Genomic DNA, 70,349 nt, shown 5'->3' with positions numbered 1-70,349 from the left:
TCTTGGTCACCTCCCTGACCAAGGCCCTTCTCCTCCGATTGCTCAGTTTGGCCGGGCAGCCAGCTCTAGTAATGATGGATGCCACTTAGTTGGTGGGGACCTTCAATGCTGCAGAAATGTTTCAGTACCCTTCCCCAGATCTGTGCCTTGACACAATCATGTCTCGGAGCTCTACGGACAATTCCTTCGACCTCATGGCTTGGTTTTTGCTCTGACATACACTGTCAACTGTGGGACCTTATATAGACGTCTGTGCCTTTCCAAATCATGTCCAATCGATTGAATTTACCACAGGTGGACTTCAATCACGTTGTAGAAACATCTCAAGGATGATCAATGGAAACAGAACGCAACCGAGCTCAATTTTGAGTCGCATAGCAAAGGGTCTGAATACTTGTGTAAATAAGGTATTTCTGTTTGTTTTTTTATGTGCAAAAATGTCTAAAATCTGTTTTTGCTTTGTCATTATGGGGTATTGTGTATAGATTGATAATTCATTCAAATATTGAATCCATCTGAGAATAAGGCTGTAACGTAACAAAATTTGGAAAAAGTCAAGGGTCTGAATACTTTCCGGATGCAGTGTATATCACCCAGCCCTATAATGCAGTCAAGATGCATTATAGGGTGCAGCTGTTTAACTTTTTGAGGATCTGAGGGCCCATGACAAATCTTTTCAGCCTCCTGAAGGGGAAGAGGCGTTGTTTTTCCCTCTTCACATCTGTGTTGGTGTATGTGTACCGTGATCAATCCTTAGTGATGTGAACACCGTGGAACTTTAAGCTCTCGACCTGCTCCACTACAGCTTGTCGACGTGAGTGCTCGGCCCTCTGTTTTCTGTAGTCCATGATTAGCTCCTTTGTCTTGCTGACGTTGAGGGAGACAATCATTACGCTCCTTTATATTTCTATGATCTGAATGTGTCCCCTAGCTGAAGCAGAAGAAACAGACTGTGGTCAAGAGCGCCAAGAAGGGGGTTCACCCTGGACCTGACCCACCCTGTGGAGGACAGCATCCTGGACTCGGCCAACTTCGTATGTTACCGGCCCCGCTTCACCGGACACCATAGGGCTACTGCCCATGGTCTTCATCATTAAACAGGCTAGGGATATTATGCTTTATCATTGTGTAATGTTTGTCTAACTCTGTGTGTGGACTATGGTAACATTCCCTAGCTGACTAGGGTTCTCTTCCCTAGTCACTGCTCTTTCCAACAGGAAACCTTTCTCAACGAGAGGGTAAAGGTCAATGGCAAGACAGGAAATCTGGCAAATGTAGTCGAGATCAACCTTCTGAAAAACAAGATCCATGTCACAGAACCAGCATTCCAAGAGGTAAGCTATTGTTGTCGATAGTCTACTACTACTAATAACTCCATTGAGTGTGCCTTTTTTAACTAGGAGTAGGTTTGAGGAACTCCCTGGCCTCAACCCTTTAGGACAGGTCTGAGGTGTACTCCTCCCCTTCTTTGACATCAAACTCCTCCTTTTCCATTGGTCCACAGGTACCTGAAGAAGAACAACCTCCGTGATTGGTTGAGAGTCGTGTTGTCAGACAAGGAGACCTACGAGCTGAGATACTTCCAGATCAGCCAGGAAGAGGAGGAAGAGGACAATGACGAGTAGAGCCAAGCTCCGCCCACCTGCCCCAGCATGCAGGACTGGAGACTGGCCAGTCCCTCACACTTGTCACTTGTTTGTGAGAGGGAAGTCTTCTGTGAGAGACATTTGTATTTGTCAGTGGATAGACTGTAAACTTCAGTGTGTCATCATGTCTCTAGTTTTGATGGGAGAATAAATTAGATCAACAAAACAGCCCTGGTGTGTTCTGCTTGAATATTTTGTGGGTGCATGACTGTTTCAATGAAGTATGAAGTTCAGTGAGAAATGATTGTCACAGAACTTCTCAGATGACTATCATAGGTGTAATTCCCAGTATGTCCACGTGATGTCACCAGACGCTGTGTTACTGCGTCCTGCCCTGCTGTTATAGTCTGCGAATCAGGACCGCTAATGGCAATGCTGGCTAAACTGGAAGGTTTACAATGTAAAATAAATAACCTCACTGCTGCACTACTCTATGAAGCTGGAGTATGTGATTATCATACTATAAGCAGAGCACAAACCCTACCATACCATCTTTGCTTTACCCGACCCCAGTGTAGATACCCCAGTCTCCACAGCCTTCACTTCACTATAACCCAAAGAAATGTTCCTGTTGTCCCATTCTGCTGCCAAGATACTTTTGTATATATAGTGTATGTAGAGACCCCTTCAAATTAGCACACAGCTATGCAGTCACCATAGACAAACATTGGCAGTAGAATGGCCTTACTGAAGAGCTCAATGACTTTCAACGTGGCACCGTCATGGGATACCACCTTTCCGAGAAGTCAGTTTGCCAAATTTCAGCCCTGCTAGAGCTGCCCCGGTCAACTGTGAGTGCTGTTATTGTGATGTGGAAACGTATAAGAGTGGCAATGGCTCAGCCGCGAAGTGGTAGGCCACACAAGCTCACAGAACGGGACCGCTGAAGCGCGAAGCGCATAAAAATTGCAACACTCACTACTGAGTTCCAAACTGCCTCTGGAAGCGACGTCAGCACAATAACTGTTTGTCGGAGCTTCATGAAATGGGTTTCCATGGCCGAGCAGCTACACACAGGCTTAAGATCACCATGCACAATGCCAAGCGTCGGCTGGAGTGGTGTAAAGCTCGCTTGGACTCTGGAGCAGTGGTAACGTGTTCTCTGGAGTGATGAATCACGCTTCACCATCTGGCAGTCCAACGGACGAATCTGGGTTTGGTGAATGCCAGGAGAACGCTATCTGCCCCAATACATAGTGTCAACTGTAAAATTTAGCGTAGGAATAATGGTCTGGGACAGTTTTTTTATGGTTCGGGCTAAGCCCCTTCGTTCCAGTGTAGGGAAATCTTAACTCTACAGCACAATGATATTCTAGAAGATTCTGTGCCCTCAACTTTGTGGCACCTGTTTGGGGAAGGTCCTTTCCTGTTTCAACATGACAATGTCTCTGTCCACAAAGCGAAGTCCATACAGAAATGGTTTGTCGAGATCGGTGTGGAAGAACTTGATTGGCCTGCACAGAGCCCTGAACTCAACCCTATCGAACACCTTTGGGATGAATTGGAACGCCGACTGCGAGCCAGGCCTAATCGCCCAACATCATTGCCCGACCTCACTAATGCTCTTGTGGCTGAATGGAAGCAAGTCCCTGCAGCAACGTTCCAACATCTAGTGGAAAGCCTTCCCAGAAGAGTGGAGGCTGTTATAGCAGCAAAGGGGCGACCAATTAATGCCCATGATTTTGGTAATGTAGTTTATGTTCTGGACAAAACGGTGAGAAGCTCTCCTTCTCCGCTCCTCTTCACTATGTGGTAGCAGTTAGCTCCTCTATCCTTTTATAGTGTTCGATATGTTAGATTGGCAGTGAATTTTATAAAGCTCTTATGTTATATAAACGTCTACCTTGGCTGATGTGTCAGAATGTCAGTAAATGTTTTATATTCCCAGGAGCAGAGCAATGTTTTCCTGGAACTGATCCCACCCTTTCATCTGTGGGAGTGTGTATATTTGCGTGTGTAAATGTGTTAGTGATCTTTGTCGTGTTGGAGACTAGTGTGTGGAACCGTTCACAGTAACGGCTTGTTTTGAGGCGACCTGGGTTCGATACCTGGTTAGTTATGTGTGTCTGTGTGTGTGTGTGGATGCATGGGTGTATCTAGTCCTGCTTCCCACTCTCTGATCTGCTCTCTCATCTGCTGTGGATAAAACACACCGCCTCAGGAATGCCCATTTCACCCTGCAACTTCCCACTAGTGTGTGTCCATCTGTAATACCTAGTGAAAGTCTACACACCCCTTGTGTAACAGAGTAAGAACCTATATCCTGTTGTATTTGTGGAAGTTTGCCCAAATTAGTTAGTTTCACAGATTCAATTCATGTTATTGAGTTCCTGTTAAAATATATATATAATTTCATTTATTTATATTGACATGTTTAATTAATGCGTAATTGACTGACATTCTGTGGTTGGTTGACGATATTGCACCCCATCTCTATTATTTTTGCGCACCATTTTCTGGAATTAATGGTAGATCTGAAGTCATTCTCCACTCCTTGCCCAGTTAAAAGCACTTTAAAAAAAATATATAATTCCGTCCAAACTGTCACAGGATTTGTATTAACTAATGTACAACGTATTAACATGTAGTTTGTCATAATGGATAGTGTATTTTGGTTTTAACCGTGTTTTCATGCTAACTTGTTAGCTATGCTAGCGCTTGTCCTGTTAGATATGTCAGAGATATTAGAGAAAGGAGGAGTTATAAATCCCAGTTGCAAATGAATGGAGGAACGTATAACGTCCCACCCACCAATCGCCTTCACGTAGTCATTCGGCGTTACGCAATCCATTTTCAAAGTCAGGGTACGAGTTGATTAACTTGCCTATTCTACTCGAATGTACGTATTATCACGATTCCAAAGACATACATTATTACAGATAGAAAGTTAATTATGTTACATTTTTGAAAAGATTTGTAATGTTGTACTTATTGTCGACGAAATTCATTATAATGTTGGGTTTTTGATCTAGCGCCCTCCTTGTCCCAGAATCGCCCAGAATGCACCGCGTGGCCCATTGAGGTAGCATGGGCAACGTACACAATGTGCGTTAATACGATTCCAGTGGAGTTTCCCATCTCTTCAAAAGTATTTCGAGCCATGTACACTGTTAGCTAGCATGTTTCCTGCTCACCAGACGTGCTACCTTGACCCAGACCAGCTGTTTCGATTATCCGTCAACCTGTTTCTCTCTCTCACTGGCTACAGTCCAAACACGTTATTTTTACCTTATTTTTTTTATCTCCCTCTCGCTCTCTCCCACTACCGCACCTACTGTTACGACCTCTGAATCACAGATAGAACAACGAGACAACTAATGAGACAGATATTTCACCAGATTAGCCTTATTTCAATGTGATTTTGTTTCAGTCCCATATGTCATGTCTTTCTGGAATGGCCTTTTAAGTAATATTCATTGGAAAAATGTTTGGTCTCTTTCTCTGAAGTTTCTTCTAACTAATACGTTTAAATAAGTTTCTTTTAAATTAATTCCACAAGTGCTACCATACTAAACATTATCTTGAAAAGTTAAAAAAATAGACATTGATGTTTCTTGTACCTTCTGTAATGAACAACCGGAGACTGCTTTACATTTATTTTGGTATTGCTCTTATACCCGGAAGCTGTGGCAAGATACAGTATCTGTAGATTGTTTTAGATCATATACATACACATTTTCCCCTTCTACTTGAAAAATGTGATATGAGTTGTTTTTTTTTACAAAGTATAGTAAAGTATATTCAAAGCCTTTCTTCTTAATCAATCTCCTTGTTATTTTAGCTAAATTCCATATTCATAAATGTAAATGAAAAAAACCTCAGTTTATTCTTTTTGAGAATGAAATGGAACAATATACACTGCTCAAAAAAATAAAGGGAACACTTAAACAACACAATGTAACTCCAAGTCAATCACACTTCTGTGAAATCAAACTGTCCACTTAGGAAGCAACACTGATTGACAATAAATTTCACATGCTGTTGTGCAAATGGAATAGACAAAAGGTGGAAATTATAGGCAATTAGCAAGACACCCCCAATAAAGGAGTGGTTCTGCAGGTGGTGACCACAGACCACTTCTCAGTTCCTATGCTTCCTGGCTGATGTTTTGGTCACTTTTGAATGCTGGCGGTGCTTTCACTCTAGTGGTAGCATGAGACGGAGTCTACAACCCACACAAGTGGCTCAGGTAGTGCAGCTCATCCAGGATGGCACATCAATGCGAGCTGTGGCAAGAAGGTTTGCTGTGTCTGTCAGCGTAGTGTCCAGAGCATGGAGGCGCTACCAGGAGACAGGCCAGTACATCAGGAGATGTGGAGGAGGCCGTAGGAGGGCAACAACCCAGCAGCAGGACCGCTATCTCCGCCTTTGTGCAAGGAGGAGCACTGCCAGAGCCCTGCAAAATGACCTCCAGCAGGCCACGAATGTGCATGTGTCAGCATATGGTCTCACAAGGGGTCTGAGGATCTCATCTCGGTACCTAATGGCAGTCAGGCTACCTCTGGCGAGCACATGGAGGGCTGTGCGGCCCCACAAGGAAATGCCACCCCACACCATGACTGACCCACCGCCAAACCGGTCATGCTGGAGGATGTTGCAGGCAGCAGAACGTGCTCCACGGCGTTTCCAGACTCTGTCACGTCTGTCACATGTGCTCATGTGCTCAGTGTGAACCTGCTTTCATCTGTGAAGAGCACAGGGCGCCAGTGGCGAATTTGCCAATCTTGGTGTTCTCTGGCAAATGCCAAACGTCCTGCACGGTGTTGGGCTGTAAGCACAACCCCCACCTGTGGACGTCGGGCCCTCATACCACCCTCATGGAGTCTGTTTCTGACCGTTTGAGCAGACACATGTACATTTGTGGCCTGCTGGAGGTCATTTTGCAGGGCTCTGGCAGTGCTCCTCCTTGCACAAAGGCGGAGGTAGCGGTCCTGCTGCTGGGTTGTTGCCCTCCTACGGCCTCCTCCACGTCTCCTGATGTACTGGCCTGTCTCCTGGTAGCGCCTCCATGCTCTGGACACTACGCTGACAGGCACAGCAAACCTTCTTGCCACAGCTCGCATTGATGTGCCATCCTGGATGAGCTGCACTACCTGAGCCACTTGTGTGGGTTGTAGACTCCGTCTCATGCTACCACTAGAGTGAAAGCACCGCCAGCATTCAAAAGTGACCAAAACATCAGCCAGGAAGCATAGGAACTGAGAAGTGGTCTGTGGTCACCACCTGCAGAACCACTCCTTTATTGGGGGTGTCTTGCTAATTGCCTATAATTTCCACCTTTTGTCTATTCCATTTGCACAACAGCATGTGAAATTTATTGTCAATCAGTGTTGCTTCCTAAGTGGACGGTTTGATTTCACAGAAGTGTGATTGACTTGGAGTTACATTGTGTTGTTTAAGTGTTCCCTTTATTTTTTTGAGCAGTGTATAAACAATTTCTTCTCAAAACAAAAAAGCAATCAAAACTTTGAATGTTTTACATTTTTACAAGGTCTTTATATAATGTATTTTCTTTATTCCCCTGTTTGTATAATCTGTTGTATACTCTGTTTGATTTTCTATATTATATATTTTGAATTGATTTACAAAAAATAAAAATTATAATAATAATAATTCAACGGATTTGTAAATGAGAAGCATCCGGTTGGTGTTTCCATTCGCTACTAGTGATGGGCATTCCGGCTCTTTTCAGTTAGCCGGCTCGTTCAGCTCAGCTCACCAAAAAGAGCCGGCTCTTTTGGCTCCCAAATGGCTCTTTAAAAAAAATATGTTTTGTATTTTTTCAAGTCAAACAGTTTGCAATAGTTTGACTATGATTGGTTTTAAAACAATTCCAATTAAATTATTAAGTGAAATAATACTCTACCTTAACCACAATGTATTTATGAAAAATAATGTTTGTTATGAAAAAGAATGATATTAAACATTTGCATTTAAAGTATAACTTTTTAATGTAAAGAATAACTGTCTCGTACAGTTGTTGAATAAGTGATTTTGAAAGGGTTTTCCTGCTTGGAATTGTGTACATTGGATTTAGGCCCTCCCTCACGCATCTTTGGTTCATTGGTTGACACTGCGTGTCTGATTGACAGGAACAACAGGTGAGGCTGTTAGTCTGAGCAGACAGTCAGAACGAATGTGTGTGCGCTTGAGCATTTAGGCCTATATTATTTTATTTCTTTTTTTGTTCTTTGAATTAGTTAATTCTATTCATTTAAATTTTGTTGATTGTTCATATCTTAATTTTTTAATATTTTTATAAATAGATTTGGCTCTTCTGATATGCGAGCCGGCTCCCAACGTTCACCTACAATAGCTGGCTCTTAGAGCCGACTCGTTCGCGAACAACCCATCACTACTCACTACCAAATATGCACAGTGCCAGCAATGGAGGGAGATGGATTTTGGTCGACATTCTTCTTTTTTAGAAGGAGTGTAAGGCCGAATTGAGTTATTGCACACGCACACTTCACAGAGTAGGCATTCCCTAACGGAAATATTCAAATACATGCTAGAACGCGCCAATAGGCTCTTGTAAGCTCATACATGGCTCTGCCCACCTAGAGCCTGGAGGTGTGTTGGGTCATTGTCCTGTTGAAAAACAAATGATAGTCCCACTAAGCGCAAACCAGAAGTTTTTTTAATTTAGGGGGAAAATTAGGGCCTTGTTGCAAAATGAATGGATGATTTGGAGTGGATTTTTTTAACACAGGCTTCGTTCTTTTCACTTTGTCATACAGGCCAGTCATGTGGAGTGAATGCAATGTTGTAGATCCTCTATATTTTCAAGTATTGTGGTGGCAGCATCGTGTTTTGCATATGTTTGTCACCTGCAAGGACTGGGGAGTTCGTCAGGATCCCCCAAATATTTGAAAGGAGCAAAGCCTAGGTAAAAAGTTAGAGGAAAACCCGCCATAGTCTTTTGAAAACCTAACCATGTGATGGTTTTATTTTCAATTAGACACATTTTATTGCTAAAGACACACCAGAATGGCTTTCCAAGAGGTGTTGAGTGTTTTTGAATGGTCCAGTGACTCCAGTCCTTAAATCTGCTTGAAAATCAGAGACAAGGTTTGAATATTGCTGTCCATCAATGATTCCCAACCAAATTTACTGAGCTTGTTAATTTTGACAAAAACAATGGATATGTTGCCCTAACAGTTGTGCAAAGTTGGTAGTATCTTATTCAAGATGATTCACAGCTGTAATGGCTGCCAAAGGTGATTCCATCAAGTATTAATTCTGGGGTGTGAAGACATATGCAATCAATACATTTTTCAGTGTACTGTAGATTTAACTTTAAGGCAGCAAAATGTGAACACTGTGCAAGGGGTGTGTAGACTTTCAATAGGCATTGTATGTGTGCGCCAGACATTAGTGTGTGTGTGCCATAAATCCAAGCATTCCTACACAGCATTCTGGCATCTGTGTGTGTGCTTCTTTTAATAAATCTCAGTGTTTCTGCTCTATACGTCAGAGCACTGTGAGCATGTACTGTATGAGAGAGCGTGTGTGAGTGTGTATGTTCTCTTTAGCCCTGAGACTGATTGGTCAGACTGCAGGTTGGTAACCCAATCTGTTCTATCAGAAGACATGCAGATTACAACAATACAATACGAGCAGCACAGAATCTATAACAATGTCCCCAGTCCATACCTAGCCCTATATCAAAAGCCCCAACCCCTCTCCCCTACCGTACACCCCAGCCCTCAACACCACAAAAATAACCTGGAGAAGAGGGTCATTAAATATTAGCCCAGCTCCTCCTTAAAGTCCTCTCCTCCATCTCTCTGTTCCGCAGCTCTGAGGGGTCTTAGATCTCTCCTCTCTGCTAACACTAAATCCACTGCTGGGATCCACTGGATCCAGGCCCGAGGGATCTAATATTAGAGAGCTGTTCATCAGATGAGACCAGCAGCACACATACTATTGGTGTATAGTGGTGTAGTTAACCATTGACTGACTGTCAGTCTCTTTCCCCACTATAGACTCACAGACACCTGGCTCATTTCCAGGTCACTCCTACCATAGAGATCCTATTAAATTACTAGGGACTATGTCATGAACCCTCAAAGTTCCAGAATGGGGTGAACATGGCAGCCATATTGCTCAGGGAGAAGTCCAAACCAGTGTATTTGGAATGAATGGCAGTAGAGGCATAATCCAGATTTTTACTTTTGCAAGAGAAAAAAAAGGCATGTGATATATCAGAAATTGTGTAGTAGGATTATTGCCAAACAAAAATATGTTCATATAATTATAAATACAGGTTTTATACACATTTTCTGTATACATAGCCTCTAAAATACATGTAAACAGACCATGAATATCTCAATTTTTGTTTTCTTGGAAAAATGCGGGTGCTATTATATGATACAATATCAGTACAATTGCACAACTGCCATCTAAACCCTGACCTTTCTTGCCTTCCATGATGCAAAGTCATCAAATACATCATAATAGGAAATCTGCCCAGCAATTGCATGGTTAATACTGATGACAGCAAGGCCACTAAGGCGTTCCTGTGACATGGTGGACCTCAGGTAGGATTTGATGAGCTTCAGCTTTGAAAGCTCCTCTCTGCTTCAGCCACAGTCACTGGAAGAGTAAGACAAATTCTGAGAGCTCCCTTTCGTGTATGAATATCAGCAGCTCAAGCAGGGTCATGGTCTTCAATGGCAAGTCAGGCAAGTTCTTCAGTTCCTGTGCAAGCTCTCTGCCATCCAAGTCTGAGTGTTCTTTATAGTGCAGTGTCACACTAAGGGTCTCACATTGTTCTGTCAGCTCCTCATTTGAGAGACGTTGGAAAGTTGACAGCACTCCAAACTTCTCTCCCACATTTTCCAATGTGGAAAATCTTTCCTGAAGGGCTGAGGTTGCAGCATCAACAACGACACTGAAAAATGTCACCTCCAGCTTCCTCAGGGCATCACTCAAAGACTCATCAAATGATTCGTATGAAAGTGCCGCTTTGTGGACCTCAGCCTTTTCTGTTGTAGAACGGCATCTACATTCATATACCCTTGGCTGGCGTTTGTGCAGTCATAAAGCCTGTTGCCCTGTAGTTGCTAAGACCTCTCTCTGTCTTTCTGAGAAGACTGACTGCAACATCCACATGCATACTGGGAGACTGCATCAGCTTGTTCACATGTTGGATCTGGCTCCAGATGTCATACCACACCACTGTACAGATGCTGAAGCGGTATGATCCCACCTCCTCTGACAAGGACTGGGCCTCAATCTTTATCACAGGGTCTTTGGTTTGATCCCTCACCTCAGTCAGTGCCTCTCTCACCGCTGCTGCCTGATTCCTCAGTGGCTCGACACTCTTGACTTTACTCTCCCACCTTGTCTCAGTCCACATCTTCAAAGTGATGTCCACATGTTTTTTCAGGATGGCCCATCGCTGTGTGGAGGCAGAGAACAAGGTGTACAGTTTGTGTAAGATGCCAAAGTAACCTGTGGCATCGACATAACTTTTAGCAGCATCAGTCACAACCAGGTTCAATGTGTGAGCCCCACATGGCACAAATAGAGCTCTTGGATTAATTTCCAGTAGTCTGGCTTGGACACCTTTGTTTTCACCTCTCATGTTGGCCCCATTATCATAAGACTGTCCTCTGCAGTCCTCAAAAGGAATTTTTAGCTCCTCTAATCATTTGAGAATCAGGGATGCCAAATGTTGGCCCGTGGACTCCTCTGCCTCCAAAACCCCCATAAAATGTTCCTTTTATATGGGGCTCCTCCTTCAGTGACACAATTGTAATCACAACTGACAACTGTTCAGTGTGGCTGACATCTGAGGTTAATCTAGAATGATAGAGAATAATTTTGCCAACTTGATGCCACTCACCATTATTGAAATTACCTTGCTGCTCAACAAATCAATGAGTGCATCCCTTACTGAGATGAGGACCTAGTCAAGACAATCACAGAAAACCTTTATGATGACACCTCAATGAAAGTTAACCAAATCAATAATGTGCTAGTTAGGTTGTAATCGTTCTGCTGCAGGCCACACACATTATCTGTCACATTCCTGACCTGTTTTCTCTTGTTTTTGTATGTGTTTAGTTGGTCAGGGCGTGAGTTGGGGTGGGCATTCTATGTTTTGTGTTTGTATGTTTAGGTCAGGTGTAATTAGCCTTATATGGTTCTCAATCAGGGACAGGTGTTTGACGTTTCCTCTGATTGAGAACCATATAAAGGTAGGCTGTTCACACTGTTTGTTTGTGGGTGATTGTCTTCCGTGTCTGTGTATGTTGCACCACACGGGACTGTTTCGGTTTGTTTGTTCGTTCGTTTGTTGTAGTCTGTACCTGTTCGTGCGTTCTTCGTGTTATATGTAAGTTCTCATAGTTCAGGTCTGACTACGTTCGTTTGTTATTTTGTAGTTTGTTGAAGTGTTTTCGATTTTCTTCTTTACTTTAATAAACTTCATTATGTCCACAATCCACGCTGCGCTTTGGTCCAATCCCTACTCCTCCTCTTCTTCCGAAGAGGAGGAGGACAACCGTTACAGAACCACCCACCAACCATGGATCAAGCAGCGTGAGAGGAACCAGCAGCAGCGGCCAAAGAACCAGGACTCGTGGACTTGGGAGGAAATATTGGACGGAAAGGGACCCTGGGCTCAACCAGGAGAATATCGCCGCCCCAAAGCGGAGCTGGAGGCAGCGAAAGCAGAGAGGCGGCGTTTCGAGGAGCTAGCTCGGAAGCAGGAGAAGGATCTGGGCTACACTACGTGGGAGGAGATCGACAGGTGGGCGATCAACCCAGGGCAAGTGCCGGAGCCCGCCTGGGATTCTCTGGCGCAGTGCGAGGAGGGATACCGGCGAATGGAGGCAGCACGACGACGCGGTAGGAAGCCTGTGAGTAAACCCCAAAAATTTCTTGGGGGGGGCTAAAAGGGAGAGTGGCGAAGTCAGGTAGGAGACCTGCGCCCACTCCCTGTACTTACCGTGGAGAGCGAGAGTACGGGCAGACACCGTGTTACGCAGTAGAGCGCATGGTGTCTCCTGTACGTGTGCACAGCCCGGTGCGGTACATACCAGCTCCTCGTATCGGCCGGGCCAGATTGAGCATTGAGCCAAGTGCCATGAAGCCGGCTCTACACATCTGGCCACCAGTGCGTCTCCTCGGGCCGGCTTACATGGCACCAGCCTTACGCAAGGTGTCCCCGGTTCGCCTACATAGCCCGGTGCGGGTTATTCCACCTCCCCGCACTGGTCGGGCGACGGGGAGCATACAACCAGGTAAGGTTGGGCAGGCTCAGTGCTCAAGGGAGCCAGTACGCCTGCACGGTCCGGTATTTCCGGCGCCACCTCCCCGCTCCAGCCCAGTACCACCTGTGCCTACACCACGCACCAGGCTTCCAGTGCGTCTCCAGAGCCCTGTTCCTCCTCCACGCACTAGCCCTATGGTGCGTGTCTCCAGCCCAGTACCACCAGTGCCTACACCACGCACCAAGCCTCCTGTGTGTCTCCAGAGCCCTGTACGCACTGTTCCTTCTCCCCGTACTCGCCCTGATGTGCGTGCCCTCAGCCCGGTAACACCAGTGCCGGTACCACGCACTAGGCCTATAGTACGCCTTGAGAGTCCAGTGTGCCCTGTTGTTGTTCCCCGCACTAGCCTGAAGGTGCGTGTCTTTAGCCCGGTACCTCCAGTTCCGGCACCACGCACCAGGCCTACAGTGCTTCTCAGTCGGCCAGAGTCTGCCGTCTGCCCAGCGGCGCCTGAACTGCCCGTCTGCCCAGCGGCGCCTGAACTGCCCGTCTGCCCAACGGCGCCTGAACTGCCCGTCTGCCCAACGCCGTCTGAACTGTCCGTCTGCCAAGCGCCGCATGAACTGCCCATCTGTACTGAGCCTGCAAAGCCGCCCGTCTGCCATGAGCCTTCAGAGCCGTCCGCCAGACAGGAGCCGCTAGAGCCTTCCGCCAGACAGGAGCCGCTAGAGCCTTCCGCCAGACAGGAGCAGCCAAAGCCTTCCGCCAGACAGGATCAGCCAGAGCCTTCCGCCACACAGGATCAGCCAGAGCCTTCCGCCACACAGGATCAGCCAGAGCCTTCCGCCAGACAGGATCAGCCAGAGCCTTCCGCCAGACAGGATCAGCCAGAGCCTTCCGCCAGACAGGATCAGCCAGAGCCTTCCGCCAGACAGGATCAGCCAGAGCCTTCAGCGAGCCATGACCAGCCAGAGCCGTCAGCGAGCCATGACCAGCCAGAGCCGTCAGCGAGCCATGACCAGCCAGAGCCGTCAGCGAGCCATGACCAGCCAGAGCCGTCAGCGAGCCATGACCAGCCAGAGCCGTCAGCGAGCCATGACCAGCCAGAGCCGTCAGCGAGCCATGACCAGCCAGAGCCGTCAGCGAGCCATGACCAGCCAGAGCCGTCAGCGAGCCATGACCAGCCAGAGCCGTCAGCGAGCCATGACCAGCCAGAGCCGTCAGCGAGCCATGACCAGCCAGAGCCGTCAGCCAGCCAGGATCCGCCAGAGCCGTCAGCCAGCCAGGATCCGCCAGAGCCGTCAGCCAGCCAGGATCCGTCAGCCAGCCAGGATCCGCCAGAGCCGTCAGCCAGCCAGGATCCGCCAGAGCCGTCAGCCAGCCAGGATCCGCCAGAGCCGTCAGCCAGCCAGGATCCGTCAGCCAGCCAGGATCTGCCAGCCAGCCAGGATCCGCCAGCCAGCCAGGATCCGCCAGCCAGCCAGGATCCGCCAGCCAGCCAGGATCCGCCAGCCAGCCAGGATCCGCCAGCCAGCCAGGAGCCGCCCCCCCTCAGTCCGGAGCCGCCGTCCCTCAGTCCGGAGCCGCCGTCCCTCAGTCCGGAGCCGCCGTCCCTCAGTCCGGAGCCGCCGTCCCTCAGTCCGGAGCCGCCGTCCCTCAGTCCGGTGATGCCGTCCCTCAGTCCGGTGATGCCGTCCCTCAGTCCGGTGATGCCGTCCCTCAGTCCGGTGATGCCGTCCCTCAGTCCGGTGATGCCGTCCCTCAGTCCGGTGATGCCCCTTAGTCCGGTGATGCCCCTTAGTCCGGTGATGCCCCTTAGTCCGGTGATGCCCCTTATCCCGGTGATGCCCCTTAATTTAGGTGGGTTTATTTGGAGGGTGGTCATTGAGAGGGGGATACGAAAGCGGGGATTGACTATGGTGGGATGGGGACCACGCCCAGAGCCTGAGCCGCCACCGTGGACAGATGCCCACCCAGACCCTCCCCTAGACTTTTGGTGGTGCGTCCGGAGTTCGCACCTTGAGGGGGGGGGGGGTTATGTCACGTTCCTGACCTGTTTTCTCTTGTTTTTGTATGTGTTTAGTTGGTCAGGGCGTGAGTTGGGGTGGGCATTCTATGTTTTGTGTTTGTATGTTTAGGTCAGGTGTAATTAGCCTTATATGGTTCTCAATCAGGGACAGGTGTTTGACGTTTCCTCTGATTGAGAACCATATAAAGGTAGGCTGTTCACACTGTTTGTTTGTGGGTGATTGTCTTCCGTGTCTGTGTATGTTGCACCACACGGGACTGTTTCGGTTTGTTTGTTCGTTCGTTTGTTGTAGTCTGTACCTGTTCGTGCGTTCTTCGTGTTATATGTAAGTTCTCATAGTTCAGGTCTGACTACGTTCGTTTGTTATTTTGTAGTTTGTTGAAGTGTTTTCGATTTTCGTCTTTACTTTAATAAACTTCATTATGTCCACAATCCACGCTGCGCTTTGGTCCAATCCCTACTCCTCCTCTTCTTCCGAAGAGGAGGAGGACAACCGTTACATTATCATGATGAAACTGTGTGAAATGATATCCAATGTTATGTAAGCTAGTTGGACAGAAAACGGAATATTGTCACCCTATGTGTAATAGCATAGCAAGCAACATAGGCTAACAAACATAAGTGTTAGGCTAGTATATTTCATTAAATGCATCATTTTACATTCATAAAGAGATAACATAGCTGCATACCTTTATCTTTGTGTGTTTCTCCTCTTCTTCTTTCCTCGTTCTTATCCATTTGTGTTGATTTGGCACTCGAGCATCAATATATTACCCATCCCCTCAACACTGTCAAGACGAAACCAATTCACCTTGGTGGTGTGCAGACTGGTTTTATATTATTCTTAACGATTTCGCACAAACCAGAAAAAAATGCAACAATATGTCAGTGAAACTATATATTCACAGTTTTATGAATGAATTGTGGTTTATTTGGTAACATTTCGTAGTGTGACTGATTTTACTAATTGCATTAGTACTGCACAACGTTTGAGGTGCGCTATTTGATAGATTCCCCTCTATGTTGTATTTCTATGATGGCCTGGTATGGTTCCCAATCAGAGGCAGCTGTCTATCGTTGTCTCTGATTGGGGATCATACTTAGGCAGCCTTTTTTCCACCTTGGTTTGTGAGATCTTGTTTTTTGTATTGTTGCTGTTGAGCCCTACAAGGCTGTACGTTTCGTTGGTTTCTCTTTCTTGTTTTGTTGCTGGTTATCATTAAATAATATGATTAACCTATACCATGCTGCATCTTGGTCCGATCATTCCATCAACGAACGTAACAGGTATGTCGCTACAGGCTTGGCCCCCCTGTGTTTGGGGAGTTTCTCCCATTATTCTCTGCAGATCCTCTCAAGCTCTGTCAGGTTGGATGGGGAGCATCGCTGCACAGTTATATTCAGGTCTCTCCAGAGATGTTTGATTGAGTTCAAGTTTGGGCTCTGGCTCTGGGCCACACAAGGAAATTCAGAGACTTGTCCCGAAGCCACTTCTGCATTGTCTTGGCTGTGCTTAGGGTCGTTGTCCTGTTGGAAGGTGAACCTACGCTCCAGTCTGAGGTCCTGAGTGCTCTGGAGCAGGTTTTTGTCAAGGACCTCTCTGTACTTTTCTCTGTTCATCTTTCCCTCGATCCTGACTAATCTCCCAGTCTCTGCTGCTGAAAAAGATCTCCACAGCATGATGCTGCCACCACCATGCTTCACCGTAGGGATGGTGCCAGGTTTCCTCCAGACGTGCCGCTTGGCATTCAGGCCAAAGGGTTTAATCTTGGTTTCATCAGACCAGAGAATCTTGTTTTTCATGGTTTAAGAGTCCTCTAGGTGCCTCTCCAAGCGGGCTGTCATGTGCCTTTTACTGAGGAGCGGCTTCTGTCTGGCCACTCTACCATAAAGGTCTGATTGGTGGAGTGCTGTAGAGATGGTTGTCATCCTGGAAGGTTCTCCCATCGCCACTTATTTTATTTATTATTACCCCTTTTTCTCCCCAATGTCGTGGTATCCAATTGGTAGTTACGGTCTTGTCTCATTGCTGCAACTCCCGTACGGACTCAGGAGAAGCGAAGGTCGAGAGCCGTGTGTCCTCCAAACACAACCCAACCAAGCTGCACTGCTTCTTGACATAATGTCCACTTAACCCGGAAGCCAGCCGCACCAATGTGTCGGAGGAAACACCGTACACCTGGCGACTGTGTCAGCGTGCACTGCACCCGCCCCATGGGTCTCCCGGTCATGACCGGCTGCGACAGAGCCTGGACTCTAACCCAGAATCTCTAGTGGCACAGCTAGCACTACAATGCAGTGCCTTAGACCACAGCGATACTCGGGAGGCTCCACAGAGGAACTCTGGAGCTCTGTCTGAATGACCATCGGGTTCTTGCTTACTTCCCTGACCAAGGCCCTTCTCCCCTGATTGCTCAGTTTGACGGGCGGCCAGCTCTAGGAAGAGTCTTGGTGGTTCCAAATGTCTTCCATTTAAGAATGATGGAGGCTACTGTGTTCTTGGGGACCTTCAGTGCTGCAGAAGTGTTTTGGTACACTTCCCCAGATCTGTGCCTCCATACAATTGTGTCTCGGAGCTCTACGAACAATTGCTTCGACCTCATGGCTTGGTTTTTGGTTTTTGCTCTAAAATGCACTGTCAACTTTGGGATCTTATATAGACAGGTTTGTGCCTTTCCAAATCATGTCCAATCAATTGAATTTACCACAGGTGGACTCCAATCAAGTTGTAGAATCATCTCTAGGATGATCAATGGAAACAGGATGCAACTGACCTCAATTTAGTCTCATAACAAAGGGTCTGAATATTTATGTAAATAGGTATTTCTGTTTTTTATTTTAAATACATTTGCAAACATTTCTGAAAGCCTGTTATGGGGTATTGTGTGTAGATTGATGAGGGAAAATAATTATTTAATCTATTTTAGAATAAGGCTGTAACGTAACAAAATGTGGAAAAAGTGAAGGGGTCTGAATACTTTCCGAATGCACTGTATTTTTTTGTAAATATATATATATATATACAGTACCAGTCAAAGGTTTGGACACACCTACTTTTTCCAGGGTGTTTCTTTATTTGACTCTTTTCTACATTGTATAATAATAGTGAAGACATCAAAACTATGAAAAAAGACATATGGAATCATGTAGTAACCAAAAAAGTGTTAAACAAATCAAAATATATGTTATATTTGAGATTCTTCAAGGTAGCCACCCTTTGCCTTGATGACAGCTTTGCACACTCTTGGCATTCTGGTTGTAATTTTGGGTAGAGCAGACATTTCCATATATTTTTGTTAGCTCCATGTGTGACAACTTCACCAGTCCTATTTATGATATCATTTACAAAGATTATACTTTAATAAAAAAGTTTTTACATTTTTTTAACCAATTAGTATATTTGAGTTTAACCATAATATTTGTTGTATTATTTGTTCTGTCATTTCTGGTGGATTTAACTGAAATTGAAACCAACATTCTATGGCTTGTTTTTAAAATAACGGTGTTTTGGAGAAATAATAACCGATAATAACTTATCTTGATAAGTGTGTGAATTGGACCATTTTCCTGTCCTGTTAAACATAAAAAATGTAATGAGTACTTTTGGGTGTCAGGGAAAATGTATGGAGTAAAAAGTACATTATTTGCTTTAGGAATGTAATGAAGTAAAATTTGTCAAAAATATAAATAGTAACGTAAAGTACGGATTCCCCAAAAAACGACTTAAGTAGTACTTTAAAGTATTTTTACTTAAGTAAACACACACACACACACACACACACAAAACACTGCTGTGGCTTCTATACTGTCAGGTCAGACACACACACACACACACACACAAAACACTGCTGTGGCTTCTATACTGTCAGGTTAGACACACACACACACACAAAAACACTGCTGTGGCTTTTATACTGTCAGGTTAGACACACACACACACACACAAAACACTGCTGTGGCTTCTATACTGTCAGGTTAGACACACACACACACACACACATGCACAAAACACTGCTGTGGCTTCTATACTGTCAGGTTAGACACACACACACACACACACACAAAACACTGCTGTGGCTTCTATACTGTCAAGTTAGACACACACACACACACAAAAACACTGCTGTGGCTTTTATACTGTCAGGTTAGACACACACACACACACACACACACACACACAAAACACTGCTGTGGCTTCTAAACTGTCAGGTTAGACACACACACACACACACACACACAAACACGCTGCTGTGGCTTCTATACTGTCAGGTCAGGGACACACACACATATTTGTGTTTGTCGTAGTTTGACGTGTATGTGTTTAACCTGGGTCAAATGTGTCTCTCCTCCAGGTGTGTATTATGCAGAGTTCGTCATGCGTGTCCTTAAAACAATAGTCAGCCTTCACCTATAGCTACGTCACAGTGGGGGTGTGTACGGCCTTTTTCATTGGCTGGAATCTGATCCTCGGGTACCTGATTGGTACAGCAACACCTGGGGACACTAAGAGGCCTGGGTGAGTGAGTGAGTGTGGGTATGTGTGTGTGTTTGTACGACCAGATTGGATGGAGGATCAGACTCATCGATCTTTGCTCCTGATAGCTCCAGCTACCAATCGAGCGGTGTTGCAAGTGAATCTGACAAGTCGGGTAGCTTCCACACTAGCCCTTCCTCGCTGTTGAAGAGGGTTCTGGGTAGGGGTTACTCCACCCTGCGTGTCTGCCTGGGGATTCCCAACGACTCAGTCCGTATCACCTCGTCCTCCGGTCTCATGGTGACACACTGCATCTCCTCTTCCTCCTCTCCTTTCTCGTCTGGGCCACCGTCATCTTCAGCGTGGAGCAAGGGACCGGAAAGGACGACGCCGTTTCAGGGATTGTAGCGGGAAAAATGACAACCCTACTGGGGGTGGTTGTGAGCCAGCTGGAGAGTGGTCGGAGCCTGCCCTACTTGGCATCATGCGTGCCGTGCATCCCCGCGGTGTCCATCTTGGTAAACTCCTACTTGATGTTGAAACTGTAGCGTCTCACCTGGGCACGCTTCGCTGTCTGTTGCACTCTGGGTACGTTACGCTGTGTCACTTCTACACTTGTCACTTTATTCATGTGAGAAGAGAGCTTCCTCTATCCCCCCTCTCTCCCTCCATTCCCTCTCTCTCCCTCTATCCCCCCTCTTCTCCCTCCATCCCCCCTCTCTCCCTCCATCCCCCCTCTCTCCCTCTATCCCCCCTCTTCTCCCTCCATCCCCCCTCTTCTCCCTCCATCCCCCCTCTCTCCCTGGGCAAGCTTCGCTGTCTGGTGCACTCTCGGTATGTTACGCTGTGTCACTTCTACACTTGTCACTTTCTTCATGTGGAGAAGAGAGCTTCCTCTATCCCCCCTCTCTCCCTCCATTCCCTCTCTCTCCTTCTATCCCCCCTCTCTCCCTCCATCCCCCTTTCTCCCTTATTTTTCTATCCACCCTCTGCTCCTCTTCTTCCTTCCCCCCTCTTTCTAGCTGCTCTAATCGACAGTTTCTATAGGATGTGATATTATTATGGGCTGTCTCTCTTGGTATCCTGCTATACGGTTGCTATAGGATATGGAACAGCTCCTTGGAGATCAGCACCAGAGAGGGAGTGGCTCATGCTAGCACCTACCAGCGCTATGACGATCACCTCTACGACACCTTTTCCCTGACAACGACCTTAACCTCCAGGACAACCAGGAAGAGGGGTGCTACCAGGACTGTAAGCGGAGAAGGGCTACCACTACCAACAGCAAAACCAGGATCGGAACCAGTATCAAGATAGGAACCAAGATGGCCAAGATCCCAGTACCAGGACGAAAACCAGTATGAAGATTGCTCCCAGTACCAGAATCAATCAGGTTACTACTCCGGCCCTCAGAGCTCCACTAGGGGACCCAGGGGACAAACCAATCAGGGCTACACAGATCCAGGGACAAACCAATCAGGGCTACACAGATCCAGGGACAAACCAATAAGGGCTACACAGATCCAGGGACAAACCAATCAGGGCTACACAGATCCAGGGACAAACCAATCAGGGCTACACAGATCCAGGGACAAACCAATAAGGGCTACACAGATCCAGGGACAAACCAATCAGGGCTACACAGATCCAGGGACAAACCAATCAGGGCTACACAGATCCAGGGACAAACCAATCAGGGCTACATAGATCCAGGGACAAACCAATCAGGGCTACACAGATCCACAGAAAACCGAGGGCTCCTCTTATGAGTGACTGCTGCAATGGAACACACCCACTTCCTGGGTACTACATTCTTAGAAAGAAAAGTGCTATCTAGAACCTAAAACGGTTATTCGGCTGTACCCGTACAGTAGGAGAACTATTTGAAGAACCCTTTTTGGTTCCAGGTAGAACCCTTTTGGGTTCCATGTAAAACCCTTTCCACAGAGGGTTCTACATGGAACACACAAGAGTTCAACCTGGAACCAAAAAGGGTTCTCCTATGGGGACAGTCGAAGAACCCTTTTGGAACCTTTTTTTGAAAGAGTGTAAAGGAGAGGAAGGGCAGAGGGCTCCTGAATCCCTCATCAACCCCTAGCCCTGCCCCTTACATTGTACACCAAAGGCACTTAAGTAGACCTGAGAGGACAGGACAGGTGATCAATATGGCAATGATTCCACCTGGACTATCAAAGGGAAAAATATTGATACCTATCCAATCCTCTTAGATCTACAGTAGTGCCTAGAGGGTCGATTTCAGGGGAAGCGAGAGAGGGACGAGAGAAGAGAAACCCCCTCATGCTGGGGATGGACAGATGAGATGATTCATTAATGAGTGAGTGAATCAATAAATTTTATTGCCTTTTACAGAGATTACTCTTACATAGTTACTCTTTCCAACCAGAAAACTCAATATCACAAAAATACAGATTTGTTTATTTAACACTGCATTATTAACATACATCCAACAGGTAACAGTGTGCATAGAATCAATCAACCAATCAGTTATACTAGAGGAAGCATGCTCTCATAATACCTAATATTCTGACACCTCTGGTGTTGCATGGATGAGTTGGTTGAAAATATTTTTAGAGTTTGATAAGATGATAATACAAAAATGAAAATATTTATTGTCGAAGAGTGTAATGTTTGAAGAAAGAGTGACAGTGATCTGTGTTTTGCTGTTGCCTGATAAACTGTCAATAAAACATTGAATAAAGTGACTAATTCGGAGAGAACACCTGTCTGTTTTCCCTCACCACACTACAACACTGGAACACTAGAACACAGAACATCAGTGGTGGAGATGAAGAGTGGAATTCTAGTGAACAGGAAGGGAAAAGGTGAGGAGGATGGTGCAACCTGGCCAGATTCCTGTCTGAGAGGATGTGAAGTCTCCGTCGACAGGATGAGGTCATGGTCAGGCCAGACATGTGAATGTCCAGATGGTGGATTATAAGTTCTCTGCCGTTTACACCCTTCTTTACCTTCTGTTCGAGTTCCTGCCCGACTACATTGAATTGCATCAACCAATAGTTGGGTGCCATGTCATCGACTGTGCAGTTGGGCACCAGATTGCAATATCATATGATGTGGTTAGCTGATACACTACATGACCAAAAATATGTGGACACCTGCTCGTCGAACATCTCTTTCCAAAATCATGGGCATTAATATGGAGTTGGCCCCCCTTTGCTGCTGTAACAGCCTCCACTCTTCTGGGAAGGCTTTTCACTAGATGTTGGAACATTGCTGCGGGGACTTGCTTCCATTCAGCCACGAGCATTAGTTAGGTTGGGCACTGATGTTGGGTGATTAGGTCTGGCTTGCAGTCTGCGTTCCAATTCATCCCGAAGGTGTTTGATGGGGGTGAGTTCAGGGCTCTGTGCAGGTCAGTTAAGTTCTTCCACACCGAACTCGACAAACCATTTCTGTATGGACCTCGCTTTGTGCACGGGGGCATTGTCATGCTGAAACAGGAAAGGGCCTTCCCCAAGCTGTTGCCACAAAGTTGGAAGCAGAGAATCGTCTAGAATGTCAGTGTATGCTGTAGCATTAAGATTTCCCTTCTTTGGAACTAAAGGGCCTAGCCCAAACCTTGAAAAACAGCCCCATACCATTATTCCTCCTCCACCAAACTTTACAGTTGGCACTAGGCGTTCGGGCATGTAGTGTTCTCCTGGCATCAGCCAAACCCTGATTTGTGCATTGGACTGCCAGATGGTGAAGCGTGATTCATCACTCCAGAGAACGAGTTTCCACTGCTCCAGAGTCCAATGGCGGCGAGCTTTACACCACTCCAGCCGATGCTTGGCATTGCACATGGTGATCTTAGGCTTGTGTGCAGCTGCTCGGCCATGGAATCACATTTCATGAAGCTCCCAGACGAACAGTTCTTGTACTGACGTTGCTTCCAGAGGCAGTTTGGAACTCGGTAGTGAGTGTTGCAACCGAGGACAGACAATTTTTACCCGCTTCATCACTTGGCGGTCCCGTTCTGTGAGCTTGTGTGGCCTACCACTTCGCGGCTGAGCCGTTGTTACTCCTAGACGTTTCCACTTCACAATAACTGCACGTAGGACAGAAATTTGATGAACTGACTTGTTTTTTAGGGGGCATCCTATGACGGTGCCATGTTGAAAGTCACTGAGCTCTTCAGTAAGGCCATTCTACTGCCAGTGTTTGTCTATGGAGATTGCATGGCTGTGTGCTCAATTTTATACACCTGTTAGCAACGGGTGTGGCTGAAATAGCCGAATCCACTAAATTGAAGGGGTGTTAACAGACTTTTGTATATATAGTGTATGTTAAATAACTATGCAGGCGTTGTTAGATCTGGCATACGTCTGCAATGTAGTTGGCCTAGAACTCCAACTCTCACAAATGCACATTCTTATACATGTGCGCTCTTGGCGTGGTTGCCCGTGACTACGGCGGTAGCGGCAAGGTTGATGGGTGTGTCGGCACCCCCTGCCTGTCTGGAGTAGTAGTAGCTGTTCTGCTGCCTTTGGGGGGTTGCCGAGGGGTTGTCACCGCAGCAACACAAAATCATGAAGCTCCCCAGGAGGCAGAGGGCGGAGCCGACCCATCCGGTGTACAGTGAGATGCCGAATGACATCAGACCCTCCTCTGCGTGAGCACCAATAGGAAACCAGATGGTCGACACCAATCCACAGAGAGCTGGGGAGAGAGAGGGCAGGAGGAAGAGGGAGAGGAAGGAGAGAAAGAGAGTTGAGTCAGCTTTTATCCCCCAATGGGGTCTGTCAGTCACAAGGCTGCTGACAGGGACTTCCTGTCCCACACAGGATGCAGGAAGAGAGAGGGTGATCTGAGGTCGTTACTAGTTACCACAGCAACAAAGTCATAAGCCTATTTCTATAATTTCTCTTCTTAAAATCTGATTTTAAACCTTAGCCAATTTTGACTTTGTGGCTGTGGTAACTAGTGACAACCATGATCCGGTCCCAAATCATCCCATAGCCTCACACAGCATAATTCATCCATATAGAATAACATTAAATTGTGTATATGTGCATGTGGAATGTGTGTGTCTTTGTGTCTCACTCACCCACAATAAAGGTGAGAGCACCCCCGACCATGCCGTGGCGTAGTTTGGTAGCGGGGATCTCATCTCCGAGTCTGACACAGGGCATGGACATCAGCACCAGCCCCATCGCAGGAAGCCCCATTAGGCACGCAAACACCATCAACGCACGGCATGTCTGGATGTATGCTGGAGGGGGAGGGGAGAGGTAGAGAGAGATCACAGCGATACCTGCAGGTCAACATTTTTAAAATGTTGACTTTTGCATTCATAAATTGTTGAAAACACAGAAATAACATAAGAGATATGCACAGTTCTCAGTAAGCCTTTATTGACTTACTTTTATTGAAGTCTGCAGGTTGGCTACAGATGTGGCCCATCTGCACACACACACACACACACACACACGCACACACACACACACTCTCTCTCGCTCTCTCTCTCTCTCTCTCACCTGGCAGTGTGAGGATATGGTTGAGCGTGACACAGTGGTAGAGTGAGGGAGAGATGACACACTCTGCCCAGAGGCCTCGCGCGCCCAGCTCGTCCATGCGCACACAGGTGGTGACAGTGTAGTCGCAGGTGCGCACCCAGTCGTTGGTGGCCGTGGCGATGATGATACCTACCCAGCCTGCAAAGCTGGCCACGCTCCCACTCAGCTGTCTGCACACATGTGCCATGAAACACACTATCACAGGGATGCGCAATCAAAAATAAATCACTTTCTTTTTTCTTTTTTTTAAAGAAGAAAATTATTTTTTTAAATCCAGGGGAAAAATCTGAACTAACCCAAAATATAGGTCTGTGAAAAATGTCGAAAAACATGAACTAATAAATGAACCAAGTAAAATGTGAGAGAGTAAATACATTAAAACCAATTCATCACTAATTAAATGACTAATACATTCCGGAGAGGTTATAAGTCGTATAGTTCCACCTGGGTCCAACAGTGCGAGAGGGGTGTGTGAGGAGGACTGAACTGCAGAGAAATGCGCAGATTGAGTTTTATAGTACAGGAAAAAAGTCTCAAACACCAAACTTTCAGCCAATCAGAAGAAGGTATGGGGTGGTTAATGTAAACCAGAGACCAATGGGTGCTAAGATGGTAGACTGCTGTGTGTTTCTGTGTGTGTGTGTGGGCGGGGGGGGGGGGGGGATGGGGGGTCTTCATGATTTATGATGCAGTTTAAGTCTTAAAAACAAATTTCAGCAGTGTTGAAATTCCCTCTGGCTCCTGATTGATTTGGCATAAACACGGGTTGATTTAGCAATAATACGGCTGTGCTGCTTCAGAATTGTTGTCATGTCTGAACTTAGACATTGTCCTCCAGAGAAGCATCAGTGATATTAATATTCTGCATAGTTTTTTATGTAATTCATATTTCATATATCTTAATCATTGTTTCCACACGAATGCAGCAGCAGCAGTCTATCTACTAGCAAACCTGAATTATCAACTCCATCTAGTGGCCGAAGTTAGTAGTGAGATGGGTCATTTGTGACTACAAAATATCACAATACCAATACCCAGGCAATAAAACAATGTCCATAAATTCATTTGATTTATTACAGAGTTTGAATAGGAAGGATAAGAGAAAAAATTAAGAAATCTCACAAAACGACATGGTTATGAGACAAATAAGACCTAACTTTTTGCTCAGATCATATATAAAACGTAATAATTTCTTTAGTTAAGACCTTATTTTTCACACAGTGATACAAAAAATCTGTATCAGCTGTGTAAAATCAAAACAGATTTTACAGTTTTCATGTGACACCACATTCTAAAATAATTACCAAACAGACAAATACATACTGTATATTACAATCCTTCATGAAAATGTTTAAGATTTACAACCAATAGACTGCATTGTAAAATATGTACATAGACACAACAGAATATAACAAAATCCTCCTTCCTCTCTCACTGATTGCTCTCAGCTCTCAGTTGATAATCTCCCCCCCTTCTCCGACCCCCTCTCTTCTCCCATCTATCAATCACTATTTTCCCTCACTTTTTCTTTTGTTTTGTTTTTTACCCCCTTTTCTTCCCAATTTCGTGATATCCAATTACGATCTTGTCTCATTGCTGCAACTCCAAAAAGGGCTCAGGAGAGGCGAAGGTCGAGTCATGCGTCCTCCGAAACATGACCCACCAAATCGTGTTTCTTAACACATGCCCGCTGAACCCGGAAGCCAGCTGCACCAATGTGTCGGAGGAAACACCATTCAACTGACTACCGAAGTCAGCCTGCAGGCACTCGGCCCGCCACAAGGAGTCGCTAGAGCACGATGAGCCAAGTAACGCCCCGCCGGCCAAACCCTCCCCTAACTCGGACAATGCTGGGCCAATTATTTGCCGCCCTATGGGACTCCCGGTCAACGGCCGGTTGTGACACAGCCTAGGAACGAACCCGGGTCTGTCGTGACGCCTCAACTGCAATGCAGTCCCTTAGACCGTCCCCCCACCCCTCCCTTTTTTCCTCTCTCTATATTCTCCTCCACCCACCCTCCCACCTCACCTCCATCTCTCCCTCTCTACGTGTGTCTGAGTGTGTTGATGTGGGCACAGATCTTGAGCGCTGGTCCCAGTTTGATGTTCATGCTGGTCATCAGGTGGTCCTCAGTGAGCAGCAGCAGGGCCTGGCCGTCTATCTCCTGAACACGGAACGCCTCTGCAACCTCCACACAACCTAAAAGACAACATACACACAGATTATAACCTCCCCACAACCTAAGAACAACATACACACGTTACAACCTCTCCACAACATATACACACACAGGCTATAACCTCCCCATAACCTAAAAACAACACACTCACAGGTTATAACCTCTCCACAACCTAAAACAAACACACACACACACACAGGTTATAACCTGCCAACAACCTACAGCAGGGAGATGAGTGAATGTGTGTCCTTTTGTATATGTGTTTTACCTGGCAGTGTGTGTATAAAGTCCCAGACTTGCGCTACACTCCACTGTGCAGGTGTGGGTTCAGTAGAGGTCACGGTGGGGTTACTAGGGGTCATCGCTGGCTCTGATGCCCTCCTTGCCCTCCGTGCCGCTCTGCGCTCCAGCCTGGTCGTTATGGGAACAGCATGCCCTTCTTCCCCTTCGTAGTCACGGCGATGGGCGCTCCATATTTCGCGTGGCTAAAATAAATCATGTTACAGGAGATGGAACATGTGTGAACAGCTAGGTTTGAATTATAAAGGCGTATAAATGGTTATAACATGTTATAAAGCATCAAACCTGTATCACTGTGGAGTGAGTGACCTATTTGTTAAAAGTTGCAGCAATGTCTGAGTTGTAACTGTAACTGACCAGTCGCAGTAAGAGGGGCTTGCCAGGAACAGACTCCTCCTTGTTTATCTCAGAGCGCCGCCCCTCTGGCTGGCTGCCTGCACTCAGAGCACGCAGACGTTTAGACATCCCTACATTAAGCCTAGAGAGAGAGAGAGAGAGAGAGAGAGAGAGAGAGAGAGAGAGAGAGAGAGAATACTACTAAAATCCGAAGTCAAATGTCTACTGTTTGCTGATGATCTGGTGCTTCTGTCACCAACCAAGGAGGGCCTACAGCAGCACCTAGATCTTCTGCACAGATTCTGTCAGACCTGGGCCCTGACAGTAAATCTCAGTAAGACCAAAATAATGGTGTTCCAAAAAAGGTCCAGTCACCAGGACCACAAATTCCATCTAGACACCGTTGCCCTAGAGCACACAAAAAACTATACATACCTCGGCCTAAACATCAGCACCACAGGTAACTTCCACAAAGCTGTGAACGATCTGAGAGACAAGGCAAGAAGGGCCTTCTATGCCATCAAAAGGAACATAAATTTCAACATACCAATTAGGATCTGGCTAAAAATACTTGAATCAGTCATAGAGCCCATTGCCCTTTATGGTTGTGAGGTCTGGGGTCCGCTCACCAACCAAGATTTCACAAAATGGGACAAACACCAAATTGAGACTCTGCATGCAGAATTCTGCAAAAATATCCTCCGTGTACAACGTAGAACACCAAATAATGCATGCAGAGCAGAATTAGGCCGATACCCACTAATTATCAAAATCCAGAAAAGAGCCGTTAAATTCTACAACCACCTAAAAGGAAGCGATTCCCAAACCTTCCATAACAAAGCCATCACCTACAGAGAGATGAACCTGGAGAAGAGTCCCCTAAGCAAGCTGGTCCTAGGGCTCTGTTCACAAACACAAACACACCCCACAGAGCCCCAGGACAACAGCACAATTAGACCCAACCAAATCATGAGAAAACAAAAAGATAATTACTTGACACATTGGAAAGAATTAACAAAAAAACAGAGCAAACTAGAATGCTATTTGGCCCTAAACAGAGAGTACACAGTGGCAGAATACCTGACCACTGTGACTGACCCAAACTTAAGGAAAGCTTTGACTATGTACAGACTCAGTGAGCATAGCCTTGCTATTGAGAAAGGCCGCCGTAGGCAGACATGGCTCTCAAGAGAAGACAGGCTATGTGCACACTGCCCACAAAATGAGGTGGAAACTGAGCTGCACTTCCTAACCTCCTGCCCAATGTATGACCATATTAGAGAGACATATTTCCCTCAGATTACACAGATCCACAAAGAATTTGAAAACAAATCCAATTTTGATAAACTCCCATATCTACTGGGAGAAATTCCACAGTGTGCCATCACAGCAGCAAGATTTGTGACCTGTTGCCACAAGAAAAGGGCAACCAGTGAAGAACAAACACCATTGTAAATACAACCCATATTTATGCTTATTTATTTTAACTTGTGTGCTTTAACCATTTGTACATTGTTACAACACTGTATATATATAATATAACATTTGTAATGTCTTTATTGTTTTGAAACTTCTGTATGTGTAATGTTTACTGTTAATTTGTATTGTTTATTTCACTTTTGTGTAATATCTACCTCACCTGCTTTGGCAATGTTAACACATGTTTCCCATGCCAATAAAGCCCCTTGAATTGAATTGAAAGAAAGAAAGAAAGAAAGAAAGAAAGAAAGAAAGAAAGAAAGAAAGAAAGAAAGAAAGAAAGAAAGAAAGAAAGAAAGAAAGAAAGAAAGAAAGAAAGAAAGAAAGAAAGAAAGAAAGAGAGAGAGAGAGAGAGAGAGAGAGAGAGAGAGAGAGAGAGAGAGAGAGAGAGAGAGAGAGAGAGAGAGAGAGAGAGAGAGAGAGAGATGATGTGTCCTTTCTCTGAGCACTCTGGGGTTAAGATTTTCTCATATCTCACATCCTGTCTGAGCACCAACACCTGACCACATCCTGTGTGTGAGGGTGTGTTTGTGTGTTTATGAATGTGTGTACTGTACACCTTTAGTAAATAGACTATGCTGTGTCTAGACAGATAGAATACCTCATCTGTCATGGTCTTGTTTCTGTGTTCGGCCTATGGGAGTGTGACTCACCTGCGGGCACAGGAAGTGGAGCAGTATCTTTTGGAGCGGTGGAAGGAGTGGGCATGGCCTCTCTTCCCACAAGACTCACACTGTAACACCCCCCTCTGTCTCTCTCTGGTACCTAGTGAAGTTTGGATTCAGAGGGAGAATTGAACTGAATATTGAATCGAATATTGATTCAGAAACAGGAGATTAAGGTGGCTTACCTGTCAGCGGGTCATCTGTGGCCACACCCACTCGTTCTGATTCGCTGAAATGTTCCGGTGGCTCTGGTGTGTCTGTCAATGGTAATAACTCCGCCCCCTCTGTGTTCCCATTCTGGGAGACACCCTCCTGCCCTCCCAACAACAGAGATGAGCGGTTCACCTGCACAGGTACACACACGCACGCACACAGGTTATATATACTGTTAATGTATAAGTATATGACACCAACTAGACATCAGCTATATCACGTGTAGGAAGAAGTATTTTACTCTAAAATGTGTGTGTGTTTACCGGGAACGCCTGCAGCCCCTCGTGTATGACGAAGCCCTCCACCAGGTGAGTTAAGACACGCCTCCCGCCCTCTGGCCACACCCTCTGTGTCCAAGGCTCGCGCTCTGATAGGCTAAGGGTCTCAGAGCGGCTCTGTGATAGGCTGAGGGTCTCTGAGTGGGAGGGGCTAACAGGCAGGAGAGGAGGAGGGAAGTCAGATGGAGGGGTGAGGCAGGGTGAGGCAGGGGGAGACTGAGAGGAGAGACTGGACAAGACTGGGGGGAGGAAGAGAGAGGAGGAAGAGTTCACAACACTTGTTAGATTAGTGTTTCAAAAGTTAGTTTCGAGTTCATTAATAGGCCAAGGCTAAAGGAAATGGTGTACGTGACAGGAGGACAGCAGAGAGACCCTGGTACCTGAGTGGTTGTCAGACTGAGTGGACATGTTCTCACAGAGGTCCTCTTGGTCCTTGTGGGGTAGATCTGGGGGTCGCTCTATGGGACAGTCCGATGGTCGCTGGAGGTCTATGGGGGAACCTGAGGGGGGGGGGGTGTCGTTCTGACTGGTGGGGTTATGAGGTGTGTGTGAGAGGGCATCGAAGTGTATGTGATTCTGAGTAGCCGGGTCTGCATTGGGGTGAGGGTCTATCGGAGTGTCCTGGTCAATGGTAGTCCCCACCTCCTTCTCTCCTTTCATCGCATCTTTCTGTCCCGGCTCCTCCTCCTCTACCTCCATCCTTTCTCTCTGCTCCTCTCCCTCTATCTTCATCCTTTCCCCCCCCTCCTCCTCTATTCCTGTCATCTCTCTCAGTCTCTCATATTGTTTACCTCTCTCCATCCATTCTTCCTCTCCTCCAGCCTCTCCTTTCTCCTTTCTTGTCAGCAATCCCTTCTCTCCCACCCACTCTCTATCTCTCTGGTCCTCCTTCTCTCTATCTCTCTGGTCCTCCTTCTCTCTATCTCTCTGGTCCTCCTTCTCTCCCACCCTCTCCGCTCTCTTCTCAACAATCCCTTTTTCCTCTCCTGTTACCTTTCTCTCTCCTGCCACCCTCTCTTTATCGCTCTGCCCCTCTTCAATTTCCCCCATCTTTACTTCCTCTCCCCCCACCCGCTCTCTCTCCTCCCTTACCCCCTGTCTACCCACTTCTCCTTTTGACTGAATGTGTCTGGCCTGATAATGGGGGTATGGTAGGGGTGAGTTGGCTTTGTGGATGGAGGAGGTGGGAGGGGGAGAGGCGTGGTCAGAAGTCCTCTGTGGTTGGGCATCGAGCTGAGGAGGTGGGGACTCAAGAACCAGACACTTTGATTGGACAGAAGGTGGGGTGTGTGTGTTGGCCGCAGGCCGTGTTTGGCTGCTGAAGCGGCTGGTGGAGCCAGCGGAGAGGGCAATCATTTGCAGCTGCCTTGATGCCGGCGGTAACCGATCAAAACAGGAAGAACCCAAGGGAAGGGGCCTAGAGCCTGAGTTGAGCTGCGATTGGCCAGGGGTGGACTGTGTGGGCGGGCTTTGAGATGACAGACTGGTGGCTGGAACTGTACACTGTCTGCTGGGTAGGGCCTGATGGGCAGCAGCAGCAGCAAATGGTCGCATGGCGGGGCTGTGTCTCGGGGGCACCACTCTGTGGCCGTTTGGAGAATGAAGTCTGGGTCTCAGAGGGACAGACCGCACAGAAGTGTAGAGAGCTGGAGAGAAGAGAAAAAGAGCGAGGGATTGAATGGTTTTATTGGACACACTATAAATCACACCTCATTCTTCCTGAACATTCTACTCTTATCACATGTTTATGACTCACTTGGAGGCGGGACTGAGAGGTGCCGGGTAGGTGGGGTCTGTCTGTCTGTTGCCATGGAACTGGGCTGGGGGCGCGGCCGAAGAGGGGGGAAAAGGGGTGTAAGGGGACGAGAGATAGGAGAGAGGGAGGAGGAGGGAGGTTTGAGACGTAAAGAGGGGGGGATTGTGAGAGTGCCGGGAGCAGAGGGGCGCAGGGTTAGACTCTGGAGCTAAGGGGGAGGGAGGGAAGGAGAGAGGGGGAGAGGGGAGGAAAATAAAGAGGGAGAGAGTGGGGTTTGAGAGGGAGAGGGAGTGTAGTTAAACTTGTGAGACAATCACAATCTACACTAGTGGCCTCTCACACACCTAACACACACCTGCTGAACTGCTCACCTGAGCGGAGGCAGGGTGAGAGGAAGAGGAAGAGACAGGCCGTAACGTAGAGGTGAAAATCAGCTAAGAATGAGAGAGACACAGACAGATAGACAGAACACAGACATAAAAAGAGAGAAAGATAAAGAGAGAGAGAGAGAGAGAGATAGGAATGTTGAACTGAGGAAGCTTGAAAAAGGCCAGTCTCATGGTTAAGCTTCAGGAGTTTGAAGTTGGTAGAAGTAGGGCTGAGAGTTGTTGGAGTGTGTGTTGTTACCATCTGGGCCCTGAGCAGCATCTGGTCTCGGCTCGAACAAGGACTCCGACCCAGGAGCAAGGCCTGCTGGGATACCCTCGGTCTAACAGGCGAGATGCTCTGATTTGCTTGCACCAGAGTGGGCGTACCCAGGGGGCAAGGAAGAGGGACCTGAAAAAGGGAGAGGTATTTTTAGGGGGGTATTTTGAATACTGTACTCTTGGTTAAAGGAATGTAAACCAATTGATCCAGGAAGGGACGTGGTTGTCTGTGTAGTCAATTGCTGTGTGCCTGTGTGAGTATGTGAGTGTGTGTGTGGCTGGTTACATAGTGTGCTGCTTTTGTTTTATTTTCTATTTGGTCAGTTACCTGTCTGCTGGCTGGGGTATGGAAAGGCGTGATTGGTGGAGAGGTGGGCGTGGTGGGTGGCCTTGCATTCCCATTGGTCAGGAAGAAGGAAGGCCCAGGAGCAAAGGACATTTTGCCATGAGTTACAGAGGGGGGCAGAGAAGGGATCGCAGATACAGTGGGGGAGGGAGGTGAGGGAGAGGGGGTGAGTAGAGGGGCAGTAGGGGTGAGGGTGGGGGGAGTGAGGGGGAGAGGAGCAGGTTTGTGAGTGAGTTTAGTAGGCGAGGGAGACAAGGAATGCTTGAGTGTAGGTAGAGTGGGTGTGAGTGTGGGGAGAGTAGGTCTGGGGGTGAGTATTTTAGAGGTGAGGGGGTTGGGAGTAAGTGAGGGAGAAGTAGGTGTAAATGTTGGGGTGGGGTTGAGTACTGTAGAGGTAAGGGTAGGGAGTGTTTTACAGGTGAGTGTAGGGGGGGATGAGGGGGTGGGGGTCAGTTTAGGTGGATTGGGGGTGGGTGTAGAGGAGGAAAAGGGTATGAACGTAGGGGTGAGGGTGAGTGTACTAGTAGAGGGATTGGGGGCGGGGGTGAGTTTAGGAGGGCAGGAGGAAGTAAGCTGAGGGGGAGTAGAGGTGAGTGCTGTAGGAGTGTGAGCAGCTGTAGACCTATTGGGGGACAGGGGGCTGGGCCTCGTGATGGGTCCCTCTCGTGTTTCCTCTCCCCCTGTCTCTGCTTTGCTCTCAGTGCATGTCTCCAAGGCAGGGTCTGTCTCCATCCCTCTAGGTTTCAGCACACTGCAGGAGGACACACACACACACACACAGTATCAGACCGCTGTCTCTGTTTTACAATGTAGTTCATGATTGACTACATTGTAGGTAGTTAACCACCGTTAGCCAATTCAGGTACCGTTTCCACAGACCGTTAAACATTAGACTTATATGCACTTCAAGTTGTTGTACCAAAGTAATGGTAAAACTCACTAATCCTAAGACTTCATTTATAATGGAGATATATGGGGACCATCGCATCAGCAGGTGCCACCCAAGCACGGCAGATGCAAACATCTGGGTCTAGACTTGAGAGTGCTTCTCAAGCTGCTGGAGAATATTGTGCCTTGCCTTTAATCATGTTTATGATGAAGATGCATTGCCTATTTTGTCAACAAATATCCTGCCAAGAAAATTCCAACCTATTAAAAATGTGGCTGTGATGAAATGTTCTATCCAAAACCACCAAGAGTAGCCTACATACCTAGGCCTACCCCAAACCAGCTGTGACGCATGTAGCCAAGTCTATTCTCTCTGTCTATCAGCGAAGAGAAAACGCATGTTAGTTTATCTATAGGCTCCTCCTTCTGTCACAGAAGGAAGGCTGATCTGCGTTTCAGGACAACATTGCAAATGAGTCAGTAGGGTAAAAGGGGCGTGCTCGAGACACCTTGCGCGCTCCACTTCCTGGTATGAGAGAGCGCAGAAAGTGTATTGTATAGAAGCGCGTCATAACATCAGCCCCGATAAATTATCTGTATGCCTTTGCCTCGCTTGTGATAAACCTGCTAATGAAAGTACAGTATCTTAGTCAAACGCGGATGCTTCAAAAATGAGTGTGAAACATATGCTGCGAATATTCCAGAGACGCTTATGTGAGTTTATGATTAATAGAAATAACTTACGAACCATTCCCCCCCTGTGCTCCCTTCACTACCACCATCCCTTCATACCTGCTAGGGGTCTGTGTGTCGGCAGACTGCTCAGGGCGACCAGAGAGACGACTGCGATGGGCCAGTCAGTCCGCCAGATGGGAGGAATGGAGAGAGAGCAACCTACTGTAGCGTAGAACTGTGACGCTCAGACAGAGAGAGAGGGGCGAGACAGCACAGCACCACGCACAGTGCAGGAGGACTGCACACAAATTAAATATGTGTGGTCCCCCGCCCCATTCCCCCCCGTCTCTTTTGACGTGTTCAGAACTGGGCAATCGAAGAAAAAAAAATACGACATCAAATCATGACGTCAGTGATCTTCAGGTCGGAAAGTCGGAGCTCCAGTAAGAGACCCGAGTTCCCAAGTTGGAATTCCGAGTTGGATGACCATTCTAATCGATTTTCCCCAATCGGAGCTCGTTTTTCCCGAGTTCCCAGTTGTTTTGAACGCACTAAAGTCGGGGATTTCCGAGTTACCAGTTGTTTTGAACGCGGCATCTCTCTCTCTCCACCCATCTTTCTCTTTGGTGGATACACATTTCTTCTTGTTTCTGAATAGAGGCAACAAAAAAAACGTATATTCTGTCTAGATCTCACTACAAGGTCCAGGATCTTTTGGGGATTCCAACAGGCCAGTAATCGGAACATCGTACAACGATGGAACATAATTTGCCCTGGCAGGCTTCGCGCGGCACGGGATTCCATTCCACTGTCTACAAGCCGTGGTTTCCACTAGTTATCACATCCACAATGTCAAAATGGCTATATCATACAAATTCATGAAAACAAAAATGTATTTAAGGTTAGGGTCAATGGCGATTTTAGCATGTAAGTCTTGGTGGGGCAAAAAAAGTTGGATGCATACCAGCAAAGCCACTACACAACACAACACTAAACAATACATTAATTGCACTATACCACTGCTACACCTGCCTATCAGTGGAGCCTTGTCTGGCAGCGAAACAGTTCATTCAGTCTCATTTACTGCCTTTAAAAAAACATAACTGATATGGCTGACTTGCTTTAAGAAATGTGGTTTCTACTGACCATGGAGATGTACAAACTATGGTATAAGGGGACAACATGCAGATAAGAGGCAATCTGTAATTTCGATGAAGACATTAATGAGCGAGCTAGGACAGACTAGTCAATATAACTATTTGTTCAGCACTTTTGAAATGTACAGCGACATAATTCAGAATATGGGCCGTTCTTACAGTGTTCTACCTGTACACCAAGTCAGAACCGTAGGATAAATAAAGGGGGCATATAAGCAGACAATGAAAGCTCTCACAATATTCAATGATTCAAATCCTCAAAAACAGGTTATTGGCTACATGTGCACCACCAAGTCAGAACAGTAGGCACAATTAAGAGGTGAAAATAGACCAAATTATTAGGGTGAGGCACATGGGCTTACTAACAGCTTACTACACAACATACACTTAGTATTACTTCCTTAGCTACAGTATACATATCTCCCTGGCATATTACATAATTTATGCAGCAGCAGCATACAATACATTTTTGGACTCACCTTGTTGTGTTGTGCTCACTTGAACAGGAAGGTGGCGCAGCAGTCCTTCGTGTACAGATTTTGTCATCAAACTTTGTCAACTAAGTCTGGCATTCTCTGGATTTATGGCGCTTTCAAGACAACTGGGAACTAAAAAAAAAGGTTGAATCAAGGTTGATCACGTCAGCGATCTTCAGGTCGTAGCTCTAGAAAGAGGCCAGAGTTCCCGATTTACAATTCCGAGTTGGATGAAAGTTCAAAAGGTATTTTTCCAGCCTTAGCTTGTTTTTTCCGAGTTCCCAGTTGTCTTGAACTGACTAAAGTCAGATTTTGCAGTTCTGAGTTAAGTTGTTTTGAGCATGGCACAAATCATGTTCTTTGACAGCATGGCCAATGTTGAATATTTATCATTTTAAACTAGGAAAAGAGACCCTTAATCTTAGACTTGGGACCACACAGCCACAGACACTCCACTGAATAGCAGTCTAATTATCAAATAAAATCAAATAAAATTGTATTTGTCACATGCGCCGAATACAACAGGTGTTTCACCTTACAGTGAAACACTTATTTACAAGCCCTTAACAACAATGCTTTAATTTAAGAAGTTAAGAAGAAAAACATGTTAAGTTAAAAATAGATAAATAAAAAAATTAATGTAACAAATAATTAAACAGCAGCAGTAAAATAACAATACCAATAGCGAGACTATATACAGGGGGTACCAGAACAGAGTCAATGTGCGGGGGGCACCGGTTAGTTGAGGTGATTGCTTTGCAATGCTTGCAGTTAGCCACTGATTCCTTCCAAACCACTCATTGTTGAATTTGCGATTTCCAACTTGTTATGTAATGTTTATGTCCAATGGCCGATGAGCACCGATACGTTTCATCTATAATTTCTCTTCATTATTTCTCTTCATATGACAAGGATTAAAAAGGATTTGCCAGTATATTGTCAACTTGATTCATAAAACTGCTAGCTAAGATTTTGATCTTGATCAGTCCAATCAAAGCTACTGTAGATATAACGTGATTTGACGTCATTGTATCTGTGGCCAATGACCTTGAGCCTTCATGGATGGGCACTTCTAATGTAACTCTATGGCAGCACCCAAGGGGCTAGAATTTTAGAGCTCTACCCTTAGACTTGGCGGTGACGTAGTGTCCGCATGAGTGACAGAACACTGAACCAATCACGGCGCAGTGTTCCATACTTTCTGCTGGCTTGCCCCACCACCACAGAAAGCACTGAGCTAGACTGAAACACCTGCATTTTGGAGCTGCCTTACTCAAGAAAACAAAAAAGAGACCATGTTTGTATGCAGCTTTATTAACTCAATGATATATATTTTTTTAAATTACATTGTTTGCAAACTGATATATGACACGTATTAATGCCAAAATCGCACTGCCTTCGATATTATGGGATGAAGATGTAACATATTATGGCGAATTTATTATGGTATTTGTGAGGAAATACAGGTCTACCCGGCTGGCAACGAGGTGCTGCATTCCAAAATGATGGCGCGGTGCAGACAGAACATCCATCCGCCCCTGCAACCTCTGCAACAAGTAGGCCACATGATTTAGCTTGCTCTGGACTCCAGAGAAGAGACATGATATATCCCTAGATCATACTGGCAGCTATCATGAATGACTTGCAGCTCGAAATGCAGGTGTAAAACGATGTTTATTTATGTTGCTTATTTTACGTTTTGAAAACGCAACATCGTTTATGGCAGTATGACAGGCTACATTTGCGCAGCAATTGTGCGCACATGTTGGCGTGTGTACTCGTGCATGTGTGTGCGATGGGGTCTGAAGTTTTTTTGCAATAGCAAGTCAAAAAGTTTGTAAACCACTGGGATACATGATATTGGCAACAAATTGACTTGGGTTGTATTTCTTACAAACTTCTATTTTGACTGGAATTGTGTTGGTCATTGTTAATTGTGAATCGCTCCAAAAAATTATATTGAAAAGTATTTTGTATTTTGAAAATACAGCTCTTGAAAGTATATTGTTACAAAATACATTAGGGTTAGACATCATGTTATCAGTGTGGTTAAGGTTGGGGTTAAGGTTAGGTCTTCATTTAAAGTTAGGGTTAGGCATGAGTGTCACGACTTCCGCCGAAGTCGGGTCCTCTCCTTGTTCGGGTGGCGCTCAGCGGTCGGCGTCGCCGGTCTTCTAGCCATCATCGATCCACTGTTCCCCCCATGTCTTTGTGTGGGATTGTTTATTGTAAGTGCTTGTGCACGTGTTGTTTGGTGCTTGTACACAATTATTCTTGTTATTTTTATGCCGTGGGTTTTGCTATTAAAATGCTCCGGCTATTACCAAGTTCTGCTCTCCTGCGTCTGACTTCCCTGCCACCGATTACGCACCCCTTACAGAATCTCACACCAACTATATGGAGTCAGCAGGAGCAGGTGCCCCTGGAATAGGGGTGGAGGAGCGCGTCCGGGAGCATGCGGCGATGCTCCACCATCTCGGCGCCGCCATGGACCGCGTTGTCCAAACTATGGACCGCTGGGAGAGACAGGGAGTTCCTCCAGCGCCTCCACCAGCACAACCAGGGTCTCCATTACTCGCCCCCCCCCCCCCCTTCACCTGGTCCCAGTGGGATTCGTCTCGCCCTTCCCCGGGAGTATGACGGGACGGCTGCACGCTGCCAGTGTTTCCTGTTACAGCTCGACCTCTACCTGGCAACCATCCACCCAGCTCCTTCAGGTCGTGAGAAGGTGTCCACCCTCGTCTCGTGCCTCTCTGGGAAAGCCTTGGAGTGGGCCAACGCCGTGTGGGGAGAAGGAGATGCGGCGCTGGACCATTTCGAGGATTTCACCCGCCGGTCTACCCTCGGGTGGATGGTCGAAGACTGCCCGGAAGGTGAACGTCTCTTCCATCTGAGGCAGGGAACGAGGAGCGCCCAGGAGTTCTTCATGGATTTTCGGACCCTGGCCGCCGGCGCGGGATGGAACAATAGGGCCCTGATCGACCACTATCGCTGCAGTTTACGCGAGGACGTTCGTCAGGAGTTGGCCTGCAGGGACACCACCCTCACTTTCGACCAGCTTGTGGACCTGTCCATTTGGCTGTATAACCTGCTGGCCACCCGCTGACGTCCAGATCGGGTTCTATCGGTTCCATCCCCCAGCACCGCCGCTCCGGTACCCATGGAGCTGGGAGGTGCTGTGCATAGAGAGACTGGAGGAGGTTCCGGCTCGTGCACCATCTGTGGCCGCAGAGGTCACACTGCCGGTCGGTGCCGGGTTGGTTACTCTGGGGATCGAGGCAGCAGGCAGGGCACTCTGGCGTCATCCCAGGTGAGCCGGCACCCTTCTCACCCAGAGCCCTCTGTTGCACACATGATTTTGTATGTTTCTTTCCCTGAGTTTTCCCCGCATTCCCAGCATAAGGTGCTCGTCAATTCAGGCGCGGCTGGGAATTTTCTAGACAGATTGTTAGCCCTTAGGTTAGGGATCCCAATTATTCCCGTGGCTGTGCCCTTCCCCGTTCACGCCTTAGACAGTCGACCATTAGGGTCAGGGTTGATTAGGGAGGCCACCGCTCCTCTGGGTATGGTGACGCAGGGGGGTCACAAGGAGAGAATTAGTCTCTTCCTTATTGTCGTATTGCCAGGATCGGCCGGGGGAGTGGGCAGCGTTCGTGCCCTGGGCCGAGATGGCTCAGAACTCGCTCCGCCACTCCTCCACTAACCTCTCCCCCTTCCAGTGCGTACTGGGGTACCAGCCGGTTCTGGCGCCTTGGCATCAGAGTCAGAACGAGGCTCCTGCGGTGGACGACTGGTTCAGGCGCGCGGAGGAGACATGGGACGCCGCCCATGTTCACCTCCAGCGGGCCGTGCTGCGCCAGAAAGCCAGCGCAGACCGTCACCGCAGTGAGGCCCCGGTGTTCGGAACCTGCCCCTCCACCTGCCCTGCCGGAAGCTGGGTCCGCGGTTTGTGGGGCCATTTAAAGTCCTGAGGAGAGTGAACGTGGTTTGTTATAGGTTACAGCTTCCTACTGATTACCGTATTAACCCCTCGTTCCACGTGTCTCTCCTCAGGCTGGTGGTGATTGGCCCGCTCCAGGAGTCTGAGGTATGGGAGGTTCCTCCGCCCCCTCTGGACATCGAGGGGGCCCCGGCGTACTCCGTTCGCTCTATCCTGGATTCGAGGCTTCAGGCGAGGGGCCTTCAGTACCTCGTGGAGTGGGAGGGGTACGGTCCGGAGGAGAGGTGCTGGGTTCCGGTGGAGTTCCACCGTCTCCGTCCGGATCGCCCTGCGCCTCGCCCTCCGGGTCGTCCCCGAGGCCGGCGTCGGCGCGCTGCTGGGGCCGCGCGTCAAGGGGGGGGGGGGGGGGGGGGGTGCTGTCACGACTTCCGCCAAAGTCGGGGCCTCTCCTTGTTCGGGCAGCGCTCGGCGGTCGGCGTCGCCGGTCTTCTAGCCATCATCGATCCACTTTTCATTTTCCATGTGTTTTGTCTTGTTTTTCCTCACACCTGGTTTCAATTCCCTCAATCATTTGTTGTGTATTTAACCCTCTGTTCCCCCCATGTCTTTGTGTGGGATTGTTTATTGTAAGTGCTTGTGCACATGTTTGGTGCGCAACGGGTTTTTGTACCCAATTATTCTTGTTATTTTTATGCCGTGGGTTTAGCAATTAAACTGCTCCGGCTATTACCAAGTTCTGCTCTCCTGCGTCTGACTTCCCTGCCACCGATTACGCACCCCTTACAATGAGGTTAGCAGTGTGATAAAGGTTAGGGTTAGGTTTAAGTTTAAAATCACATTTTAAGAAGATAAATTGTAGAAATAGGCGGGGTGTATGTGGCTGTGTAACTACTGATGATCACAAGCGTGCGCCAGGTGAAGGCAGACAAGCCAGAGGTGCGTTCCACTGCAACTAGCACCGCATAACAAATAATTATAGGCCCATAATAGCCAAATGATCTGACGATTTGATTACAGACCAGAGAACGATGACACAACCGAATCTATGACTGACAAGTTGAGATGAGGTGCGGGATAACCTAAGGAATTTATTTGGAATCCTTTGACCTATATTTTTGTTTTCTTTTACTTGGTAAAATGCCCACCGCAAGGGTCATCAAGAAGCCTGTTGTTGAAACGTGTGATAGGAGAGCGAGATCAACCTCCATTGTTTCGAAATCAGCTGTGCTCTGTCCAAAAGCAACGATAACTTCTTCAAAGTCTTAAGAATCGGCTCAGGTGGGGCAGAAAGAAGAACGGACGTCGAGACACAGGACATACTATGCCATTCAGAGGTGAGAGGGACAGCATAACTACTTTTTTTTCTCAAGAAGGACCTATGGATACTAGTCAACCCTGGTCCTGGAGAGCTACTGGGTGTGCATGTTTATAGGCTACTCCAGACTCCAGCCCTACTCCGACACACTAGATTCCCTTTGATTAGCTGCCTCTACAGCAGGGTTGGAATTAAAGCCTGCACACCCAGGTACTCTCCATGAGGGTTGGCCACCCATGTCCTATTATATAATTCCTATACCTCAATACTCCAGCCCTATATGAATAGTTATTTACAGGTGTAGGGCTACAGCTGGTGGCTGGGAATAGCTCAGTCTTCAGCTCCAAGCCATCTGAAGCCCGTTGTATAATCCTAGCTACCAACCGCAGGCACGCAGGTGTTATGTCAAACTGTTCCCTCACCAGATCCTGTTACCCCTTTATAGTTGGATATGCGAAAAACAAATTTACAATTCATACATGCTTATTAATACACACTTGTGTGAAATAGGACAAATAGAAGCACCCACCAAATTATATATTATTATTATTATTAGTACATGTTACAAATTGTCCTTTAGACAATTGTCATTGGAATTTCGGAGTAGTGTAGCCAAAAGCCTATAAAACTTGATGATTTACTGGCATGTAGCCAAGGCAGCCTATAGTGGACGCTAAATCTGCACTATCGTCTCGGATTGATGTCCATTCCCTATAATACACTCGTGTCCCCCGTTGACCGGCTCGTACATAAAGCATAATCCATTCAGGCTGCAAAGGCATCATTTTCCTCATTAACTAACTTTTTGGGGCGAGCCGCCGGATTTAATTATTGAAAATTTACAAACATTTTCACCACCATTTTCTGTTTTTTTTTTTTTTACAAATGTGGATGTTGCACACAGCGTTCAGCCAAGGGTGTGCAATTTCCTAAATTATCTGAAAATCCGAAAATGGTGTTGGAAAATTGTGATTAATACTACACATATTTCCATTTGTTTTCACCAGTGGCTAGCCATTAAAGCTCAACCTGGTCTCAGAGCATTTGGTATTATTCTGTACGTAAAGCAGAGACACTTCATTTAGTGTGATATGTTGTTACGTTTTGTATGTATTAATTTGTGGATGTCCATCATCCATTTCCTATAAAAAATGTACTGTTGGCCACATAGCTAACGTTAGCCACAACAAATTACAATTCTTATGATATTTTTGAAATTTGCTAAATGTACAATATGTTCCGAATTTGTGTGGCCAAAATCAACTATTTCTGTTGGAAGTATTTGAAAGTATTTATTTTTCGTGGTATCCAATTGGTAGTTACAGTCTTGTCTCATTGCTGCAACTCCCGTACTGACTCGGGAGAGGTGAAGGTTGAGAGCTGTGCATCCTCCAAAACACAATCCAGCCAAGCCACACTGCTTCTTGACACAATGCCCGCTTCACCCGGAAGCCAGCCGCACCAATGTGTCGGAGGAAACACAGTACACCTGGCGACTGTGTCAGCGCGCACTGCACCCGGCCCACCACAGGAGTTGCTAGAGCGCAATGGGACAAGAACATCCCTGCCGGCCAAACCCTCCCCTAACCCGGACGATGCTGGGCCAATTGTCGTGGGTCTCCCGGTCGCGGCCGGCTGCAACAGAGCCTGGACTCGAACCAGCATCTCTAGTGGCACAGCTATCACTGCGATGCAGTGCCTTAGAGACCCTGGTTTGAGAGATGGCGCACTGCACCACTCTGGAGGCCTGTATTTTCAAACAACTTCTATAAATAAACTACTATTTGAAAATATTTTCAAATACTTATTTCCAAATACCTTACCTTCAAATACTCCTAGGACATGGGTTCAAATGGATGGGAGTATTTGTATTTGAAAATACTCTGTGTATTTGACTATTTTCAAAGACATGCCAATACTTTCCAAGTGTATTTCCAAATACATTCCAATATTCAACTACTTTATTTCCCAAATATATACATCTAAATACTTACTTAATTAATGTATGTGAAAGTAATTGAAATAGTATTTGAACCCAGGTCTGTGGGAGTGGTATGCTTCACCGCAACATGCTTCATCGCAACCATCATGCAACCATCATGCTCTTCCTCGGTGGAGCACTGTCTGGAGACAGTACTGTGTCTGTCAGTAGATGTATTTGCTGTAGTTCTGTTTATAGCCACAAGGGTGCACCATGGTACAACTAATTGTTATAGCTTACATGAGACTGAGGTGGATTTCATAAAATAGTGTGTGTGTGTGTGTTTAGTATGTGTCTGAGTCTGGAGGAGGTGAGGCTTAAGCAACAGCAGGAGCTGCAGACCAGGAGGAGCCTGAGACGGGTGAGAGACACACACACACCATCATACCTGCTGTAGTGGGAGATGTTGCGGGGAGTGTTTGAATTGGATATAGACAGAGACATACTTGGTCCTTTTATAATTTTTATTTTTTATTCACACTATTTAACCAGGTAGGCCAGTTGAGAACAACTTCTCATTTACAACTGCGACCTGGCCAAGATATAGCAAAGCAGTGCGACAAAAACAACAACACAGTTACACATAAACAAATGTACAGCCAATAACACAAAATAAAATTAAAATAGAAAAATCTATGTACAGTGTGTGCAAATGTAGAAGAGTAGGGAGGTAGGCAATAAAATAGGCCCTAGAGGTGAAAATAATTACAATTTAGCATTAATACTGGAGTGATAGATGTGCAAGTAGAGATAATGGGGTGCAAAAGAGCAAGAGGGTAAGTAATAATATTGGGATGAGGTGTGTGTGCTATTTACAGATTGGCTGTGTACAGGTACAGTGATCGGTAAGCTGCTCAGACAGCTGATGCTTAAAGTTAGAGAGGGAGATATAAGACTCCAGCTTCAGTGATTTTTGCAATTCGTTCCAGTCATTGGCAGCAGAGAACTGGAAGGAAAGGCGGCCAAAGTAAGTGTTGGCTTTGGGGATGACCAGTGCAATATACCTGCTGGAGCGCGTGCTACGGGTGGGTGTTGCTATGGTGACCAGTGAGCTGAGATAAGGCGGGGCTTTACCTAGCAAAGACTTATAGATGACCTGGAGCCAATGGGTTTGGCGACAGATATGTAGTGAGGGCCAGCCAACGAGAGCATACAGGTCGCAGTGATGGGTAGTTCATATATTGTTTGTATATTGTTTCAGATGAAGAAGTATATGTTGGACACAACACCAGTTGTGCTGGGATGAGGACTGAGGCACAAAGAGCTGAAGCTATCATTAATGTGCAGACTTATATGGTGTTCATGTGGATGATGGTTATTGCCCACGTTGGCATCACACATTGTCTACGATGTCTGTGTCACTCTGCGTTATTATTAACGTGACATGTCAGTTTGGAGTCGTATTCTTTTATCCAAGACTGATGGTTTATCTGGAATCATTTATCCAAGGCAGTCCTCTTTTTCTTCTAACAACATCAAAAAAGGCAATTCTGTTATATTTATATTTATTTGGAGGAATAAAACGCATCCTATTCGAAAATCTCAATTAGTAAAAGACTATGATCATAGAGGTTTACAGGCTATTGATTTTGAGTCATTAGTAGGTATTTTAACATTTAATGGTTGACATTATGTCTGTCTAATCCTACCTCTATCTGGTATCATATCCCGAACAATCTGTTTAATAAACTTGGTGGACTAATTCCTAATGAAATTTGTTAGTCAACACTGGGGAGTTCATTGGTAAATTTCAAGTTAATATTGACCAGAGAGAATATACTGTATGAAGGTATGCAAAGCAATTCCACTTCCTTTACTTTGACTTATTTATGAACACTTATTTATGAACACTTTGTTATAGTATGAGGTTGTTCCCACTTTTCCAAGTTGACCAATTAATTACTTTTGGATAAAAATTTCAACAATAAGTGGATAGGATTGACAGTTAATTAAGTCATATTTTGCTATGGAAGTGATCAACCCATACTATGGTCAAAAGCAACTACCTTTTACCTTAATTGTCCAGTTATCCCAAAAGTTAAACAAACAATTTTTTTTATAATTTCTTCCATCTACCCTGTTAATGATTTCTTGCACAAAAGGTTACATTTTGACAAAACTCCTTGTGTTTTTGCTCATTCAGAATCTATAGAGCATTTATTTGTTTTTAATGTTGCCATTCTAGTAAACTATGGATTGAAATTCAGTATTGGTCGTGTATAAAATCTCCTTAAATATCCTATGTTTACCTTTGATGATGTTAAATAGCATTATGCTTATCCTTGTAATTCTGATCATAACTATGTATTAACATTACTATTCTCTAAATATTATATCCACAAATGTAAACGGGGTGGGAAAATTTTTTGTTAATTTTTTTAATTGAACTGTTACAATTTTATAAATCCCTCAAACTTGTGAAACTTAAAAGTTGCAATTATTAGAAGTCATGTCTGAACGTCTGTTAATGTCTCATTGCCTTGTCCTGAATTTTTCTTATTATTTTTTGGAGGGTGGGAGTTCGGCAGGGGTGCGCCTGGTGTTTTGTACATTTATTTTTTCATTGTATACACAGGAATGTCCCTGTATTGATGTGTAATATTGGTATTATTGTTGCAATAAAAAATACATTTTCATATTTTTCTATAACACATTTTCATTTACTCTGTGGTAGTTTTATTTAGAGGCCAGAAACAGAGAAATATGCCAATTTTTCTTAACTTCTTAAAGCATTGTTGGTTAAGGGCTTTTAAGTAAGCATTTCACTGTAAGGTGAAACACCTGTTGTATTCCGCGCATGTGACAAATAAAATGTGATTTGATTTGATTGGTACTTAGCACAGTAAGAGGCCGTTTCTTCTCTTGCTGAAACAAAAGACATACATGCTGCGTACAGACCTGGTACTGACCAACCCGCTATAATCCATCCCCTTTTCATCAGAATTGTTCCAACTAAAACAATAAAGCTGCATCATAAATATTTTTTCCAGTGCAAGTCTTTATATCTAGCTAAGAAGTGTTGTGCTTGAAGAAGGATTTTTTTGATAGGTTGGATAATGTGCACTAGCTCATTAGTTAGCTAGCTGACGTTAGCTTGCTAACTGAGCAAGGCCATCACACACACTTATGAAACGAGTGGGGTGGTAAATGCAACACAATGCACAACACTAAAGATGAAGACCATTTCATTCACTCTCCATTATTCTATACTGCCAGTGCGCTTGCTAGTTAATGTTAGCATCGCCATTTGCCAGTAGGACAAATTACTCTGCAGCTTACATGCAGCTGCTTCATTCAAAAACGAGTCGATTGTGATTTAATTATCATGTTGCTAGCTAGTTAACTAACACTAGCAACAACATTAGTGCATCTTGCTAGCTATCTACAGCAGGCACAAGCCGAACAAGCTACTACCACCTTATGGTCTGGAATATTTTGACTATTGAATCGGTGGTGGATATTTGCTATGTGAACAACAAAGTTAATTGCCAACACTGGGAAGAGGTGCTAAGTACCTTTCAGCAGTCAGTATCCTTGGTGTGTCTGAGCCCTTATTGTTATTATTAGTTTGAATTACAAAATTGAAGAGTACAACAGAAAGCTCAGCCATACAATCAAGTTTTAGTTCTAGCCTCTGTGCTTTAGTGAATATCACACGGAACTGTACAGCTGCTGTTATTCTGATATCCTGAATGGCTACAGAACAGCTCTTGTTTAACTTTTAAAATACATTTTCTTTATCCTCATCATTCTAACTTTGTATATTTATAAAGTCCCATTTGTGATTAAAAACCTGGGACTCTCCTCTGGAATGGCTTCTAAAATGTACTTTCACATTAATGTAGTGTAGGTAGGCTTATGTAATTGTAGCCTAGGTATTGTTTACATTAACACTAACTTTGAGACTTGAGTTGTTACACATTCTTTATTTCAGCACAAGAAAATCAAAACAACAGATATCAGCAGTAAAAAACATGTAGAAAAGGGATGAAGAGTGGTGCATCGAGGGGGTGGGGTTTCTTGTTTCACAGTCTTCTCCCAGGAGAAGAGTTTGGATGTGAAATGGAGAGACAAAGGAGAGGTGGAACCGTGGAAGAGGATTCGACGAGGGATGAAGGAGAGGGGGGGGGGTTTCAGTGAAGAAACACTTTATGCCTCGGTACATTCACCTTCAATACAGAGGGAGAAAAGAGTGAGCAGATTATGTCTACTGAAGTACACGCGATTGTCGTAATATTGTACATACAGTAAGTATATCTGTGTGATCTTGCATGTATGCGTGTGTAATGTCATACCATTCTTGGGCAGGATAGCGATGTTGTCGGAGATGATTCCTGTATCCAGAGAGAACTGCATGAACTTCTGCTGCAGTGCTGTGCTCACCTCTGGAGTGCGACCTGCAACCACAACAACACCAGGTTAACACAACACAACCAGGTTAAGACAACACCACAAATCTAACACAACCAGGTTAACACAACACAACCAGGTTAACACAACACAACCAGGTTAACACAACACAACCAGGTTAACACAACACAACCAGGTTAACACAACACAACCAGGTTAACACAACACAACCAGGTTAACACAACACAACCAGCTTAAGACAACACCACAAAGTTAAGACAACACCACAAAGTTAAGACAACACCACAAAGTTAAGACAACACCACAAAGTTAAGACAACACCACAAATTTAACACAACCAGGTTAACACAACACAACCAGGTTAACACAACACCACCAGCTTAAGACAACACCACAAAGTTAAGACAACACCACAAAGTTAATACAATACCACCAGGCTAATACAACACAACCAGGTTAACACAATCAATCAATCATATTTATAAAGCCCTTTTTACATGAGCAAATGTCACAAAGTGCTATACAGAAACCTAGCATAAAACCCCAAACAGCAAGCAATGCAGCTGTAGAAGCCCAACACCACCAAGTTAACACATGACCAGTCTAAAAACGCAGACCAAAGAACTGTGATTAATTACACACAAAACATGAACATCTTTAAAAGCGTCAATTAATTTCAGAAACGCAGACAGTCAGACAGACTTACTGTAGAGCTTGTTGAGCACCTCAGGTACTCCGTCTTTGGTCTTGATGGTGTGGATCAGAGCAAAGTCATCATACTGGACAGCCACCACACGCATGTCATTTTCATTGTTCCAACCTGAGAGGGAGAAGGGGAGAGAAGTTAGGGAGGTGGACTTATGTCGACTGTGTGTATGCGTGCACATACTCACGCTGGCTGGTGAAGGTGAAGCGGCCTGGGATGTCAGTCTTCTTGGCTAGATGTGTCATCCTCCAGCAAGTACCATCAGCGCTGAGAGAGAAAGAGCAGAGTTAGTGTGAGTATTATGGACACAAACACACGCCCACGCACACACACACACACAATGTGCTCTCACACACACTGACTTCAGGTTGGTGTAGGTGAGGTCAAGGTCTCCTCCGGCGGTGGGCAGCATCACGGAAGTGCCCATCTTCATGTCAGCCTTATGGCTCACAAACCAATGGGCGTTGGTGGCAAAGCCCACAATCCACCACCTACCAGCCATCTGGGGAGCGTGAGAACGATATAGTTAGAAACAGAATAAGAACGACATATCATTCATTCTCACAATTCAAATTGATTCCATAGTCATTGCAGATTACACTGTGTCCTCTGCTCTACTCTGACCCCATTAAACCTCAGAATCTCTTGTACACCTTTTCTCTCAGCTTTTTGCCTGCGCTTTCTCTATCTCATTTGTTCTCTAAGTATGTTTCTTTCTGTTGCCCTCTTTCTCTCTATTACCTTCTCCAGGTTGAAGTCTTTCTGGGGCACGATGTTGACGCAGGCGACCAGCGCAGCACACAGCAGAACTCCCATCATCCTCAGCATCATGGTTACAGATCGGTGTATGCGACTGCTCAACTTTCCAGGGTGTGTGTGAGGAGAGAGTGAATGTCCTTATATCCTCCAGCTTGTACCACCCCTCCTCTACTCCTCCCCTCTCCTAACCCCTTGGCTCCAGTAGTTAGTCCCACAAAGATATGTAAATGTCACTCTTACACAACTGCACATGGAGGAGGGGGAGTCTACACTGTAAGCAGAATGATTTATCCCTCTCCTCTCCTCCCCCCACAATGATAGGACTATTTATTCAGACAGCTCTTATTCCTGATCACTACAACCTCCACCATGAAATGCATATGTAAGCATGAAGACACATGAGTATGTACACACATGCACAAATATGCATGCACTGACACATACACACAGTGTCCTCAGAGTGAGCCGGTAAAGCAGTCCTCATGACCGCCGAGGGCTGCATGCTTGCAAGATGTGAGTTGTAAAACTAGTAAGAAAGTGTAACAGTTTGCAGAACAGAACATGGGTTCACAGAGGTCTAAAGTCATGTTGGGGTTTGGGGTGAATTCCTCCTAAAGTATACATACAGTTGAGGTCTGAAAGATACATAACTTTGAGGGATACATAATGGCCCTGAACTCTCTTTGTTCTGAAGGAGGCAGGCAGAGTCTTGTAGGCAGGGAGTTGGGTTACATAATACACACACGTGCACACAGCCTCTCTCTGGGATGTTTAGGATGGGGGCTAGGGGTTTGCAGACCCCCGTTTTGTAACTAAACCCCCTGGCCCCTCCAGACTACATCTGGGACTCATTAGCATGCGAGAGAACCCCCTAAGTAGGCCTATCCAGAGAGGAGATTCAGTAGTGAGTACAAAAAACACGCACACATAAGCAATTCAATCATTTTAATATGCCATGTATTGCTGAGCAGTCAGAATACAGGCTCTTGGAATCTTCCTCAACATGTTGGCACGCAGTCTGGGAAGGAGAGATGAAACAAGCTCAGAAATAAACTCAAACTATACGAAGTGAATTAAGTTAGACAAAAATAAACATGCCCATTTATTTATGCAAATATGTTTCTATACTATAGATTTGCAGACGCGTTTTCAAAACAGTTTGGTAAACTTGTTAACGCAATTTATCTAACTGCCCGTTGTGCCAGTACATTTCCACATGCCCTGCGAAGGAGTAAACGTGATGTTTTTTTCAAAGTTAAAGGGGGTTGGATGCCATTCCACCAATCTGCATCTGTCCGAATCCCAAATCACCCTCTTCCCTTTGCCTTTCTCCATTTGCTCCGAGTCAACCAACGATGAGGGAGTGAAAATCCTTGGCTCCAGTATGGGCTAATTAGGCTTCAGCCTTCAGAGCAAAGTGCTGTCCCGACATGCACTGTGATAGCCTGTTTGGAGTTTGCCAATTTAAAGGCCCAGTGCAGTCAAAAACGTGATTTCCTGTGTTTTTTATATACAGTACCAGTCAAATTTATGGACACACCTACTCATTCAAGGGTTTTGGTGGAATATAGTTTTGGCCTGCATGGTGACATTACCATTATTTAATAAACCAAGAAAGAAAGTTCCGAACCTCTCTGCCAATAACAATTAGTTTTCAGTTCTCCCCTGCCCACTCAGACCACTCCCAGACAGTCCTAGCAAAAGTCTTGCTTGAGAAATTGCACTTAGCTAATAATATATTTTTGTTTATTTTTGTACCATTTTAATTGAAAACAATCACAGTAAGGTACTTAATTTTTACCAGAAAATTATTTGATATTGAGATAAAAACGGCTGCATTGGACCTTTAATACTTGTATTCGTTTATGTCTGGTTTCATGACTTGACGCATGCAATAATTCCTAAATAAAATATTTTACTTTACTGGGGTTTATATCTTGTAAAACGACTGGGGCGATTTGTTCATTTAATTTCATGCTTGTTTTATTATTTAAACATCATTACATCATTCAAGTCATAAGTATGTTCCGAAGTTGATTAGTTTATTGATCACTTTGCCACTCTCTGGAAGTCACCCTCGGAGTTTTATCACCAACACGTGACAACGGAGGGCCCCCGAACTTGTTGGTAGGGGCGAGGGGGTGGTTTAGGATTCTTGTTTTATTTACATGTTTTATTTAACTAGGCAAGTCAGTTAAGAACAAATTATTATTTACAATGACGGCCTACCCCGGCCAAAGCCTAACCCGACGACACTGGGGCAATTGTGCGGAGCCCTATGGGAGTCCCAATCACGGCCGGTTGTGATACAGCCTGGAATAGAATCAGGGTCTGTAGTGACGCCTCTAGTACTGAGATGGAGTGCCTTAGACTGCTGCGCCCCTCGGGAGCCCAAAAGAAAAATAAGTCACCTCAGCCAGCTGGTTCTTGTCCTTCTACAACAGATGATTCTGAAGCGTCTACATTTATATTGTTGTAGTCTATATTTGGACAATTCCTTTATTTTGCCATTTTAGGTCCACGATGCCCCACATAAATGGTTTAACAAATGTTTGAAATGGTATACTCACTGATCACATGGTCCTTGTCCACAGACTCGCAGTGACCTGTACAGATTGGAAACAATTTCATTTTAAGTATGTATGCAGGCTGTGGTAAAGATGTAGTTATGGCAGGCTGTGTGTGTGAGTTATGATAGAGAAGTTCCTACTGTAGTTGGGGAAGGCAAACACATAGGCCAATCCCAGGCCCTTTTTCTCAGCCAGGTCCTCAAACTTATCCAAGATGGCTTCTGAAAGGGTATCCTTGGATCTGCCTGTAGAGAAAACACAACAGCCTCCTTGAAACATTCTCAGTGACTTCAACATTAATGTTTCTGTAATGGTTTACTGAATGTGGTTTGGTGAACCATATCTCCCAGAAGTATTGCCTAGGCTTTAGCTCTGCTGGCTAACAGAGTCTTGTCGTGCTCAGAAGACCTGGCTTCAAACCGATATATTGTCCCATATTGTTGGCTTGCATGTTGTTAGTACAGGGTATCAATCAGGTTGGCAGCATACAAGCCGCAGACTGACCGTAGAGCTTCATGGTGAGCTGTCCCTGTTTCTGGTAGTAAAACACAGCGTAGGAGCTATAGTCTGACTCTCCAATCACTATATCAGTGTTCAGCAACGGTCTACTACCTACATGGAAAACAATAATAGTTAACGATAATAATACAGTAATATCAATAACTTTGACACAAGATCAAATTTGCACCTCATTCTCAACTAATGTAATTTGAATATGAACATGAATTCTCCTCTGATGTTCCTTTGAAACACACATAGTAAATCTATCACAGTGATTATTCCCAGACTATAACGTGTGATTTGCATACTTTGAATGAAAAGCCAATCAGTTTAGAGCAGTGGAATGTTGGGGACACGGGGTTCCAGCTGCAATTTTAAAGAGACAAAGCAGTGCTCTCAGAGATATAGCTGGAGGAGACTGCCGGGTGGAGGAGGAGACGGCAGAGTGAAGAAGGGCGTATATAGCAGTTAACAGGGCTGTAAGGCATGTCTCTGTGTGTGACAGGACTCTTACCATTTAGTACAAGGCGTCCTGGGGTGGGGGTGATGGTGTACGCCTGCAGGATCTCCCAACACTGGTGGTTACTGGGGGGGGGGGGGGGGGGGGGGGGTGCAGTGGAGGGAGAGGACAAAAAAATAAAAAGTTAGACAGATCAGCGGAGTTATCTACTCAGGTAGCTTAAACATTGCATAAGACTGTTTGTGTGCGTGTGTACATATCTGTGTGTGTGAGGGGGGGGGGGGGGGGGGTTGCACGTGTATGCATGTCTGTGTGCATGCAAGCATGCGTGAGACAACTTGCAACCATTTTGCAGCTTGCACAACCAACTATTTCCTCTGGTTCAGCCAGATTAATTATATAACAAGTCAAAACAGGCATAACATGTTCAGTTCCCCAGTATAGGATCAATGTCTATAGAGCCAAGACTGTCTTTTTCAGGTAAAAAGTGTTGTGGAGTGGTGTAGTTTACTGTGTTTACTGACACTTTGAGTAAGGTTGACTTGACATAAGAGAGATAGAAAAGGAGAGAGAGAGCTGAGAGAGAATGTGAAGAGATAGAGGTAGATAGCGAGAGAGTGCTCTCTGGTGGTAGACTTGGGTACTCTCCGAAAGAAAGGATTTGAAGAGCAAAAGGAAGGAAGAGTGTGAAAGAGGGTGCAAAGAGAGAGAGAGAGAGCGAGAAACAAAGAAAGAAAGAAAGAGATATGGAAAAAGAGAGAAATGGAAAGAGAGTGAGAGAGCGAGCGACAGAAGCAGAATTCTGCAAAAATATACTTTGTGTACAAGCAGAGCAGAATTAGGACTATACGCTAGTTATCAAAAAATAGTTGTTCAATTCTACAACCACCTAAAAGGAAGCGATGCATACACACTGTTCACAAATACAAACAGACCCCACAGAGCCCCAGGACAGCAACACAATTAGACCCAACCAAATCATGAGAAAACAAAAAGATAACAATGACACTGGAAAGAATCAACCACAAAAAAACTGAGCAAATTGGAATGCTATCTGGCCCTTAACAGAGAGTACACAGTGGCAGAATATCTGACCACTGTGACACCCAAAACAAAGAAAATCCTTGATTATGTACAGACTCTGTGAGCATAGCCTTGTTATTGAGAGAGGTCGCCATAGGCAGACCTGGCTCTCAACAGAAGACAGGATATGTGACCACTGTCCACAAAATGAGTTGCAAACTGAGCTGCTTTTCCTAACCTCCTGACAATGTTTGACCACATTGGAGAAACACATTTTCCACAGATCACACAGACCCACAAAGAATTTGAAAACAAATCAAATATTGATAAACTCCCATAGCTGTTAGGCGAAATATTGCAATGTGCAATCACTGTAGCATGATTTGTGGCCCATTGCCATGAGAAAAGGTCAACCAGTGGAGAACAGACACCATTATAAATACCACCTATATTTATCTGTCTATTTATCTTCCCCCACTATTCATACTACAACTACTTTCACATTGCTAAAACACTTTACATAGCTGATAATATAACACTTGAAATAACACTGAGTGTAACTCACAGGTGTGTGGTAGTGCTAACAGAGAGAGAGGAGTGTAACTCACAGGCGTGTGGTAGTGCTAACAGAGAGAGAGGAGTGTAACTCACAGGCGTGTGGTAGTGCTAACAGAGAGAGAGGAGTGTAACTCACAGGTGTGTGGTAGTGCTAACAGAGAGAGAGGAGTGTAACTCACAGGTGTGTGGTAGTGCTAACAGAGAGAGAGGAGAATAACTCACAGGCGTGTGGTAGTGCTAACAGAGAGAGAGGAGTGTAACTCACAGGTGTGTGGTAGTGCTAACAGAGAGAGAGGAGTGTAACTCACAGGTGTGTGGTAGTGCTAACAGAGAGATAGGAGAGTAACTCACAGGCGTGTGGTAGTGCTAACAGAGAGAGAGGAGTGTAACTCACAGGTGTGTGGTAGTGCTAACAGAGAGAGAGGAGTGTAACTCACAGGTGTGTGGTAGTGCTAACAGAGAGAGAGGAGTGTAACTCACAGGTGTGTGGTAGTGCTAACAGAGAGAGAGGAGTGTAACTCACAGGTGTGTGGTAGTGCTAACAGAGAGATAGGAGAGTAACTCACAGGCGTGTGGTAGTGCTAACAGAGAGAGAGGAGTGTAACTCACAGGCGTGTGGTAGTGCTAACAGAGAGAGAGGAGTGTAACTCACAGGCGTGTGGTAGTGCTAACAGAGAGAGAGGAGTGTAACTCACAGGCGTGTGGTAGTGCTAACAGAGAGAGAGGAGTGTAACTCACAGGCGTGTGGTAGTGCTAACAGAGAGAGAGGAGTGTAACTCACAGGCGTGTGGTAGTGCTAACAGAGAGAGAGGAGTGTAACTCACAGGCGTGTGGTAGTGCTAACAGAGAGAGAGGAGTGTAACTCACAGGCGTGTGGTAGTGCTAACAGAGAGAGAGGAGTGTAACTCACAGGCGTGTGGTAGTGCTAACAGAGAGAGAGGAGTGTAACTCACAGGCGTGTGGTAGTGCTAACGGAGAGAGTGGTGTCTGGGGAGGAGGGGGGCGTCAGGGTCATCACAGTAGCCTCCACCTTCAGACCGTTCTTCATCAGGAAGTTACACTTAGACGCTGCGTTGACCAGGTACCACAGCCCTCCCATCTACAACACACACACACACACACACACACACACACACACACACACACACACACACACACACACACACACACACACACACACACGATACAGCTGGGTTTCAACATTGACAACGTCAAGGCACGTCCGCCACTGGCTGTGTTTGTGCTGTAGTTGTGAGATCATGTTTGCACACACACACACAAACACACAAACACACTCTTGTACCTACCTGTTGTATGTCAATGTTCTGAGCTGGGGGGGTGTCGTCAATGGGGTTCACCTTGGGCTTCTTGATGGGTCTCCTCTGGGGTCGTGGTCGGCTCTTTGCTCCCCCAATCGCCTCCGCCGACCCCCATAGACACACACACACCACCATTAGCATGGTAACACACTGCCACACCCCAGTCATCGTAGCACTGTCCCCAAAACACTCCCAACACCACTCTCTGCTTCTTCCTTCTGCTGTGTCTGTCCCACAAGGTTGTTATCACGATGCTAGTGTAATCTGATTGGTTTTGCCTGGATCCCTGCTAAATGATTATGTCTAGTGTAATACCAGAACTGATGTCCACCGACAAGGAAAAAAATGACCCACTCCTCCCTCGATTTATCCTTCCCTCTGTCTTGTGTCCGACCTTCACTTTCTCTGTGCTGCCTCATTCTGGACAAATGTTGACACACACACGCACACACACAGAGGGGGTGATGACCTCTTGTTGTGTTTATCATTAACAGCCCTTTACTGGCAGTGGGCTGGACATACCAGTCAGTGCAGTGTGTGCTTCTGACAGAAAGGGGGCGATGTTGATATCATTGTTGTAACTACAGTGCACTCAGGTATTAAGACCCCTTGACTTATTCTAAATTGGATGACAAAAAAATATCCTCATCAATCTACACACAACACCCCATAATGACGAAGCAAAAACAAGTTTGGAGAAATTTTTGCAAATATAGAAAAATAAAAAAACTGAAATGTCACATTTACAGAAGTATTCAGACCCTTTACTCAGTACTTTGTTGAAGTACCTTTGGCTTTCGAGTCTTCTTGGGCATGATGTTACAAGCTTGGCACACCTGTATTTGGGGCGTTTCTCCCATTCTTCTCTACAGATCCTCTCAAGCTCTGTCAGGTTGGATGAGGAGTGTCGCTGCACAGCTATTTTCAGGTCTCTCCAGAGATGTTGGATCGGGTTCAAGTCCATGCTCTGGCTGGGCTACTCAAGGACATTCAGAGACTTGTCCCGAAGCCACTCCTGCGTTGTCTTGACGGTGTGCTTAGGGCCGTTGTCCTGTTGGAAGGTGAACCATCTAGTGATAATTTCATTACTGAGAGAGACTTGGACAATTATTCAAACAATCATCGATTAATTATTGCAATAATGAAACCGTCGACCGCAAACTCTAAGTTGTGAAGCTGAGAGCTTCCCTAACAATGAAGCTAGAGTGGACACCATAAATACTCAGCATTAGCAGGCCAGTCTTACTCTTAGTTAAATATATGATTGTTTACTATTAATATCAAACAAATCAGGTAAATATGTTATTGTCCCCTGACAACCTTCGCCCTAGTCTGAGGTCCTGAGCACTCTGGAGCAAGTTTTCATCAAGGACCTCTCTGAACTTTGCTCCGTTCATCTTTGCCTCGATCCTGACTAGTCTCCCAGCCCCCTGCCGCTGAAAACATCCCCACAGCATGATGCTGCCACCACCATGCTTCACCGTAGGGAGGGGGCCAGGTTTCCTCTAGATGTGATGTTTGGCATTCAGGCCAAAGAGTTCAATTATGGTTTCATCAGACCAAAGAATCTTGTTTCTCATAGTCTGAGAGTCCTTTAGGTGTATTTTGGCAAACTCCAAGCGGGCTGTCATGTGCCTTTTACTGAGGAGTGGCTTTTGTCTGGCCAGTCTACCATAAAGTCCTGATTGGTGGAGTGCTGCAGAGATGGTTGTCCTTCTGGAAGGTTCTCCCATCTCCACAGAGGAACTCTGGAGCTCTGTCTGAGTGACAATAGGGTTCTTGGTCACCTCTCTGACTAAGGCCCTTCTCCCCCGATTGCTCAGTTTGGCTGTGCGTCCAGCTCTTGGAAGAGTCTTGGTGGTTAAAACTCTTTCCATTTAAGAATGATGGAGGCCACTGTGTTCTTAGGGACCTTCAATGCTGCAGAAGTGTTTTGGTACCCTTCCCCAGATCTGTGCCTCGATACAATCCTGTATCGGAGCTCTGCGAACAATTCCTTCGAACTCATGGTTTGTTTTTTGCTCTGACATGCACTGTCAACTTTGGGATCTTATACAGACAGGTTTGTGCCTTTCCAAATCATGTCCAATCAATTGAATTTACCACAGGTGGACTCCAATCAAGTTTTAGAAACATCTCAAGGATGATCAATGAAAACAGGATGCACCTGACCTCAATTTAGTCTCACAGCAAAGGGTCTGAATACTTATGTAAATAAGGTATTTATGTTTTACATTTTTAATACATTTGCAAAAAAATCTAAAAACTTTTTTTCGCTTTGTCATCATGGGGTATTGTGTGTAGATTGATGAGGAAATGTTTTTATTGATACATTTTAGAATAAGGCTGTAACGTAACAAAATGTGGAAAAAGGAAGGGGTCTGAATACTTTCCGAATGCACTTTATATTGTATTTTACAACTGATTTCTCTTTTTAAACCAACACAAAAACACACTAGACTATTTTGTCAACTGAACACAATAGAACACTTTCCAAACACACAAGAAAAAATACAAATTTTATTGACAGAATATGCTCCATGTTGAAGGGTTCATATGACAGTAAGTTCTACCACAGACACAGACTAACTGTACACAACAGCAGACACTAAGGGCTCGATTCAATGAGCGGTCAAAAATACTCCTTACCTATCAGTTAGAAGCAGTTAAAATTCAGTTTTCCTGTGTTTTGTATCATATTGTACAACAGCTGATGAAACTAACACTGTAAAAATTGTTGCTAGAGAAATCGTTTTTTGCTAAAAAGCTATTTTTGTTTCTTTTTGACCATTTTAATGGAAAACTATTACAGTAAGGTACTTCATTTTTACCCAGAAATTATTTGATATTGAGACCACTGCATTAGGCCTTTAACTTCCAGAGCGAACCAGTGACTATGATTGAAGACCCTTTAAAGACATAAAAATGTGACCCCTTTACCTCCTTACCCCTATAACATACTGTACCGTAGTTGGGGCTAGGGTTAGGCTGGGAACAGATGTAAATACAGTCAGGTAAATATTACAGGTTCATCTATGATCAGTTACAGAAAGATACAGACGTAGAAAACAGTATTCCTGATGCCGAGGTCAGGAAATCAGGAAAATTCCATCTATGGTCAGTGTTAGGGATCCAGGTGTCAGTTCTGTTGTGTTTTACTGGACCTTGGGTTTGTGTTCTCTGGGTTTGAAGGTTTGCTCCGGTCAGGCCTAGGTGGTTTTAGACGGTTCTAAGCGGTCCTAGGGGCTCCACTAGTCTTCGGGTGTGAGATCTCTCGGTCTGAAGTTAAGAGACTGGCTGTTGATGCAGAACCTCTGTCCTGTGGGGTCTGGTCCATCTTCAAACACATGACCCAGATGGGCATCACACTGTAGCACACACACACACACACACACACACACACACACACACACACACACACACACACACACACACACAAACACACACACACACACACACACACACACACACACACACACACACACACACACACACACACACACACACACACACACACACACACAGACACAGACACAGACACTGCAGGGTAAAAATAATACAGTAGAGGAGACAGAACACACAACACACCAACACATCTCGCTGCATTATTACCCAGAATGCAACTCACATGTTTACAGAGGACCTCTGTCTCGGCACTACCCATGGTGTTGTCAGGGCGACGGATGATCGATGCATGGCTCTCGTTGCGCTCCCACGTCCCATGAGCCTCTTTGAACGCTGGCCAGCCTGTCCCAGAGTCATATTTTGCCTCTGAACTACAGAGAGAAAGAGAGAGACAGAGAGAGACAGACAGAGAGACAGAGACACAGAGAGAGAGACAGACACAGAGAGAGAGGTCTAGTAAGAGGTTTAGTATAAATGCTCATATTCGGGTTAAATTAAGATGTTAGGGGTTAGAGTGAATTCGGGTTAGAGTGAAGTCAGGTGAGGTGTTAGGGAGGTGTAGGGGGGATAGATGGTTACCTGAGTCAGGTGTTAGGGAGGTATAAGGGGGTTAGATGGTTACCTGAAGAGGGGAGTATCGCAGCACACACAGTGGTACATCCCCACCTCACTATGGTTCAGATAGAGACCGCTGAAGGGCTGAGGACACAAATACACACACCTGGTTAACACACAGTAAACACACTATATGTTGTCTTTCTTGTCATTATTGAAGCTTTCAGATCAGTGTAAATGAAGGATTCAGCCCATATGTCATTCTTTAACCAACTGCTCTTATCTTTCACTCTGAGGAAGATTATAAACAAAGAACAAAGTCCATTCAAAACTACACACTGAACCCACTGACATTTATAAAGGAATGTCAGTCAATGGTCACTGAGGCTGAGGACAGGCAAAGTGTGTGTGCACGTGTGCTGTGTGTGACTCACCATCTCTGTCCCCTTCTCCCTCGTGACCACATACTGTTCAGGGGTAAGTTTTTTCTGCCAGTCTGTCGTCTCATCATAACGAGTCAGAGATCCTGAGCCTGTAACGCACACACTGATAAGCAAAATGTGTTGAGCGTTTTGTTGCATTTTGTTTATTTGTCATTTTAAAAAAGTATCCATTGCTTTGTGCTTTTCATTTCGCCACTTTAGCCTAATTAGATTTGAGCACTATGGATTTCTGCTCTTTGGAGCAAATGTGACCCCCAGGAAAAATGTGACAGTAAGCATGTGACAGATGGCTGTCTGGCAATTTCCACTGGTCTTTTCTGCATCAACCTATTATATAACATTACAAAAATACTTGTTCATTTCTTTAAAATTATAGATACACTATGTCCTAGTTTTATTAAAATGGTATCTAATAAACTTGTGTTGAAATTCAACTTAATTTTAATTAATAAACTTAATTTTAACTGTTAGACAATAAAGTATCCTATCCAGATGCAAGCTATGTAACTCCATTCTATAAAGCCTTATTCGATTCTAACAGAATAGCTCAAACCTGAACTAGTGGAGACAGGACGGATGAAAGCAGGAACCCTGGTCTTGGGCAATAAGACGGACTTGGCAGCCACTTTCTGAGAGATGACGAGCGAAAGTCGGACGATAGAACGAGACATGTTTTCTCCTGCAGTATTTGGCTGTGCGCTACAGTCCTTCGTGCAGAAAGTGGTCCGTATCGAAGTCAAGTGCAGCCGTTTGTGCTGCTCTGACCTAATCTGCGTTGATCGAGGACTTTCAACGCTCCAGCGAGTTCCTGCCGGTCCCTGCCTGCCGGTTTCCTTCCCTAGCCCGCCCTGCTGTATTCGATATTCGGTAGGCTACTGGGAAGACCCGGTCACAAACTAGATATATTATATAGGTCAGAGTTGATAAGGAAGATAACAGTGACAGAGGACTATTCCTTCTTTTGTTGTTGGGCTGGATGGTTAAAATACTGTATTTCCAAACCTATCCTATAAAAAATAATCCAATATATATACAGTATCAAAAGTTTCGACACACCTACTCATTCAAGGGTTTTTCTTTATGTTTTACTATTTTCTACATTGTAAAATAGTAAAACATCTCAAATATAAAAAATATTTTGATTTGTTTAACACTTTTTTGGTTACTACATGATTCCATATGTGTTATTTCATAGTTTTGATGTCTTCACTATTATTTTACAATGTAGAAAATAATAAAAATAAAGAAAAACCCTTGAATGAGTAGATATGTCCAAACTTTTGACTGGTACTGCACATAAGTCAACACATTAAATATTCTGCAGCAGTTACGGAAATGATGAGAGTAATTGTCTGATTTTAAACAGAGAGTAATACCAGAGACTTTACTTTGAGGTGGGGGGAAAAGTATTTCAAAAGAGTAATTCACATTTGACCCTTAAGACTACATGAAGTTAGAAGCTAATTAATATTTTTTTAAACACTATTGAACTCAGTTGGAGATGAAATAACAGATAAGCAGACAGCCCCAGCCTGCATAGAGGGACTGACTGGTTGATCTGGAACAGTCGCAGTCCCAACCTTACACTATGGAACCATGCCAAAGGTGAATACACAACATACACAATAATCACAGTGTCTGTCTTGGGAACAGATATTTCAACAGCGTCTGTGGTTTGTTGACAAGACATTACCCAACTTTACTAAGGTCAGACGCTGAGAATTATAAATCAATCGAGTCCATGTGAAGTTGAATAATACTTGAATGACAACAGTGTCTTCTGGGTAAAACAACTTAGCACAAAGATAGAATGGGATAGCTGCACAGTCTAGTTTAGACAGTTGATAACAGCTTAGTTCAGACTGGTAAGGTATAGTCTGGTATTGTATAACCTGGGGTCGTGTGGTGCGTTGGTCCTGAGCAGCCTCCCAGGGTAGTGTATGAGGTCTATGGTCTATAACAAGGACGGCAACTTTGATGGGGGTGGGGGACACAAAAAAACGGAAGTCAGCATGAGGGGCCGGAGTGGCTCGTGGGTCTGCGTAACCACATCCATTTACCACGCCGAGACAGCTTCTACCCCCAAGCCATAAGACTGCTAAATAGCAATAAAACTGCTAAATAGCTAATTAAATGGTTACCCTGTCCATCTGCACTGACCCTATGAACACTCACAAGACTATACAGTATATAACACACGCTCACTCACAACACACACACGCATACCAACACATCGAGGGGCCTCCCGAGTGGCGCAGTGGTCTTATGCACTGCAGCGCAGTGCTAGCTGTGCCACTAGAGATTCTGGGTTCGAGTCCAGGCTTTGTTGCAGCCGGCCGCGACCAGGAGATCCATGGGACAGTGCACAATTGGCCCAGCATCGTCCAGGTTAGGGGAGGGCTTGGCCGGCAGGGATGTCCTTGTCCAATCGCTCACTAGCGACTCCTGTGGCGGGCCGGGCGCAGTGCACACTGACATGGTGGCCAGGTGTACGGTGTTTCCTCCGACACATTGGTGCGGCTGGCTAAAGGGTTAAGTGGGCATTGTGTCAAGAAGCAGTATGGCTTGTTTGGGTTTTGTTTTGGAGGAGGCCCCTCTATACCTTCGATATAGCTTCATTCTTGTGTATTTTATTCCCTGTGTTACTATTTTTAATTTATATTACTTTTTAAACTCTAAGCAAACGATAAAGTCTACACCTGGCATATTCGGCACATGTGACAAATACAATTTGATTTGATTTGGTTGTCTTTCTGAGGCTCCATAGCTCCTGTCCCTGACTGGGCCTCTCTCTCAGCCAGAGCAGGCCTGTTTAACATGCAGCAGCATCAGTCTTACATCCACCCCTCTCCCCTCTCCCCCAATACACTAACAAATAACAGAAGCACAGCGCCTACTGACCACTCTCTCACTACAGACAACCAGAACTCTACACACACCACATGAAAACAATAAGGTCTAGGTTACAGTAAAGCTAGAAATATTTGAATATTAAATATGAGACAAATTAATATGGAGCCACACAACCTTTGGGTGAGAGGGTACTGATTAGGGTTTAATATTTTACCGGTATTTTACAAATGTTTCATCCAGAGAATAAATCATTTTTCTCCTGGGTAACCTGGTATTTCCTGCCAAAACAGGAAGTGTCATTCAAAAGCATTATAATTATTTGATTAAAGCTTTGATCAGCATGATGAGCCATATATTAAATACATTTTATGAGCCCTACATTAACGACATTTAATGAGCCCAAGCCCAAAAAAAGCCCAAATGATTGTGCCATTATCCAATACGTACACTATATGGCCAAAAATATGTGGACACCTGCCCGTCAAATATCTCATTCCAAAATAATGGGCATTAATATGGAGTTGGTGCCCCCTTTGCTGCTATAACAGCCCCCACTCTTCCACTAGATGTTGGAACATTGCTAAGGGGACTTGCTTCCATTCGGCCACAAGAACATAAGTGAAGTCGGCACTTATGTTGGGCGATTAGGCCTGGCTTGCAGTCGGCGTTCCAATTCACCCCAAAGGTGTTCGATGGGGTTGAGGTCAGGGCTTTGTGCAGGCCAGTCAAGTTCTTCCATACCAATCTCGACAAACCATTTCTGTATGGACCTCGCTTCGCTGGTACTAAGGGGTCTAGCCCGAACCATGAAAAACAGCCCCAGACCATTATTCCTCCTCCACCAAACTTTACAGTTGGTACTATGCATTGGGGCAGGTAGCGTTCTCCTGGCAACCGCTAATCCCAGATTTGTCCCTCGGACTGCCAGATGGTGAAGCGTGATTCATCACTCCAGAGAATGCGTTTCCAGTGCTCCAGAGTCCAATGGCGGCGAGTTTTACGTCACTCCATCCAACACTTGGCATTGCACATGTCGACCTTAGACTTGTGTGCGGATGCTCGGCCATGGAAACCCATTTCATGAAGCTCCTGACGAACAGTTCTTGTGCTGAAGTTGCTTCCAGAGGCAGTTTAGAACTTGAGTGTTGCAACCGAGGACAGACGATTTTTACACACTACGCGCTTCAGCACTCAGCAGTCTTGTTCTGTGAGCTTGTGTGGCCTACCACTTCGCGGCTGAGCCATTGTTGCTCCTAGACGTCTCCACTTCACAATAACAGCACTTACAGTTGACCGGGGCAGCTCTAGAAGGGCAGAAATTTGACAAACTGACTTGTTGGAAAGGTGGCATCCTATGAAGATGCCACGTTGAAAGTCACTGAGCTCTTCAGTAAGGCCATTCTACTACCAATTTTTGTCTATGGATATTGCATGGCTGTGTGCTCAATTTTATACTCCGGTCAGTAACTGGTGAGGCTGAAATAGCCAAAATCCATCATTTGAAGGGGTATGAATTTACTGAATATGATATAGGCTACTGCACATTACCCACAACAGAAAAATATAAAAGGCCATAGATGTAGCTAGCTATACGCTCTCTTGGGTAAATAAATTAAACTAGCTCCAGTAGGCTAATCGTTTTGAGTGTGAACTGTATTACTGTACTGTATTATACTGTATTATATGGACCGGAATTAAAAACATCGTTCAAACGATGATAAAGCAGAAGAGAACATGCAATTCTGGTGCACCACATGCTGCCTACAAAGTTACAAGTATAGACTAGCGAATTGGATTTACATTTTGAAATATAATAGGGCCTATTTGTGTAATTAGTAGGGTATAATATATCTTTCATAATATTCCCCTGTTATTAGCCTACCTCCTTTTTCTCTATTGTTGCTTAATTTTTTCCTTGCTTTCAACAGTTAAATTAAATACATTTTGTCCTTCTAATGACATCCTTGAAAAATATAGGACTGGAATTAGATGCAGAAGGCTTTCACTTCTCTTCACGAAGATTGAATGGTTATGGGTCTGAATAAATAACTGCTATAGCCTACCACCATCATGTGTTCACTCGTCTTTCAAACTACCCGTGAGTTCTATTGGCTTCTGTATTTAACGTTCAGCAAAAAAGAGCTTGCGTCCCTCTTCAAATAGTCTATTGGTATATAAAATGCTAAAAAAATTATGTCCAACAAGCTATTCTAGTCTAACTTTTTCTGCATGGGACTCCAAGCATGGGAGCGTTTTTTAAGGAGGCCAATGGAGCACAGGTGCTTGCGTATTGCGCAACAGACAGAGGCTATAAGTTAGAAGCTTATTATGCATAAATGATCATGAATTAGTTAAATATAAGGCTAATACTGCATTGAATGTATTACCTGGTACCTAGTACATCTACATGTAGGGCTATATATCAATCATAACAGGATCAGTGGCGAACGTTCAGAGCCCCACCTGTTTTCAGTCCCGCATTTTTTGCAAAAAAATCTATGAAAAAAAATATACACTACCGTTCAAAAGTTTGGGGTCACTTAGAAATGTCCTTGTTTTTGAAAGAAAAGCACATTTTTGGTCCATTAAAATAACCTCAAATTGATCAGAAATAGAGTGTAGACATTGTTAATGTTGTAAATGACTATTGTAGCTGGAAACGGCAGATTTTTTATGGAATATCTACATAGGCGTACAGAGGCTCAATATCAGCAACTATCACTCCTGTGTTCCAATGGCACGTTGTGTTAGCAAATTCAAGTTTATCATTTTAAAAGGCTATATGATCATTCGAAAACACTTTTGCAAGTATGTTAACACAGCTGAAAACTGTTGTCCTGATTAAAGATGCAATAAAACTGGCCTTCTTTAGACTAGTTGAGTATCTGGAGCATCAGCATTTGTGGGTTCGATTACAGGCTCAAAATGTCCAGAAACAAAGAACTTTCTTCTGAAACTTGTCAGTCTATTCTTGTTCTGAGAAATGAAGGCGATTCCATGCGAGAAATTGCCAAGAAACTGAAGATCCCTGTAAGGACTGGGTGTCGGAGTGCGAAGTCAAACGCAGGAAACAGAGGGTGCAATAACAAATGTTCCTTTTAATGAACACTGAGAAACTATAGCCACCCTTCTAATACACTGGGTGCTCACATAAAACTACCCCAGACACGGGGGGAATGAAAGCAGTCCAGTAACCACGTAGACACGTAGTTCAAAACAAACACCACGCTTACCAACGAACAATCCCGCACAAAGAACCGGGCGGGCCGGCTGACTGATAAGCCCAACTAATTACCAACTAATTAAAACAGGTGTAACCAATAAACACATAAGGAGGGGGGAGAAAAGGATCAGTGGCAGCTAATAGGCCGGTGACGACGACCGTCGAGCGCCACCCGAACGGGAAGGAGAGCCTGCCTCGGTCGGAGTCGTGACAGTACCCCCCCTCTGACGCGCGGCTCCCGCAGCGCGCCGACACCGGCCTCGAGGTCGACCCGGAGGACGAGGTGCAGGGCGATCCAGATGGAGGCGATGGAAATCCCTCAGCATAGACGGATCCAAAATGGCCCCCACCGGTACCCAGCACCTCTCCTCCGGACCGTACCCCTCCCAGTCCACGAGGTACTGCAGGCCCCTCACCCGGCGTCTCGAGTCCAGAATGGCCCGTATCGTGTACGCCGGGGACCCCTCGATGTCCAGAGGGGGAGGAGGGACCTCCGGCACCTCACCGTCCTGTAGGGGACCAGCTACCACCGGCCTGAGGAGAGACACATGAAACGAGGGGTTAATACGATAATAGGAAGGGAGTTGTAATCGATAACACACCTCGTTTATTCTCCTCAGGACTTTGAAGGGCCCTACACACTGTGGACCCAGCTTCCGGCAGGGCAAGCGGAGGGGCAGGTTTCGGGTCGAGAGCCAGACCCTGTCCCCCGGTACAAACACGGGGGCCTCACTGCGGTGGCGGTCAGCACTCCTCTTCTGCCGTCCACTAGCTTGTTGGAGGGATTCCTGCACGGCCCTCCATGTCTCCTTGGAGCGCTGCACCCATTCCTCCACCGCAGGAGCCTCGGTCTGGCTCGGATGCCATGGTGCCAGGACCCCAATACACACTGAAAGGGGGACACGTTAGTAGAGGAGTGGCGTAGTGAGTTCTGGGCCATTTCGGCCCAGGGGATGTATCTCGCCCACTCCCCTGGCCGGTCCTGGCAATATGACCGCAGAAACCTACCCACCTCCTGGTTCACTCTCTCCACCTGCCCATTACTCTCGGGGTGATAACCGGAGGTCAGGCTGACCGAGACCCCCAAACGCTCCATGAACGCCCTCCATACTCGGGACGTGAACTGGGGGCCCCTATCAGAAACGATGTCCTCCGGCACCCCGTAGTGCCGGAAGACGTGGGTGAATAATGCCTCCGCAGTCTGCAGGGCTGTAGGGATACCGGGCAACGGGAGGAGACGGCAGGACTTAGAGAACCGATCCACAATCACCAGTACCGTAGTGTTCCCCTGAGACGGGGGAAGATCGGTCAGAAAATCTACGGACAGATGCGACCAAGGCCGTTGTGGAACGGGGAGGGGTTGTAACTTCCCTCTAGGAAGGTGCCTAGGAGCCTTACTCTGGGCGCATACCGAACAGGAGGAAACATAAACCCTAACGTCCCTAGCCAAGGTAGGCCACCAATACCTCCCCCGAAGGCTCCCCACTGTCCTCGTCACCCCAGGGTGACCCGAGGAGGGTAGAATGTGAGCCCACCGAATCAATTTGTCCCGAACACCAAGCGGCACGTACTTCCGACCCACCGGACACTGAGGAGGAGCGGGTTCCGCCCATAACGCCCGCTCGATGTCCGAGTCCACCTCCCACACCACTGGTGCTATCAGCCTTGAGGCGGGAAGGATGGGAGTAGGTTTGGTGGACCGATCGTCCGTGTCGTAAAACCGGGACAGTGCATCCGCCTTTACGTTCTGGGAGCCTGGTTTATACGGTAACGTAAATCGGAATCGGGTAAAGTATATGGCCCACCTTGCCTGACGTGGGTTCAGTCTCCTAGCTGCCCAAATATACTCCAGATTCTGGTGGTCGGTCCAGATGAGAATAGGGTGCTTAGCCCCCTCAAGCCAGTGTCTCCACACCTTCAGAGCACTGACCACTGCTAACAACTCCCGGTCACCCACATCATAGTTACGCTCCGCTGGGCTGAGCTTCTTCGAGAAGAAAGCGCAGGGGTGGAGTTTTGGTGGCGTACCAGAGCGCTGTGATAGCACGGCACCTACCCCAGCCTCCCTACCCCAGCCTCGGACGCGTCCACCTCCACTATGAATGCTAGAGAGGGGTCCGGATGCGCCAACACGGGCGCATCCGTGAACAGCGCCTTCAACCTGTTGAAAGCTCCGTCCGCTTTTGCTGACCACTGCAACCGCACCGGACCCCCCTTCAGCAGTGAGGTAATGGGAGCTGCTACCTGGCCAAAACCCCGGATAAACCTCTGGTAGTAGTTGGCAAAACCCAAAAACCGCTGCACCTCTTTTACCGTGGTCGGAGTCGGCCAATTACGCACGGCCTTAATGCGGTCACCCTCCACCACCACCCCCGAGGTGGAAATGCGATAACCCAGAAAAGAGATGGCTCGTTTGGAGAACACACACTTCTCAGCCTTGACATATAGGTCATGCTCCAGCAGTCTACCAAGCACCTTGCGTACCAGAGACACATGCGCGGCGTGAGTGGCTGAGTAGATCAGAATGTCATCGATATAAACAACCACTCCCTGCCCGTGCAGGTCCCTGAGAATGTCGTCTACAAAGGATTGGAAAACGGCTGGAGCATTCTTTAACCCATATGGCATGACGCAGTACTCATAATGGCCCGATGTGGTACTAAATGCGGTTTTCCACTCGTCTCCTTTCCGAATACGCACCAGACTATACGTGCTCCTGAGATCCAATTTTGTAAAGAACTGCGCTCCGTGAAATGATTCCATTGCCGTAGCAATGAGAGGTAGTGGGTAACTAAACCCCACGGTGATGGCATTTAGACCTCTATAATCAATACACGGACGCAAACCTCCCTCCTTTTTCTTCACAAAAAAGAAACTTGAGGAGACGGGTGAGATGGAGGACCGAATGTACCCCTGTCCCAGAGACTCAGTGACATATGTCTCCATAGCCACCGTCTCCTCTTGGGACAATGGGTACACGTGACTCTTGGGAAGCGCAGCGTTTACCTGGAGATCTATCGCACAATCCCTTCCCGGTCGATGAGGTGGTAATTTAGTCGCTTTCGTTTTACTGAAAGCGATTGCCAAATCGGCATACTCGGGGGGAATGCACACCGTGGGACCCTGGTCTGGACTTTCCACCGACGTGGCACCGATGGAAACTCCCACACACCTTCCAGAACACTCCTTTGACCACCCCTGGAGAACCCCCTGTCTCCACGAAATTTTAGGATTGTGCCGGGCCAGCCAGGGAATCCCTAGCACCACTGGAAACGCAGGCGAATCAATAATATACAGACTGATACGCTCCTTATGATTCCCCTGCGTCACCATGTCCAGGGGAACCGTGGTCTCCCTGACCACCCCTGACCCTAATGGCCGGCTATCTAGGGAGTGCACGGGAAAGGGAGAATCTATCGGCACAAGCGGAACACCTAACTTAAGAGCGAGTCCGCGATCCATAAAGTTCCCAGCTGCGCCTGAATCGACTAGCGCCCTATGCTGGGAAGAGGGAAAAAATTTAAGGAAATAAATTAAGACAAACATGTGACCAACAGGGGGTTCTGGGTGAGTTTGGTGCTGACTCACCTGGGGTGATCGATAAGCGTTCCGCCTGCCATCTCGACTCCCAGACGGACCCCCCCAGCACCGATCGGCTGTGTGTTCTCTCCGACCACAGCTGGTGCAGGGAGGGCCTCCTCCTCCGGTACCCCTCGGCACGGCCCCTCCCAACTCCATCGGAATGGGAGCGGAGGTGCTGGGTGGTGGAATGTACAGGATCCTCTCAGAACGCCCGCGGGCAGCCAGCAGATTGTCCAGTCGGATGGACATGTCAATCAACTCATCCAGGGAAAGAGCTGTGTCCCGACATGCTAGCTCCCTACGGACGTCCTCCCGGAGACTACACCGGTAATGGTCAATAAGGGCCCTGTCGTTCCACCCAGATCCTGCAGCCAGGGTCCGGAACTCTAGCGCGTAATCCTGGGCGCTCCTCTTCTCCTGCCTGAGATGGAATAGTCGTTCTCCCGCCGCTCGGCCCTCTGGAGGGTGGTCAAACACT

The 70,349-nt window shown here is 45.9% G+C and overlaps 5 protein-coding genes across 5 annotated transcripts; all 5 read right to left on the bottom strand.

Annotated features, from left to right (window-relative positions):
* Positions 1 to 23,546: 23,546 nt before the first annotated feature.
* Positions 23,547 to 25,099, bottom strand: LOC120028126 (claudin-11-like). Its single transcript, XM_038973319.1, has 3 exons — positions 24,873 to 25,099; positions 24,443 to 24,607; positions 23,547 to 24,054 (listed from the first exon to the last, which is right to left on the bottom strand). The coding sequence occupies exons 1-3, from the start codon at positions 25,096 to 25,098 to the stop codon at positions 23,768 to 23,770; spliced, it is 678 nt and encodes a 225-aa protein (XP_038829247.1). The 5' UTR covers position 25,099; the 3' UTR covers positions 23,547 to 23,767.
* A 1,630-nt stretch (positions 25,100 to 26,729) lies between these two features.
* LOC120027989 (polyhomeotic-like protein 2) lies at positions 26,730 to 31,251 on the bottom strand. The gene is made up of 7 exons (XM_038973090.1): positions 30,743 to 31,251; positions 30,348 to 30,601; positions 30,057 to 30,216; positions 29,860 to 29,971; positions 27,749 to 27,869; positions 27,360 to 27,576; positions 26,730 to 27,111 (listed from the first exon to the last, which is right to left on the bottom strand). The coding sequence occupies exons 1-7, from the start codon at positions 31,161 to 31,163 to the stop codon at positions 26,957 to 26,959; spliced, it is 1,440 nt and encodes a 479-aa protein (XP_038829018.1). The 5' UTR covers positions 31,164 to 31,251; the 3' UTR covers positions 26,730 to 26,956.
* A 16,202-nt stretch (positions 31,252 to 47,453) lies between these two features.
* LOC120028049 (lipocalin-like) lies at positions 47,454 to 50,295 on the bottom strand. The gene is made up of 6 exons (XM_038973195.1): positions 49,362 to 50,295; positions 48,983 to 49,122; positions 48,808 to 48,887; positions 48,621 to 48,734; positions 47,839 to 47,940; positions 47,454 to 47,712 (listed from the first exon to the last, which is right to left on the bottom strand). The coding sequence occupies exons 1-6, from the start codon at positions 49,449 to 49,451 to the stop codon at positions 47,693 to 47,695; spliced, it is 546 nt and encodes a 181-aa protein (XP_038829123.1). The 5' UTR covers positions 49,452 to 50,295; the 3' UTR covers positions 47,454 to 47,692.
* A 12-nt stretch (positions 50,296 to 50,307) lies between these two features.
* On the bottom strand, positions 50,308 to 56,238 carry c8g (complement component 8, gamma polypeptide). Its single transcript, XM_038973194.1, has 7 exons — positions 55,799 to 56,238; positions 55,445 to 55,590; positions 52,965 to 53,035; positions 52,454 to 52,561; positions 52,090 to 52,194; positions 51,950 to 51,985; positions 50,308 to 50,397 (listed from the first exon to the last, which is right to left on the bottom strand). Exons 1-7 carry the CDS (start codon positions 55,976 to 55,978, stop codon positions 50,378 to 50,380), a joined length of 666 nt encoding a protein of 221 aa, XP_038829122.1. The 5' UTR covers positions 55,979 to 56,238; the 3' UTR covers positions 50,308 to 50,377.
* A 2,072-nt stretch (positions 56,239 to 58,310) lies between these two features.
* On the bottom strand, positions 58,311 to 61,103 carry msrb2 (methionine sulfoxide reductase B2). The gene is made up of 5 exons (XM_038973066.1): positions 60,767 to 61,103; positions 60,205 to 60,302; positions 59,838 to 59,914; positions 59,439 to 59,586; positions 58,311 to 59,178 (listed from the first exon to the last, which is right to left on the bottom strand). Exons 1-5 carry the CDS (start codon positions 60,882 to 60,884, stop codon positions 59,062 to 59,064), a joined length of 558 nt encoding a protein of 185 aa, XP_038828994.1. The 5' UTR covers positions 60,885 to 61,103; the 3' UTR covers positions 58,311 to 59,061.
* Positions 61,104 to 70,349: the final 9,246 nt, after the last annotated feature.

The sequence above is a fragment of the Salvelinus namaycush genome, chromosome 33 (assembly GCF_016432855.1).
Source record: "Salvelinus namaycush isolate Seneca chromosome 33, SaNama_1.0, whole genome shotgun sequence".
Lineage (NCBI taxonomy): Eukaryota > Metazoa > Chordata > Actinopteri > Salmoniformes > Salmonidae > Salvelinus > Salvelinus namaycush.
Note: the sequence above shows the minus strand (reverse complement) of the source record. Positions and strands in the feature narration are given on the sequence as shown.

Excerpts from the sequence above, each read along its gene's own strand:
- c8g (XM_038973194.1), bottom strand. The coding sequence starts at position 55,978 with ATGACTGGGGTGTGGCAGTGTGTTACCATGCTAATGGTGGTGTGTGTG. Across the intron at positions 53,036-55,444 it reads GTTAGCACTACCACACGCCT|TAACCACCAGTGTTGGGAGA; the intron begins GTGAGTTACACT and ends CCCCCCCCCCAG. Across the intron at positions 52,562-52,964 it reads AGGACGCCTTGTACTAAATG|GTAGTAGACCGTTGCTGAAC; the intron begins GTAAGAGTCCTG and ends TTTTCCATGTAG.
- LOC120027989 (XM_038973090.1), bottom strand. The coding sequence starts at position 31,163 with ATGGAGAGAGGTAAACAATATGAGAGACTGAGAGAGATGACAGGAATA. Across the intron at positions 30,602-30,742 it reads TCAGTCTGACAACCACTCAG|TCTTGTCCAGTCTCTCCTCT; the intron begins GTACCAGGGTCT and ends TCCTCCCCCCAG. Across the intron at positions 27,112-27,359 it reads CTTTATACACACACTGCCAG|GTTGTGTGGAGGTTGCAGAG; the intron begins GTAAAACACATA and ends GTTGTCTTTTAG.
- msrb2 (XM_038973066.1), bottom strand. The coding sequence starts at position 60,884 with ATGTCTCGTTCTATCGTCCGACTTTCGCTCGTCATCTCTCAGAAAGTG. Across the intron at positions 60,303-60,766 it reads TCCTGTCTCCACTAGTTCAG|GCTCAGGATCTCTGACTCGT; the intron begins GTTTGAGCTATT and ends TGTGCGTTACAG. Across the intron at positions 59,587-59,837 it reads TGCGATACTCCCCTCTTCAG|TTCAGAGGCAAAATATGACT; the intron begins GTAACCATCTAA and ends TTCTCTCTGTAG.
- LOC120028126 (XM_038973319.1), bottom strand. The coding sequence starts at position 25,098 with ATGGCACATGTGTGCAGACAGCTGAGTGGGAGCGTGGCCAGCTTTGCA. Across the intron at positions 24,608-24,872 it reads CCATATCCTCACACTGCCAG|CATACATCCAGACATGCCGT; the intron begins GTGAGAGAGAGA and ends CTCCCCCTCCAG. Across the intron at positions 24,055-24,442 it reads TGCTCTCACCTTTATTGTGG|CTCTCTGTGGATTGGTGTCG; the intron begins GTGAGTGAGACA and ends CTCTCTCCCCAG.
- LOC120028049 (XM_038973195.1), bottom strand. The coding sequence starts at position 49,451 with ATGATGCTGAGGATGATGGGAGTTCTGCTGTGTGCTGCGCTGGTCGCC. Across the intron at positions 48,888-48,982 it reads CTCACCTACACCAACCTGAA|CGCTGATGGTACTTGCTGGA; the intron begins GTCAGTGTGTGT and ends TTTCTCTCTCAG. Across the intron at positions 48,735-48,807 it reads CTTCACCTTCACCAGCCAGC|GTTGGAACAATGAAAATGAC; the intron begins GTGAGTATGTGC and ends TCTCCCTCTCAG.